Genomic DNA, 56,146 nt, shown 5'->3' on the forward strand with positions numbered 1-56,146 from the left:
CATAGCACAAACGCTCTGTTTTGTGTGCTGACTGTTTAATTGGTACGTTCGAGTCACTGTTGGCACTGGCAGTCGAAGCAACCCTTCAGACATATCCCGGCCTTATCATCTACAGTGGCAAATCATCCCTGGAAGTGTTTATATATTGTGATCATACTTCCATACTGCATCAATTGTTTTGAGCTTTTTAGTGTTTTTTGGAACACAGAATACTGTTAGTAATGAACATAAAAATATTCCATCTGAAGTAATGTCACCAACTTAGGAAAGATAGCTGTTTTTGTTGGATAGCATTTGAAGAACACTAAAAAAGTTTTAGTATGAGATGGTCCCAACAGACCCAACAACTCCTGTTTCTACTCAACATATTTTCTATTTTCCATGGAGAATCCGTCTACCCCTCAGCTATTTCCGTTTCATGGACATGGTTCTTAATGCTGCACATAAGAATTAACCCCAACAGTAAAATGTTAGTTATTTCCATAGCGGCACAGGTGACAGTCACATTTATACATTTCTACCATTTTCACTACTTATTTATTATTGACTAGTCATTTGGAAAAAAAAGTCGCAAATGTTAATTTTTGCGAAGGAAATTAATCTGGGTTTGTGGCTCACTAGTATGGCAGAACACAAAAACAAGGTGACTTTAGAGGCGATATGGGATAACACAAACAGATAGGGCTCCTGACTGACAGCTGAATGTTTCACATTCCTGTATTAAAGTGACAAAAGGTTTCATAGACATTACCTGATACCAAGCAATTCATTGTGCAGCCTGTATCTTATTCTAATAAACACTAAGTGGCTCAAGAGAACAGACATTGTAGTTTTTTTTAATTACTCTCCAAAGCTTTTCAGCAATGGGATTGCTTGCCTATTCACTAATATTGTTTTAATTAAAACCGAGATCTCTACTGCCCAGGGATTGAACGGCTCTGCTCTTGGCAGTAAGGGTAGAATAATCAATACAAACCATCACTGCAATACTGGGATAAGAAAATGAGAGGAGAAAGAAACTAACTGCATACAGCAAAAAAAAAAAACTTTGTGACAAAGAATAAAGGGCATGGGGTTTCTCTGGATCATAAAATAAAGACCTATTGAATGCTTGAAGTGTAATCAATGGCGAACCTGCATAGTGCCATCTTTTTTTTTTACAAAAAGGTGAAAGCATCTCTGGCAGTCTCTGAGAGAATCTTGTTTTTTCAAATGGCCAAAAATAAACTTTTAGAGGGAATAATTGCAATATTTTAACAGATGGCGCCTGGAAGTGTGATGTTGCAGTGTTAGCCTCATTATTGCTTCTCTACACAAATTCCTCGACTGCTGAACACAAATTTGAAAATAACCACCCCTAAATTAACTAAAAAAAACTGACAGTACTCTTGCTACTGTAGTTCATAATTTTAATCAGCAGGATTTCTCGGCCACAGATGAAGATGGAAACCTCAGCTCAGCTCCATGTTGAAAATGTAGATGCAGCAGAGTAGAGTAGAAAATGCAGGAAATGTTTTGGAAATACAAGATGAAAAGAAAAACAAAAAATTATCATCAGGCCAAAAGAGCCATAAATAAAATTTTATTCTTTCAGGTCATTCACAAGCCACACTGTGCCCTGGCACAATGCCACAGCACCTAACACTTTCCATTGAACTGTAGTTGTCAGCAGGGACCCCTTCTAGATATAAAGCCATTGATAAATCTTGAGGGTTTTTTTCCATTTGAAATAAGAACATGATAATACTGTAACAGATCAGTGGCAGAGCAGCAGCCTCTTTCTTTTCATTTGCACATGGAAAAACCCTTCAACCCGTCTACAGAAAGCTGGAGCAGCATGCGCCAGATCACCCAGTCACTGGAGTCTGGTTTCAGCTTGTTCAGTCCTGTTGCAGTTGCCTTAAAAACAATAAGTGTAACAATAATAATAGTAAAACCTATAGCAGCCAAAAGAAACTGAAAAGCAACCCTTGGTTAAAGGAAGGCGTGGGTTAAAAGAGAGGTCCGTGGATGAGTGTTTTGGACAGGCGGTGCTGCTCATCTCCCATCAGCAGGTATCCGACTCAGGGAGGACATGACGCGGCTGAATCGCTCACACAGTTCAAGAGTGGAGTAGGAGGGCAGCTTTGGTGGCTCACGGAAGCTCTTGATCTCAGTGGAGCAATCCAACAGCTTGGGGAGGAAGTCCGTGAGCTTCTCCTGGAGGCTGGCTGTGAAGCACAGCAAGAAGTGTCAGAAAGCAACAATGTTCCCAAGCACTTCTTTGCAAACTGATGCTGTGGTTGGGCAAGTGCCCCAAGACTGACTTACAAACATAGTGCCACTTTAACAGCTTGACAGAGTACACTTACAATCCTTTGCTTTATTAAAAAAAATCACCTCCACTCTCCACAGGTACAGTCTCTAAGACATTCCAGTAATTCAATCTATGTTATCCGAACTTTAAAACTTTTCAACAGACAACAATATGCTATAATATTAACAGTATATAGGAGTTTGTTTTCAGTGAGGTGAGATGGCACATGTTCTTCAAGGGAAATCACACATTTCCACTGGGAAAGTCTATTTATGTTACTGGTAGTTCCCAACATTTTAGCCAGTAAATGTACAATAAAAGTGCAGCAGTAAATGAGCCTTCAATCTGCTTTTCCAAAAGAGCAGCTCAGGATTTTTATGTTGAAAGGACTTACGCTCCATCTCCTGGCCCAGGTAGGAACACCAGCGGTTCCTCATGTCTTCCACAGCCACCATGTCCCTCTCTTCCTGCTCATTCACCAGCAGCAGGGGAATGCACGGCACCACCAGCTCGTTCATGATGCTCAGGCCGCTGTTCACCTCCTGCTCATCCCCAGACTCAAACAGCACTGCTGCATGTTCATTCAGCTTCTGCAAATCAGGGTTTTTTTCACTATTCTACAGGACTTCCGCAACGTACACAACCCTAAACACACATGCACTCAACCCTATGTCATGCACAGAAAACATGCAACTAGACTGCTCTACTACATTTGTTCCTTGCCTCTGGAATTCTGCTCTTGTAATGATGGATTTCATTTAGTAATTGGACTCTGCACCTTGAAAATCCTATTTAACATAACAGAACAAGATGTTATGTTAATTTATAGGCTAATTCAGCCACAGGTCACCAGAAGGTCAGCTGTGGTCTTCACTTAACTCTCCTTTGGGGATCTGGTCAAAAAACAGGTCAGTACAAGTTCAAAACATCATAGGTAAGAACTGAAAAGTGCTTATTAACAAGGCTTTGACACCTTGCTCACATGATACCTATCTCTTGCCTTTCATACATACTTAAGTTACAAGACCTCTGATGTCACTGTTCCACACCTTTCATCAGCAATTAATCTGCAAACTCTACCTCCAATTTTAACCCATGACAATGTGTCCCAGCCTTTCAAAACACTGAACACAGGATCACTCTGCACACAGCCCATATCTCCTATCAACAGCACTGTGCCTGTAAAGAGGGACTGGGAAAGAAGCCAGTGTCTTCGCAAATTATGCTCAGAGCTATATTATGGTTGAATGTATGAATGTTTCAAAAGTTCAAAAGCAGTATTTGTATTAGCAGTAATGCATCTAACTTTGCAGCAATAAAATACAGTACTAACAGTTTTTCCAATGCTTGAATAAATATACTACAGAACCCTAGTAATGCACCATGTTATTTAAAATTTTAAATAGAAATTTCTGAAATATCCAGATGCTTTTTCAGCCCCATGGGTGCCACCTTAACAGGTTGGCAACCCATGCCAGGAAATATGGACTGAATAGAAGATATTATTTTTCAATGAAGCACTTCCATGGCACTTATGTTGGACTCACCAGTAGACACTCTCTCCTGTAATGTGCTATCAGCTCCTCGTCGTGGCCTCTGTAGGGACCTTTTGACAGTAGCTCTTTATTGTACTGATAGGAGTAGATCAGATACATCAAGGCTTCCACGTAGCTAAAAAGATAAAATCCAGGCTTTACAAAACAGTGACTGAAATTATACAAGTGCCAGTTATTACAGCATTAATATGCAGATGACCAAGAACCCTCTCAAAATGAGTAGCAAAAGTTTTTATTGCATTTGTATAGTATTTAGTCAACAAAAAGATGGATGAACAGAGCCATGACAGAGACCTGACAGAATCATATGGAGACCTTCATGCAGGTAGTGGCCAATAATTGTTTAGATTTATAAAGTGGACTTTAATTTCCCTGTTAAAAATTTTGCTTTATATGTTTGGGTTGTTTGGCACCAGTTATGTGATGTGTCGCTGAACTGACTTGTGCAGAGCTCCACTGCGTCATATCACCCCTGCATCTGCCAAAGACACCACACCATCAGTGGTTATCTCTTTTAATAAATATTTTTATTTTATATTAAATATTTAATATTTTTTTACAATAAAAGGTGAAATGATTCAAAACACTAGGTACTGTACTGACTGGAATCAGAGAAATAAAACGTAAAACAGCAGCAAGACAAAATAACACCTGTGAAATAACAGCAATGTCAGTACCAATATCATTCTTTAGTTCTGCCGGTTATAATAAGACTGATGCCTTAGGAAAATAAAGAACAATTTAAAATGTCCTCTACAGCAATTGGTGATAGTGAGCTAAGGAATATTAAAACTCAGCAACTATGGTACAAAAAGATCTAGGAGAAGCTTAGACACTTAGACCAAAGGGAACTGTCTATCTCATTCATGCCTGTGAAAGGGGAATCTAATTCTTAATATTGTAGCCTAGACAGAAGCAAACTTGGAGGATTAGTTTAAAGGGACACAAAGGTGCCTAAGGTGACAGCTATTGATTTAAGACCTGAGTGATTTGATTTTTATTGTATAGAAGGTACATAACTAGACAGTGTTGCCTAGGCCTTGATAAAATTGCCCTTCATTACAGTAGTGTGATAGCATGTCAGAGAAGAGTGCTAAACAAAGCCTTCATATTCATCATCTCAGGCTGTTCCTGAAGAGCTCTCTTTACAGTGGCCTGTTCTCACTATCCGTTGCCTTCCAGTACAGATTAGTAAACCACAGAAATTCCAATGATCCTCCAAAAATCTGTGCTATGCTAACAATGTGTGTGCTCTTTGGGGAAAAAATCAGTAAATGAAAAAAAAGTTCCTTAAACAATTTCATGAGACAAGATGTACATATGCACTTAAAAGTTATATCCCAGGCTGAAACTCTGGGACAAGTTACAGAAACAAAATGTCTTCAAATTTCTAACCCTCCTATATATGGGGATACAAAAGATAAATTGCAATTTATTCAATGTTGCATTCAGCCTCCCAAAAAGGATGTATTTAGCTCCTGTTTAAATGGTGATGCCATTTTTTTGTTACAGTCAAACAAACCATTTATGCAATGTGACATTACAATCTATGCATATGATGCATTTCTTCTGGGTACAAATACTAGTAGCCCATCTAACGATGTACAATTCATTTATAATCTGATTTAAAAAAACAAATCTAATACAGCCACATGCCCTTCATCAGAACCTATATTCATACAAGTGTCTTTTTATTAATACCTTTTTATCAATATGTGCAGAACTTGAAAGCTGAGTGGATGACATATTTGGATTAAGCTGCTATAACAATAAAACAAAATAAACTCTTTCTGTTAATGTACTGTTAATTCACAATGGAACGTTTAATCAAAATCAGCTTCTAAAGATCATCCAATAAAATCTGTTTACAGAACAATACTTTTCCTCAGGGGCAAGATCTCACAAGATTTCCGTTTCAAAATGTCTGGAGCTCCCAAGAAATTTGTAAGTCTCGAAGCTGATGCTGCCACCTGCAGCTTATTAAAGGAATGACAGGCTGAATATAGCACCTAGATTTGCTAAAAATCATTTGGCCTCCAGATTATTAAAAGTTGGTCTAGAGGACTAAAATGTCAGTCAGCAGCAGCACAACCTATATACTTCCTGGAACAGAAAATGCTAACTATTTTTACTCTATGATTGTCTGAAACCTGTAAAAAAAATGAATATATTCATCACTTAAAATGCACACTAGCGGGCATGCTTACCAACTAGCAAACATGTAATGTGCCACTTAACACCTTGAGACAAAACTGAATTACTGGAAGGGTGTTTCAAATTCAAGGCATGAAGCACAGGGAGAAGTCCTACACAGCAGTAAGGAGTAAAATAACAAAGAAAAAAGTAGTCAAAAGCATAATAAATTAATCTTTATTATACTGAATTTAAAATTTGACAGCCCTGGTCAAATAACAAGTGTCCCTAGCATGTAGATGCGGCATCAGGGGGCAGACTCACCACTTCTTCTGAAACAGCTCCAGGCCAATCATGAGATAAATGGTTGTTTCCCGGAAGTTGCGGTAGTCCTGGTGCCACATCTACAAAAGACAAAAAGATGTTCCAATGACTTGAAAAACTGTTGTATACTACACATACTATGGCTTCAGAAGAAATAACAATAATCTGCTCATCTCATTTCATTTAAAAAAAACAGTTAAAACTGGATTCTTTTGAAACAGGCATAAGTAGTTTAAAGCTAAGCTACTAGATTTGAAATGTTCTGTATGTCTGTGAAACAGAGAATAAACAGCATCTCCAGTTTGAACTGAAAATAATGTGCCTTACCTAAACTGCAAATAAAGTACTGCTTATTAAAGCTAGTCTAAAGACAAAAATACATTCAGAACACTACTGCTGAAGGTTCTTGTAGGTATTTGTGTATCTTATGTTGGTAGTCATACGAATCAATATACAAACCACATTTAAGAAAATGACCAGTGAAAAATATTAATATTAAAATGATTAAATAGGAGTTTGTTTTTAGAGGAAATAAACAGGTAAGCATTAACTGTGAATTTCCTAAGACTTTATACCACATATTCTCTGTGTAAAGCAATATAATGTCACCCAAGGGTTTGAAAAAAGTAATTAGATACAGTATTCACTTCAGTTCAATATCTTTTCTCATTTTGTTTAACATAAATAATAAGTACTTGTACTTGTAAGCATGTAGAACATTTACACCAGGACAAATAAACCACAACTTAGGGTGCCTATTTTAATAAAAAAATGCTGACCTCGTATTCTTCCATATTCACTTCATCGGGCTTTATAAGTTCTAGTTTTGCACGTGCAACTTTCATGATGTTCTTACATCTGAAAGAAAAACAAAAACATTAGAGCTAAAGCACTGGGAATAATAGAAGCCTGCGGGGAAGGCAGTACATTTGACAATTTTAATCATACTTTGGAAAAGAAAACATGATTAAGCAAGTTCCTTAGAGGGCTTCATTTAGCATCACCACCCAGATCAATGACGATACCCTGTCCTTAAAATAATGGAATGAAAAATACATGGACATAAATATGGACAAAGTTAAAGAGTGACTTATCTTGGCAAGAGAATATAGAACAGGCAGTTTCTTAATTCATATCAGACTGCCTGTTCTTTCTAAGAATTATGTGCTCAGAAAGAAAGATACTGCTAAACTGCCAATATTCAACTGTACTTTATAAAGTTCACAATTGTGGTGAAAGACTTAAAATGTTCATCTAAGAATAGTTTTTTCTACACACACTGGGGCTTTTCAAATGTAGCCCAAAGTATTGAGACATAAGTTATTATTTATTTGCTCTAATAGGTACATTGCAAAACAGCTATTGGTAAGCACATGCAGTTGAAAGTTTGAGTTACAGGTGGACATTACTGAGAGACCAGATAGAAGTCAAAGTCACCGAATGCTTTTCAGAGCAAAGCCAGGTCAATCCTGACCCACACACTTGGATGAAGGAAGAACACAAATCAGTCTTTAATATGAATACTAAGTGGAAGGTCAAACAAAAAGTACAAAATGTCATACTTCCATGGGACATTCTCTTGTATTCATTAATTATCCAATGCACTTATTTTATTTTAAAAAATTGAAAAAACTCCTTAAACCTACAAATATGATACAACACACTTGGGAGCCTTCATCTGAAACAAAGCGGAGCTTTCCATTTCAAATCCTCACCAGGTGAGCCTGCACGTGCAGATGGGATTCCTCTTAAGCAAACACTCTGTGTGCAGTTGTTCCCCTCCACAAACACGTCCACAGAGTCACCCAACAGGTTTTAGCTTTCATTTAACTCATATATCCACTTCTTTTAACAATATGGTAGCTACTGCTGCTCCATGTTAGCAATCAGCAGAACACCATTAACACGGGGTTACTGTGAAGCAACATCCAGCAGCATCGCAGGCCAAAGAAAACCTTCTAACGGCTGAATTGGTTGAATATTTTATGTATAAATTGATATTTAAATGAAAGTTGTTAGCAAGCAATATAAATAAGCGTACACCAACTGAACTTGCAGAAAGCATTATGCCGGATGACTGTACCTCTCGTCAAAGCCCAGGTTGCGGTCTGCAAACTGTTTGAGGAGGGTCCTCTCCATGATCTTCTTGGGGGCCTGGTTCTGGATGAAGTAGACAATGATGTGTCGCAGCCGATAGTCGTCCTCCGGTGGCGTGTCCTCCTGTGCAAACCGCAGCAGGCGGGCGTATTCCAATTTGATCGCCTGCGGGGAATAAAAATTGCCGTCATCTTCCTTGAATTTTGCACCACAAAGCAAAGTCAGAGGTCATTCCCTGCTTCCAGAATGACCCTGTTTTAGGTTAGGGACTCTGCAATTCTTGTCAGTGAAGATCATCAATAGAGTCTCACTTGAACATACTTCCTGTTACCAATTACAATTTCTGTTCCTTAGCCAGAGCCCAGGCAATCTACTTTATTAGGTCTGTTTCTATTTATCTGGCTTATTACTTAATTAGTATTTAAATGCAGTATTAAATGACCAGTAAATTCACTGTAAGAATTATTCTTCTTTTCTGTGGAATATGCAAAAAAAAGGCCTTACTATCCCAACCCAAATCATAATTAAAGAAGCAGTTCTTTTGCAACACTGTGGTTTATATCTTTAAACCAAACATTGCAAAGGTATTTACTTTTATTAACAAAAAGCACATTGTAATTGCTGTGAGACGTGTTACTATTTTAGTGCTGTAATAGAGACTTAAACCTTGAGGGGTTCACAAAGACCTATCACTGGAAACACTGTACAGATGTAGTGCACATGCTCCGTCATCACACAACGCAAGTGCTCTGAAACTTCTGAGAGTCTGGAGCAGTTCAGCTTCCCACACACACAACAGCCTGTCTGGGCATGAGGCAAGAAGCCTTTGACAAAAAACAACGGTTGCTTTGTATCTTCAAAACTTTATGAAGAATTATAAATAACAGGTTCATTTCAATACCTGAAACAAAAATGATCACAAAGCAGACACACATGCATGGCTCTATAATCAAAGACAAAGCAAGAGTTTCCCTTGAGGAGATCACATACCCCTTCTCCTCTCACACACCTGAGCCAAGGCGGAGGCCGACCAGTGCAGGCATCTGTCCACCTACGTGCATGATGTCACACATGATGCTGTGGATGTGGAGAGCTGCAGCAGTGAAATCCTTCTCCATGACAGCATAGCTATACAGGTTACAAGACTTACACTTGGCCACATGGTTTTCTGCACTCCAAGGTGCTATTTTGGTTTACGCCCATTTGAGATGAAATTTCCAATTGTTGATTCCACCTCTTCTTGAATATTGAAATCTCTTGCCCAAATAAAAACTTAGCCAACACTTTTTTTGGCAGATCAGGGTTGAATGTTTTTCTTTATGTAGCCTACAATGCTTCCTGAATGCCAACTTCTTTCTCGCATACAGACTGAAGCAATTTATAATCAAAACTGATAATAAAAGTAGTAAAAGCTCTCTAACCCACTTACCCCTGATCCAGCATCAGTATCTTTGGTTGATTTGTGCTCGTCACCCAAATCAAAACCACAGGACAGCGAGCCAACAACGATTAATTGTGCCAGTGGACAAGACATGACATTGTCCAAATCCCTACCAGCAGGAACAGGTAATATCACTGCAATTTGATTGTCTACCAGCAGGTGTGCAGCTTTCAGGACACACTCGCTGCACAGGTGACCCTACTCAGGGACACAGGCAGGGTATTCTAGCAACATGCAGCATGTGATTCCATCTTTATGTGCTTGTTGCTGTACAGCAGAAAATTTAATATCAGTAACGCAAATAACCAGTAATTAATTTTTCGCTGGGGAAAAGCATTTAGAAGCATATGATAAGTGACGTCCCAAGAAAAGTCTTAAATTTTTCAAAATTTATGATTCATTTACTTTAGCTGACATTAAGAGAAACTGAGGACCATCAGAAAACTAGCCAATTCACTTAACATGAATTGCCATTAAATATCAAGCACAACATTACTGTTTCAACACTGCCCGAAAACTGGTTCTTACAAAAATAACAATGTGGGTATCAAAATTATTTGTATATCTTCAGGTTACCAATCCCTACACATGGTAACAGAAATGACTTTAGTTGCATTTTACAGAACTACCTCTAGATTCTAATATTTACTCACTTTTGAACACAAACACACATCTCATACAAACATACATCTCTGTGCAGCAATTCAGAAAAACAATCCTTAATTCTCAACCTTAATTAAGTCATTAAATAACAACAAAATCAAAACAGCTTGTCTGCATTAAAATCCTCTACACACTTGCTTGCTTACACCATGCAACTTCACTTGTGCAGATGGTCTATACTACTTTCGACAAGTGCCAAGTGCCACAAGACATGTGCCCCAAAATCTGTCAAGGTATGATGAGATAAAATAAAAAGATAACAAGCAGAACAGACTGCAACATGCTCCTGTGGCAGCCTTGGCTCGCTTTGCATGCGTTTCTTTGGTGAGATGACTGACAGAACAAGTTAAAAGATACTAAACCTCAAAGCAGCCAGGCTAATCCTAGTTTTCACACCTGTCTTCATCAGATGTCACAATATTTTTTTTTTTGTTCTTGAAACCGGGCTTCAGAGATTATTTTAAAAAATATAGGAAATTGGAAACGAAAGAAAAGTATATCAACACATGCCAAAACTGAAAACAGAATGCATCTGAATCATGCAGCAAAAGAAAAGCAAAAGTCTGCAAAGGAATGGAAAGAAAATGAAAGAATGACATGTACCTTGAAGAATGCAGCTTCAGGGCCACACCTGTCATACACACTCCTGGCTTTGCCAATGGCCATAATGATACCCTGCATGGTTGGGGTGAGCATGGCCTGCCCAGGGAGGGAAGTTTGTTACAATATAACTAGGGTACACTGCTTCTCAAACATTAACTGTTTAAATGAACAGGCTCAAAGGGCACCTCAGAAAGTAGCACTTTATCAAAGCTCTCATGCACACTGAAGTGCAGAGGCACGAGCAAGAAGCAACTTTGATTTGGGCTTGAAGCAGCAAGAGAGGCACTAATATTCCATCCACTCAACACTTCATTTAGTTTAGAGGAGATTGTCTTGTAATATAAAACACTAAGCAATCTTTAGCAAACTTTCAGGAAAATTGCCTTCTTAATAAATTGAGCACTGGGTTGTACCAATTCTTTTGTGTTGTGATCTACAAGTGCTCTTTGACAATATAATTCAGCCTTTCTGTACTGTAAGCACACGGTTTTTTCCTGCCTCATAGATTCTGCTCACTCCAAAGGATATACAGTGACCTCTGGAGGTGCTTCAGAGAATTCAGAAACTGGCACTCCAAATGTGAAGAAAAAATGTGGAAATAATTTTCATATCCAAAAATGTAGCTCAGATGTAAGATGGCTCATGGTTCATTTAAAACAGCACTAGGAAAAAAAAACTGGCGTTCAAGAAGTGTCTTTTGGGTGAAAGGCAATATTACATATCATGTAGAAAAGCCTCTTGTAGTAAACCCTAAGGCAGTGGATTATTTTAATAATATTACAATATATTCACCCAGAGAAGCCAACAGAAACTGTCTTAATAGTTGGACATTGTCAAAACTCTAAACTATATGCATACAATTATAGACGCTGTCAGACTTGGTATATTTGTGCTTTGAAGCACAATCTTATTAATCACTTGTAATTCAACACTTACAGTCAGTGAAAAACACCAAAGATAAACAGACAATTACGAAACATCAAGCAGACCTTCCAGCACTTGTGTAGCTGAATGGGAAGGGGCACTGGCTTGCCAACATACAGATGACTCCTTCGACTCGTCATAGCAACACCAGGACTTAAAAACTCCATGTATGGACCTGAGTGTATGCAATAAAGTAAAGTAAATGATGTCTGTGAGTGCTGCACTAACAAAAATCTTTTTATAAGGCATCAGAAGCATTGAAATCCACCACAACCTACAGCAACACACATGATGGTACAAGCCATTTGTGATTCCACAAAGGGTTCAGATAGAGTATTATATTTGAAAAAAGCAAATAACTCATGATAACCATAACTCTGTTTGCTACACATTCACATGAGCAAAATATTCAGCCAAAAACAGCAATACCGGTGATACCAGTCGTGAAATGAAGGGGGCTCAATAGGAATATTCTCTCTCAGACACAGACACGTCTTACTCAAAACAGTACATACTACTTGATAAAGCACAGCATAAAAAAGCATAAAACATCCATTGCAATTAATTAGTTTAATTTAATTAATTTTAACTTAGTTTAAAACAACTTTAAGGGACACCATCAATGTTTTGTTGTGGATTAAAATAGTTTGCAGACACTACAAACAAGCGCAGGTGCAGAGCTGCTAAGCGATGCACTCTGGGGATGCAGGTGATCTCATCCAGGATTTCAAATCGGACAGCTGCAAAGTCTGTAGGAAACTAAAAGAACTGTAGAAGGTAACAAGAGTACTATAGCGTTATCAAACAAACAAAGTGAGAAGCTGGTTTTTTAGCTAGGTTCTTTCAGTTTTCTGCAGACGATAGCTACCTCATCGTCATACCCTCCCTCCTGTGACTCTATGACGAAGGTCCCCACGTGAGGTATGGCCACCTCTACAACACGCTGTGAGGGAAGGGGTGGGGTGGGTGTCTCAAAAGCAGGCTGCAAAGAAAGAAAAGGCGTGCACAGAAGAAGTATGAACTAGAGACAGAGCAAGAGAGGCACAAATGGAAAAATATGCCACACCATGGACAGAAAGACAACACTGTGTGCAAACATCTGCCTGTTTTGAGTCCTTCTTAGACCTTCTCACTGAAAACTGACAATGAAACAACTTAAACCACAGAAACTTCATTCTTACACAAACCAGTCCCGAGCTCCTCTATGAATCGTGAATTGTGAATGTAGGTTACTGTACACTTAATATTCACTTGCAGGCAAAGTGCTTAATATAACTTCATGGATTCAAAACAATCTGAGAAATGATTGGGTTTGTTCACAACAGCTTGTGAATAATTTTAACTGAAGAACATTGTATTACCTTAGACTTAATTACTGTTTCACAGCACTTTTTAGCTCTTTCTAATTAAAGCATCAGGAGGGAAGAACTTTTCTTCATCCTAACATGATCCTGAAACAAAAATAATGCTGAAAGTACGGAAGGAAAAAAAATTTCAAGTACACCAACTTCTCTTCACTTTCTTAAAAAATACAAGAAAATCTGCTCCTTCAGAATGAAAAAAAATGTTTGCGATAGAAGAATTCTTATTCAAGTGTTTCAGGAAGAGAGATATGGATGGTCCTTTTTTTCCCCCCACACAACCTTGAAGAGCTGTCTCTTCCATGGCCAGCCGGCAGGTCTTTTCTACACAGTGCAGCACAAGAGCTGAGCCCCGGTTGCTGCCAGCAGCCAGACAAAAGCTACTGAAATACTCGTCTGTGTGCCCTCTCACCCTCTGGAGGCTGGGAGAGGCCTCACTGTGTGTGGGGATTCAGTGAAATAAAACACACGCATGGTTCACTTCACACAGAGAGGAGAGCAAGCTGATCTAAAATCAGAGTAAAGCCCTTTTTTGTTTGTTCTGCACCAGAGGCAGCCGCGTGCTCTTACTGCATTCAGGACAGCCTCGGGGCTGCGCTCCTCGTGTTCGGTGGCGGCCTGTGAGATGGCCCTCTCCATGTCCTCCTGCAGGCGCTTGGAGTCGTCAGCGGGAGATGGCTGCTCCATGTACTCCAGGTCCTGGGGTGGGGCTGCAACACAGGTCACCCCGACACCATCACCACTCACCTGCCTAGGACTCTGTGCTGAAACAGCTTCCAGTTTTTTACAGCTTTTATTTTAATCTATTTTAAGTGCTTTACTTTTTCATAATTACTTTAAAAAATTACACAAATCCATTTTTTTTAATTGTTTCATTATTTCTATCTCTATCACTTCTGATCTATTGCCTACTTGCTTTGGAAACACACCCATAGAAAACAAAGGTGCTCCCAGGACCCTGCAGACAGCCCAGACCAGGCCTCAAAGCCACACACCTGTGGTTTCTGGAGGGCTGGGGTCCAGGGACACTGCCTGGGAGGCTGCTGCCGCCAACTTGTCCTGCTGTGCCTTCCTGGCCTGCTGCGTGTCCCACTCCTCCAGCTCCTTCTCAAACAGCTGATTGTCTTCCATCACGTATTCCTTCAGGTCTGGGGGCAGCTTGTCCAGCCCACTCAACATCTGGCCTGTCTCCTTGTCAAACTCCTCTACAAGGTCAAACACATGTCTACTGACCTCTTTTGAAAGCCAGAAGCAAAAAATGTGACACTTAACTTGTTCTCAATTTATGTCCTAGGCATACTGAAAAAAAAAGCATTAATGCACCAAGAAATAATGTGTGTTTCTTGCTGAATCAAAATTCTAAATTCTGATTTAAATTTAGCTAAGATTCTAAATATTACATCACGTACTTAAAAGGGGAATGTTATTTTCCTTTCTAACCTGTGAAAAGTAAAGTCATTAAGGATCAAACTTCTTTTTTCAAGTTTTAAAACATATCACCTCCTGACAGACTACAAGGAGTTGGCAGATGTACATGAATGATGCACTGTTAGTGACCAATACTTCCCAAAAGTGAGCAGAATGAGCTGTCAATAGTAAACTCCTGAACATTAGCACAATACCTTCAATTAGAAACGGCTTCTTGTCATTGATGTACATCAGGCAGTAAGCACTGGCATTCCTGTAACCCCCAAACGAATCCCGCATGAGCTCCTCCCAGGATGATTTGGTGACGGAAATGTCGTTGTACTTCATCCACCTCCGGTGGTGAGGGTTGTAGATGTACGCCCAGTAGTGTCCTGCATTAGCCTGGCCCTCATGTACCAGGACTGCGTGCAACCGATAAGGGACCTGTAACATCACAGTATACTCGTATGTGGTCTAACAAGACACTGCAGGGAAGAAAAACCTCTCTGCTCACAACTTGAATTACTGATGGGGATTCTGTTCTTCAAAAATCCAATTAGACAATCAATTTTAACACATAATGGCACCAGATGTGTGATTCATAGTGATCCGGCACAATTTAATGCATGCATATTCCAGCAGCTGGGGGAACATAGATGCTAACCTTTCTGCTGAAATTATGGAGGAAAGTCACGAAAAATAACTAGGCTATCAATACAAACCCTTCAACAGTAAGACAAATTAAATAGGGTCCCAGCTATAAGGTTTTGACATCTGTAAAACCTAATTCACAACTCACTTGCATCATACTCTTGTCAGAGTACATCAGCTCTATAGTTCGATGTATCCTTGCAATGCTTCCCTGGAGATCTAGAAAACAAAGAAGTTTGAACAACAGAATGGAGACTCAGACACACTAGTTTAAGATATACTGTAGACCTGTTCTACAAAAACATGAGCATTGACTTTTCTGCTGTCGAGACCTTGGAGAACAGGAGATAAAAATCTGCCCATTTAGATGTTTTCCTAATGTAGGCAACTTCATTCCAAGCATATTTTAATAAGGAATCCCAAACAGGTCCCCATTTTCCCCAAATTTACAGCTAATGCCAACAGTCACTGCTTATATGAGAAGAAATCTAAATAACATCTGCTCACTTCTTCAGATTGTGCTATGTTATGAAATACAGGGCTCCTGTCCGGGGCTATGAAATGCCTCAGTGCATGCAGTCAGAATTAGTCAGGTGGCACAGAATCTGGAAGGCATGCTGAGGGCCAGGGGGACAGCTTCCAGGGACAGATGAGATCATACCCCTGGTGTCATTCTCCACCTCACTCCTCCAGCGATGCAGGCAGCTCTCCAGCACCCGCAGCTCCTCTTCAGTGATATGGCGGGGGGCGGGGTGCATGGGCAGGTCTGGGGGGATGCGGGACTGCGTGAAGGGCTTGTGAATTGGCACCCTGTGCTGAGAGGGGGGAGTCGCAGGTGTTTCAAGGGAACAGGAAGGGCCTTGATCTGCTGTGCTGCAGGTTAAAATGAAAAGAAAAGCTTTTGATGGTCGTGCTTTAAAGGCTTTGCAGTGTGTAACAAGAAAAGAATGAAGAACAGTGAAAGTAATGAATAATATCTTATTAACAGTGGAAAAAAAATTCAGGGTCTCAGAAGTAAAGAATTCTCTGACTCATAGGTTTCAGCCCAAATACTTTCTGTCTGAGACAATTCAATAGAACTGTATTACACAATGCAGGCAAATATGAACAAAACAGAAGCTTTCAGATGGTCCAAGTAGTCTTATCCTGGGATAGTAAGTAGGTTTTCATGACCCTTAGGAAGAATAAGTCTCTTTCTTAAAATGTATGGATAGACGAAAAGAAAGCTTTCATGATTTATGAATTCTCCAGCCTGAAACTACAAACACTTGCCTTGGAGCTGGCTGTGGAGCAGTTGTGCCACCAGGAGGCGCTGTTGTGTCAATGTCTTCCACAGGAGAGGTACAGACAGGCTTACTGGAAGCAAACTCCATAGCATACTGAAGGACATCGGCTAAGGGGAATCGCTTAGGACCAGAGCCATAGCTCAGATACCTGGAAAGAGAACAAGAGAACACTATAAAAATGGAAATTGTAAATCTGGATGATTCATAAGCTGATACAAACTAAAAACACATCATTTAAACAAATCTCTAGTGCCTGATGGTACTGATGGTAACTGATGATACCTGTGAGCCATTAATAAATTCCAATACTCACTCAGGACAGGAGTACTACCCATTGACTTGAAAAGGGCTGACGCAGAGGCCATCCATAAAAACGGCGTTATAACAGGTACTCATAGACCAATATGGTCTCACTTGGATTACATGTAAGGTTATATAGAGAAATAATCATTAGATCTAAATCAGAAAACATTAGAATGGTCACAAAGGAAAGAATTCCATTGGCCCATATATTCCAATTGATAGTAGCTTATTGTTTGAAGGATCTCATCCTACTGCTACTTGAAAGATCCCAGAATATCGGCTTCAATAACATGACTCACGTGTGGGAAGCTTGTTCTATCTAGAAGACCATCTGAATGGGACTGGAGTCCAGGTTATAGTCAACATGGATTTAGAAAAGGAAAGTCTTGCATAACTAACATATTGCATAACTATAACAAACAAGAAGCACTAAAGGGCAGATGATATGACATTACAATTTCAGAAGGCTTTTGATAAGGTTCTACATAAAATCTTAAATCTTAATTTGCAAGCCACAGGAATTCAACGTAATGCATATACCTGGATTAAGAAACAGTTAATGAATAGAGAACACAGAGCACAAAAGAGTAATAAATGCTCAATTTGGGGTGATGAAAACTAGAAATAATAATAATTGCTTACACTTATATAGCGCTTTTCTGGACACTTCACTCAAAGAGCTTTACAGGTAATGGGGACTCCCCTCCACCATCACCAGTGTGCAGCCCCACCTGGATGATACGACGGCAGCCATAGTGTGCCAGAACGCTCACCACACACCAGCTATCAGTGGTGAGGAGAACAGAGTAATGAAGCCAATTCCTTAATGGGGATTATGAGGAGGCCATGATTGATAAGGGCCAGTGGGAAATTTGGCCAGGACGTTGGGGTTATACCCCTACTCTTTTCGAGAAATGCTCTGGGATTTTTAATGCCCACAGAGAGTCAGTACCTCGGTTTTACGCCTCATCCAAAGGACGGCACCTTTTTACAATACAGTGTCCCTGTCACTACAGTGGAGTATTAGGACCCACATGGACCACAGAGTGAGCGCCCCACTAACATCTCTTCCAGCAGCAACCTTAGTTTTTCCCAAGAGGTCTCCCATCCAGGTACTGACCAGGCTCACACCTGCTTAGCTTCAGTGGGCTACCAGTTGTGAGTTGCAGAGTAATATGGCTGCTGTAGAGCACCACAAGGATATGAATTAGGACCAGTACACCACTATTCTTTCTCATTAAGATCAATGATTTACATAGTTTTATAAAGTAAAAAAGTAAACTAATAAAGGTTGTTATACTTACAGAGTGGACCAACTATATACTGTAAATATAGGACGAGAAACACCAAGCTTGTTATGAAAAGGACTATGCTGTAAATATGTAAACATTTACATTTAAATATTTACATATTTTACAAAAATTTTGGTGTTATATTATGAAATTATACAATACACTCGTAAGACCTCATTAAGGTCTTAATATTGTCTCCAATTTTGGACACAAAACATCACACAAAAAATATATTTCTGCTTTTGAAGCAGTTCAGAAAAGTAGAACCAGATGTATGTCTGTTTAAAGGAATATCCTATATTGACAGACAAAAGAATTTGTCTTGAACTTCAAGTATTTAGAGTATTATTCAACTATTTAAAGTCCTCAAGAGCACTGACAATATCAACGCAGTGAACTTCACAGTCAACAGCAGACCATGGCTCAGAGGGTACAAGTCGAAGCCATGGAGAAGTGTATCTGAAACTGAGAACAGGCAGCACTGTTTTTGGTTCTAGGAGTCTGGAACAAGCTACCCAGCCATGCTACTGACACAGATACCCTGGCTTCCTTCAAGAAATGGCTGGAGGGATCCTTAGATCAATTCACTACCAGCTACTAACTAGCAGAAAAGCTACTGTAGATACGCTGAATGGCCAGTTGTCATATATAAGCTTTCTTCTAAGTCTTTTCCGATGTTATTTAGACAATGCCCACGGTAAAAACTGGTATTTAAAATGTAAAGAATACAGACAAGAGAAACAGGGCTGTTAGAGTCTAAACTAGCTCTTTTACATAAAGCACAGGTTCAGGTCAAACAAGCTTTAACTTTTCCTTGCAACAGAATCACTGGACAAAGACCTGGAGTGACAGAAACTTGAAGTCTAAAAACTTGTTAAAATGTGATTTTCAGTTTAACTATTTTGTTCTTCAACTAATCTTTTTTTTTTAGCAAATCAAACGTATATACCTCTCCAAACGCTGCTGCAATACTGTCAGATGTTCCTTCAGCCGTCTGATTTCTTCACGTTTGATTCTGGTAACTTCTCTGTTCTTATCCATATACCTAACAGTCCAAAAATTCATAGAATTTAACAGTCTTTATTCTGCATGTATGAGAACTTACACTTACACACTCCGATTTTCACAATTCATGTATTTTATAATATTGTTTCTAGATCTACTGCATTAAGGAAAATCTATTGCAGTATAAAATGATAAAAGTACAAAACATGATTTAGTGTCACTTTAAAGCAGATTTTCACATATCAGTCTGCAGCTACGTGTCTGATGAAGGCAGGTAAGAGGAATGGAGTAGAATCTAGTGCTCAAGATATTCTGCATGCATCCTTGTTTTTTTAAATCAAGAAAGCAGTTGTAAAACCCTTATGTCAATGCAATTAAATTTATAATGACCTACCTATCCATATAAAGCATTGCAGGAAATTCAAGTTTGTGGTGTATCTTCTCTGGCCTTCCTAAGGCTTGATTGAACTCAAACCTGGAGAGTTCAAACGTCAGAACAGGTGGAAGTTCAGTAAACCAGTGCTACAAGAGAAAAAACAAACATGCTTCAATATCAGAAGATCATATCCACACACCAAATTAAGATGATGTAGAAACATTTGATGAAGAAGATGCTCTAATCACAATACAAAAATGTTATTACCTAAATTCTCAGATGATATACTGGTGTTTAGCCCTTTCCCTTGGTTGAAACTTGGAACAGATTTGTTTTTACCTGCCAAATGCTGTAAATCAGTCCATTTTATAGCCGAAACAGCTGCTAATGCTCCACAACTACCAAGTACATGACGTAAGTGCAGGATGAATCCTAGAACCTGCAGGTTGCTGATTCACATCCAGACTGTGCTGGGAATGGCCAGCAACAGCACAGAGTCAAATGCCTTGGCCAGGGCTGCAAGACGCTGAGAGGGAGGGGGCTCCTTTGCAAAAGAACCAGCAGGCTCTGTGCAGATGGGCCTATACTTGCGATACCATAGCAGGATGAGCCATTCCATCCTGCACCAGGCCAGTATCACAGTGCTTAAGACAGTAGACAGCTTTAAGGAAACAATCTTCAGCTCTCTGGCTGGTGTAGGGATAAACTCCACCAAATAACAGTTATCTATATTCTATATATGAAGGGTATAACCGGTAAAATAATTAAGATACGATTCCTGCCCCTCAATATGGTGGACTAAGAAAACACTTTAGGGCAAAGAAAACAAGTGTTTGATAATACAAACAGGCAGCATACGTGCCAGCAAGGCAGTTTTATCGATTGAAGCAAGAACTGATATCCACTAGCTTGTGAGCAAAATAGCAAAACAATGAAAAATACTTCATCCCACTTCTGCTAAAAACACAAGAAAAAACACTGCTTTAAAATTCTTATTTTAACTTTTCATCTAATAGTCCAGTTTAAAACACAAAAAACTGGAAGGAAACCAGCATCACAAGGCGCTGCAACACTGACCTCCTGGCCGGACTTTGCCGAGTTCTCCGAATGCAGGGATTCTATCTCCCCCTCAATCATGGCCGCCTCCAGGCACTCGTGTAGATCCTTAAAGCCATTGACCTGCAGAGGGTACTGGCCAAACATCTCTGTGTTCTCAAACTTCTTTCCTGGCAACAAACACACACATCTCAGCAGAGTCCACAGAAGTGAGCAGGCCCTTTCTTTTTCTCATTTCAAATGTTACGTGGCCACAAAAACAAATGTGTTGTAGCGTTATAGTCAATAGTTTTCTACAAACTGTTGTTTATACAGCTGGGATCCTTACTGAAGCAACCTGAGTGAAGTACCTGGCAGCAACGGCTCTCTCAAATCTTGCTGCTTTTGAATTTCATTTCTACCTTTTATCAGATGTACTTCCAGCTTCAGCAGGAACCGCATCTTCATAATTCAGCTGGCTTGTATACAACACAAGCAGAATTACTCAATTTTTGTAGCACTTTTAAAATCCCTTCCTTTCAAGTTGCGGTTGATATATTTTTTCTTGCACATAAAAAAGTAAAACTTCCAAGTTGCCAGTACAAACACCATAGGTTTAGTTTTGAACATATCCGAGATACAATTTTATTTTTGTGCCCATGTAGAAATCTGATGTTCGATGCAGTTAATGGAAGGAAGGGTCATGAGAATGAGCTTAAAAAATGTTCCTCACTGGGTCAGATGTGAAATGGTAGGGTGTCTTTATATGAAAAATAAAAGAGGGCTTAAGTGCAATTAAGTGTTCCAGAGTACAAGGCCAGAACAACAGAGAAGACCTGGGTCAAGGAAATGATTCAGATATCACCAAGTAGTAAGAGCACGTAATGGCCAGGCTGCGGAAGGAGAAGAATGGGGAGAGACTGAACAGCAGTTCTTACGAGAGGATGGTACTGTATGCACCAGTGAAGGATGGGGAATCGGGGCAGAAGCCAACCGCACCATCCACACTGAGCTCAGGATAGGACTTTAACACTTAGAAGACTAACACCTAGACCAGCGATGACCTTGGAACCACTCTGCCTTTATTCTGCCATTTTGTTTTCCATAGCTTGATGGGCAATAATCACAGTGCAATCAAAAAGACACTGAGGCTTCTGGAATCAATTTCTGCCTCAGATACTGGGAGATTATCAGCTGTTAACAACATGAGTTTTGTGCTTTATTTATATTTCTATTACCTTCATGGACACCCACTGCCAGAAAACGACCATAAAAAAGCTCCACCATTGGATTCTTTGTCTTCTCTCCTTCTCTTTAAGTAAAAAAAAGTCAATCAATCAATTAAAAGAATACTAAAGTACATAATATAGGTGTTACATAATAATTGGGAGTATGATCACAAAAATCAGAACCTTATATTAATATGGATGTGGTGTGTTATGTATTGTCATCAGAAAAATATTCTCCCACCTAGTTTTGATCAAGTGAAAGATGCCTTTAAATGATCTCAGATTAACCAGAATTCACTCCCAAGAACAAGAAAAAGCCTGTTTGTGTTCTTGGCTGGGGCAAGTGGGCACACAGGAGAGTTAAACATCAAATCAATGACAAAATCTCCCTTCCTAGTACAGGCTAGTAAAGAACACTAAGCAATATGCCCAAGAGATTAAATTACTCTTGTTGCATTTAGTCTGGTCTTAAAACTCTGATCAACAATTCTACATTAAAAGCTTCCAACTGAACAAACAGATGACTATTATGAAAACTGTGCAGCCAAAATGTGTTAATGAGTGACATCTGCACAAACAGGTACACCAAACACTAACTGCATCTTACCTTGTTCTGCTTTCCCCACACAGGCAAGGAAAAGGACCATTTTAACCACAAGGTTTAGAGAGAACAAAGTTTGTATCAGGAAACTGCACACCCAAGAAATAATCAGGTAGTGAACTACCTCACTATAATAATCATAATACAATTATTTCAATCATTAATTGAAAATGAAATATAAAACTATGCAATGTCAAATATAAATCTATAGTAACTTCATTGCAGAACCTTTGTATATTCCCTATAATCCATTTATATAAAGTTATGGTTAAACATGTATTTAATGAATAGCCAATTCTACATGTGGCTCTCATTTATTTGATATGTAATTATAAAACAACCAACTTTTGTAGTGGTCTTGTGCTATGCCAAGAATCATATACAGATCCGTCTGACTACAAATATTGTAGAATATAGACAGTCCTGACTATGCCACTCAGCATTTGCTTACGTCTGTACGTCCACAGATACCAGAATGTAAAACAGAATAATAAGCCAAACTCCGTGGCCCTTTCTTGTTTACCTCTCTTCCTCAGCTTTTATCTGGAAAGCGTCCTCCAACCAGTCCAGCAGTTTGTGTGTGAACTCACTCACATCCTGCTGTTAAAAACGAAAACAGCACATTATGGTTTTTATAGCCTTCAGCCATTTACTTTCTCAAAACCACTGATGTTGGGCTTGTGCAAAGCAAAACTCCACCCCTTCTTATTTCAGTCTAATCTGACTAATAAAGCTGGTTCAATAACCTAAAGATCACAAAAAAACTTGACATACTTGCTGTCATGATCCTTTATTTGGTGGGAAAACAGCAAATGGGACCATTACATTTAAGTCTAAATAAGTAAGAGAACTGCCAGAAATGTTTTTAGGAGAACAGGTAAACACTACTGTTCCCTACATTTTGGTGTTAATAAAATGGTTGTGAAGTGGTCAGAGCAGAAGATTTGTTTTTCTTGCAGCATCAGAATTACTAGCACCACACGGCTCTGACAGTGGATTTAAATAGCAGCCCTGGGGTGATGCATATTCAAGGATGCAGTCAAGTGCACTTGGTGTGTGCTCACTAGCAGGCACTTGACAGAAAATGAAAGCCTATGTCAGCAAATCTTATGAAGACGTCTCTGCAGTGCCAGAATCCTAGATGAGAGAAACAACAAACCTAATAAAACAGCACATCCATTGCTTTCAACCAAAAGAGGAGAAAAGCCAGGAGCAGGAGTAAACAAGGCTGGCACTGAAGGGCAGTTGTGTAATGATTTCTTGTTATGAGAAAAATAAATTGTCATTTGTTATAGAATTCACATAGCACCCATGTGTTAAACAAATAGGAAAGGTATAAGGTCTACACAAACATGCACAGAATATCACAGGGAAATTTATATAGAACACTACTACAAATTACTTAAATATAACTATAAACAATTAAAAGAATATGCACTGTGAATCTTGCTTTAGGATAATACAAATTCAGCATAATCACTGTACAAACACAGTACCAATGTCAAAATGTATTTGTACAAAGTCAGATGCAATAAATGAAACTAGAGGCAAAATTAGGCTAAGGTGATGAGAGAAAGTGCCCAATACTGTGGTTACATAAAACTGTCAGAGCATTTCTGCTGAGTCAACGAAAGTCATGACATTGGGTTATATAAACCCGAGGGTGTGATCTGAGGAGGGCAAGGCTATGGATTCTTTTAGAAATACAGGAGGAGCTTACCTGTTGTGAATCCGTGGACTTGAAGGCATCTTTCAGGATTTCCACAGCCCGAGAAGGATCAACATATTTCCTTTTGGATCCCACCATGAGTGAGAAGAGATGTCTCAGTTCACGCATGAATGGCAAATTCCTGCGCTCCTAGATATATGAAAAATATGGGAAATGTTACAGAACAAATTAAGAATACATTACTAAAAAATAATTTAACAGTTGAGCTAATCCAAAGTATACTTAATCTAACAACAACAGCTCATTCATTGAACTTTCCATTGTACAAGGTAGTGGAATAGAAAAGATTTGTGCTTTGTATATTATTTAAGATCCTTCAATTTTAAAATGAAAAAGCATAAATTCAGGATTTACTCATTAACAATTTAAGCAGGTGGAAGGATATGGTGTAAATTATTTAAAAAGCATGAATGCTGTTTAATGTGGATGCTCACAGCTTCGAGGTTTGGCATGGTTTAGTTTTCTGTATCAGGAGAACACGCGACAGAAAGTGGCTTTGTTATTAAAAAAAATGTAAAACAGCTTCAGCTTCTCATTTGTAAAGAATGCTTTATTAGGAAGTAAAAGTACATCCTCAACCCTCACATACTTAAAGATGTTGGAATATTTATAGGTCACTTACTATTTCTGTTATTAATTCTTCAGTTTATTGACATTTAACAGATCAGATGATCCAATCAAGATTTGAAACACATCTCCTGAGCACTTCATTACATATGCTCCATGCCAGAAAAGGAGATAGTCAAGGCAGAGTTCACAGCTTCATGAGGATTAGTGCAGATCAGTTAAGTACACACTAAGTATTCAGGGTGGGATGAGAATCTTGGAAGTTAATTCTGGGAAGTTAATTTAATCATCCAGGTGAGGCTGCACATTGGTGGTGGTGGAGGGGATCCCCATTACCTGTAAAGCGCTTTGAGTAGAGTGTTCAGAAAAGCGCTATATAAGTGTAAGCAATTATTATTATTATTATTATTCATTTTACCTGTACAGCTATGTCATTGTGTACAGTTGCTCAGCCTGCAAATCTGGAGTCTTGTCATTGTTAACAGTACAAGGCCAGAAAACCCCTAAACTTCTGCGACACTTCATTAATGGAGAAAATACATTATTTTCAAATCAGCTGCTCTCCACATATTGACCTAATAAATGACCAAATAAATTACCACAGTATGAAAAATTGTGGAGATTGATCAGGAGCCTTGGAACAAGAGCATTTAATGATACAGCACTTTGACAAGAATGATGCAAAACAGCTTCATCATCACCAGAAGCAAACTGTCAGTCGTTAGTGCCTAGCAGCCAAGCACCTGAAGACAAATAAGCACCTTTGTAAAGGGCAAGAGACTGCAGCCACTGATCCAAATGTTTTTTTTTTCATTGTTGCTCTGAAGAGTTTCAGGGGCTTTCAAGGTGAGAAGCCAGACAGGCCGAAATATGTAGCCTGTCAGGTTGCTGATTTGATGAAGCTGTTTGTAACACTTGACTGGGTTACCTGAATGAAGCCTATGAGGAAGGAGGCAGAACTCTACTCACCTTCTGATTGCGAGGCAAGTCCTGAGCACAGGCAGGGGGAGAGTAATGTAGAACAAGCCTCTGAAACTCCAGGAGGTTGAACAGAGACTGGACAAGGACACGTAGGTTAAGAAACTCCAAAAAAACTGAACATGCTGAACATTCTTCATTTTTACAAGAAAGGAACCTATTCACATTGGCAGAGTGTTACAGTTAAACAGCTTCTATTTTTTTCCAAGACCTGCATTACACAAATTTTGGTCATGTAGCCATAGTATAAATATTTACATGATGAAGGAAAACGTCTGTAATTCTGTCAAACATATGTTTACTGTAGATTCTTTATACAATGCAATAAGAACTTGTAGAAATTAACACAAAAAATACCACCATATTATAAAATATATCACTTAAATTAAAATGGAATAGTACAGGCCAAAACATGGCATATATTCTTAAGTATATTTAAAAGTAATTAGTGCCCTTGTAGTGCATAATGCTTATATTAAAATTGGGATTAATGTGTTAACAGTAAGTCCATTTACTTCTAATTCAATTAAAAAAATTGCTGAACCTGAGGGATATATTCAATGCCTCCTAAAGGTACAAATGATAGAGCTACCAGTCTGTAAGTGTGCACTGTGTCCTTAAAGAATTGAATTACACACTGTGTGCAAACAGCATGTGACTGCGTATCTTGGATTTCTGCAGTCCTTGGACACATATCAGGTATGTTGTTTGTTTTCTAATAGTACACGATTAGTTTCTGCATCCACTACGAAGGCAGGAGCAGATTCAAGAGGAGACTCCCCAGTGCTGGAGACCTTAAGAGTTTTTCAATCCTAAGAAATGACCCGGCACACCCAGGCACAAAAAAACCTCTATCTTTGATGCATTATAATATCAATTCATTTTTGTGAAAACAGACCCAGGTCAAAAGTACTGGCTGTTATTTTAAAGCACCTTCTGACTAAGTTCATGATCTAAGCGTTACCACAGTTACCAATTTAACTGTGAAATATAAAGTGTACTTTTATTTAAACTAACACATCACTTAAGTGTTGTGAACAAGAAACTGAACAACTGCAAATGCTGATTTTTATACAACTGATAAATTCCTAATCTATTTTATGTTATTGAGTAACCCAATTAGTTTTAAAGGGAGAAAAATGATTTTTTTTGCCATTATTAAGATTCCCACATATTTAGATTAATACTGCAGAATACACATATACTGAACAGAGGTGTGAAATGAAACCAACAATGAATAGAGGGAATGTAGAAGAAAATGAGAGAAGGGAAAAGGTGTGATCCTAGCTGCAGGATAATGTTAGTTTCTGTATAACAATACAGAATAAATATGATATGCGTCCTCTATCACAGTACAGTGCCAGTCTCCCGTATAGGGCAGTTTATAACTAGAACCAGTCACAGTTGAGCAGCAAACAGTAACTGAGGATAATGTGAGTATTTCTGGAAGCTGTATTCATGCATTTGCCCAAGGCACAGTGCAGAAGAATGCTCACCTGGATGACAGCACTGAACCAGCATGTGTTCCCGACATTCTTCAGACCAACCGGACAGTTCTCCTGCCTCTTCCTGTCGTGGGGGTTTGGGGAGTCACTCCAAACCTCAGCATGAGTTCTCTTCAAGCTGGCCTTGTTTTCTGCTATGCTGGCCTCTAGAACTCTGCAGATTAAATCATTGGAATCAGGTACGTACACAAAAATCTTGTTAGTCTGATAGATGACTTGACCTGCAGGTAAACTAGCAATATTGGTTGAGAGATTTCTATATTTTATACTTCCAACAGCACTCTTTGTTTCTGCAAACTCAAATCGGAATCTGACATGCTTTAGTACCAGTGAAATTTTCAAATACAGCACAGCGCAGTGCATCCCGAGTTTGAAAAGCCTTGATCTGTGGTCTCACCTGTATCTTAACAACACATATAAAACACCTACAATACTAGCGCTTGGCAAGGTGTCATTACATTGCAGTGCTCCAAGCTTCATCACCTGCTGATGGCCTGCTCCTCATCTGTGATTCCAGTCTCCCTGAAGGCCCTGTTGGACTCCTCCAGGCTGAGAGCGATTGCCCTCTGAAGGTCATCTTTGTCATCTCCAGTCAGATCAATAACATCTGAAACACCAAGCTCACTTTAAGTAAAAAAAGAAATTAAGACCTTTGAAAATCTTCAAAGCAATATGCCAACAGAGGATTTCACCTAGAAAACGATATTATGCTGCATTTTTCAACATTAAGTATGTTGCAAAACAATAGTTTCACTTTATTATCCCAAAGAACCCTACAGTAAGAATATATCAAAGATTTAACATATAGCTCTAACATAACTGTAGCAGTCAATCATACCTTACTAATAATACACACCTTCTCCATAAAGAGGCTTGAAGGGGGAGTTTTATACTAAAACCTACAATTAACTAATTATTGCACTGTTCTATTATAAACAGCTTATTAATCCCCTGGGGACTGGGGGACTAATTCAGCCTAGGCATCAGTCAGATCATACAAAGCCTGGCATTACACAACGCAGGACAAATCTGAAATACCTACTTGTGTCAGCCTGGCTGCCCACACTGATGTATCTGTCATTTCCAATCTGCGCAGTCTGGTAGTATGTGGCTTCATCCTGCTGGGGAACCTTTGTGCTCTTTTCTGTCAAAAAGGCAACTGCCTCTGCAAGGTCCCCATTACTAACCTTTAAGAGACACATAAAACATTAGCTTCCAGTCACCTGGACTCACCAGCATCTGAGAGCGTCAGTTAGCTAGATCCATATCAATCTACGCCTGGTCGTTTCTTGCAAGGGGGACACATTCGCTGGTGTTCAATTCAGTATTACAGTCATGTTTGAAAGTTTGTGAACCCTTCAAGGTGGTCATTTTAGATATTATATGAACCTGAACTTTTAATGAATATAAAGAATGAATATCCTAAAGACTTCCCACATATAAAAAGGGATTTGAACTCATAGATTATTCAACTGTGAGATTTAACAAAACACCAGACATTCTTGCGTGCAAAAGAAAATGTTTTAGTCAATAATTTGTGTATCTCCTTTGGCAGCAATTACTTCACACAGTCGCCCCCTTATAAACAATTATCAGTCTCTGACATCTTGCTGGAGGGATTTTTTCCCACTCCTCTTTACAAACCTCCGCCAGCTCTGTGAGATTTGAAGGAAGTCTTGTATGAAAAGCCCTCTTCAGGTCCTGCCACAGCATTTCAATAGGATTCGGGTCAGGGCTTTGGCTTGGCCATTCCAGGACACGGAAACTCTTCTTCTAAAGCTTTAGTGGACTTACTTGAATGTTTAGAATCGTTGTCTTGGAAACATCCACTTTGTACCCAGCTTGAGTTTTTGAACTGATGGCCTGACATTCTTCTAAAAAATTCCTTGATATTTCTCAGAATTCATTATTCCCTCAATGATGTCAAGTTGCCTAGGTCCAGAGTAAGAAAAACAACCCCATACAAGGACACTCCCACCACCATGCTTGACAGTAGAATATGGTTTTGTTGGTGGCAGGCTGTGTTGGCTCTTCGCCAAACATGGGCCCTCTTGTTGTGCCCAAATAGTTCAATTTTGGAGTCATCTGTTCAGAGAACAGATTTCCAGGACTCTTCAGGTTTGTCCAGGTGGTCTCTGGTAAACTTCAGATGGGCAGCTTTGTTCTTTTTTGACAGAAGAGGCTTCTTCCTGGCAACCCTTCCACAGATGCCATTTCTGTTCAGGGTTCTTCTTATTGTTGATCTATGCACCACTACTCCAGAGGCAGCTAGGGAGGTTTGTAGTTCTCTGGATGTTATTTTAGGATTACCTTTTACCTATTTTATTATTCTCCTTGTGACCCTGCGTGAAATCTTAGCAGGACGTCCACTTCTTGACAGGGTTGTCATTGTTTTAAATGCCCTTCACTTGTATACTATTTGCCTAACAGTGGATTTATGGAGTCTGAATCTTTTTGAAATGGCTTGTCCAGATTGATGAGCATACACTACTTTTTTCCTCAGTTCTGCTGATGTTTCCTTAGTTTGAGGCATGATGCTGGACTCGCAGGAAGAGTAACTGACCTGCTTTCTTTTGAATTAATTTATGTTTGCTCCTCCCTAACATATCATTTCAGATCTTCAATTTCATTGGCTACCCTGGTTAATTGGTAAACACTCTGTCATTGACCCACCTGATCCTGCTTTACCTTGATGTAAGTCATAGAACTTATTTTTGCACCTGCACAATTTCTGTATACTGTGTGTATACTGTATTATTTTGCTGTATTGTACTGTATTATTTTCTTTCAAAACACTCAAATTGGTGAATAAGTATATTTAATTTCAATTAGGAAGTGACAAATTCTGATGAATTATGCATTTTGTGGTTAAAAAACAAAAAATCTCAAATTATGCAATGGGTTCACGAACTTTCAAGCATGACTGTATGTGTGGTTCGGTAATCTCCTCATGGGGCCACAGACCAAGATAACTGTATCTTTTCAGAAGGGCTTAGTCTCCTCCTCCTTCAATATGTTAAACTGACATTGAAGAATAAAAAGACAGGCCTATGTAACTGAAAATTCATATCCTCTCTAATTATAATTACTAAACCAGAATCTGATGCAGTAGCAGTTTAACTGTGTCAGCATATTTGATATTTAGTTCATAGCAATTGGCACACTGAAATAACGGTGTTGGAGAAGATGACTGTTTGTGGTCGCTGGATGCAAACTCTCAAGCCCTACCTGCAGAGCTTGCTGTAAAAGCTGGACATCTGTGGTTCCGGTGACCTCTCGGAGCTGGTTCAGAAGTGTCTGCTGGTGCTGTGAGGGGACAGCAAAGAGAAAGCATGACACACCACAGCCCCACCTTTCACTTTTACTTCACAACCTCTGCCTGGCAACACGGGGTTGACATTCTCAGGGGTGCTGTCCGTGCCACTGCCTCTAATGGGAGTCAGATTCATGGGGCACTCCAGCAGATCAGAGCTCACTCTTGGGAGCATCAAACTGCTGCAGACCACAAAGAGGATTAAGTCCATTTTTTTCCTGATCCACAGACAGAAGACCTACTACAATATCAAGTACACTTGCAGGAAGAGGAATTAATATGTCACAATGACTTGGATATTTAATATTTTTAATTGTAGAAACATTCTAACTTGAAACAAATGCTTCAATCACAATCACAAATAAAACCAATATCCACATATTCCAGTTACTGATCGGTTTTGGTTAGCACTAACAAAAGGACCAAATAAAAACACAGAGCATGCTATACATGCTAGTAACTCAATAAATCCTAATGTTCTGAGAGCCATTTGCTTAGAAAGGCAAGATTTATCACATCTCTGAGAATACTTTCAGCTTAAATATTGTGCTGTATTAAGTCTAGATTACTAATTAATTGTTTTTTTATGAAGGAAATAAATTAAAGTAGGACTGAGATACTTTGACACTGATTTCCTCCCTGTGGTCTCTGAAACTCTCAATAATAATATGCTAATTTGAAAATAAGCAAAGAGTGTGCAAGACAGGCAAATCGATAGAGCACAGATAGAACATTTACATCCACCCATTTTCTAATCACTTTGTTTACTACAGGGTCGGAGAGGATCCAGAGCCTATCCCAGCAAGCATGGATGCAAGGCAGGACACACCGCGGACAATATCTTTAGTGCAACATAAAAACTGTATCAGCCAAGCACAAGCTGAGAATAAGCCCTCTTATTAGTCACATGATTTGAGGGATGCTGCGGTGCTGACTCACAAGACTGTAACCAACACTCAACATGTAACACTGCTCTTACAACTGCCCGTCCAAAATAGCATCTCTGGACAAGAGTGCCAGCAGACACCAGAACTAAACTTCTGCTGCTCAGAGAAACCTCAGCAAAAGCAGAACTTGTAAAGAGCTGCATCTCATTCTATAAATCTAGTGAGCTATGCCGGTTTCAGAGCATTAAATTCTCATATTAATACTTCTGAATTGGAAACATCAATAATGGAAACGTAATGTGCTCCACAGTATATTAAGTAACCAAAACATTGGCTAATGTCACAGCAAAACAATGTTACGGGAATGTTACTGTTAAAACAGCACAGTGGTCATTCTTTGCTGTATAACTAGAAAACTTTGAACACCTCAGAAATAAATGCACGTCACTGAGATGTACTGTGCATAGTATATGTAAAGATATTCAGGAAAACACAAAACCTGTTAAAAGCATTAATGAATACTTCTTACAACAACTGCCAAAAAAACCTGACTGAATCAATGTGGTCAGAGTAATGGCCTAAAATGACCAAACTAATGAGCTATTGCAGCTACTATAGCAACCTCCATTCAGACTGTTTCGACTGTGCATGGTTGAAGTCTCAACAACTACTGTATTGGAGAAAAATAAATACAACATTAGGAGAATAAATTACTGAAATTTGTTTTAAAAGTCTTTTAAAAGTCTTGGTCTTTAGTGGCAGTTGTCAAAAATTGTGCATAAATGGTCACTTCGTATTACTCTTGGTCTTCATCTGCTTCAGTATGAAACATAGCAGCACTGCAGCCTCGTAGGATATAATCCTACCTTGCGCCCTACAGTTCTGGGGTATAGACTGAATTACCATGATCCTTACCAAGAATAAGCATCCTTCTGATAATGGTTAAAATGATAGCGTATTAACACTGAATCAACAGTGAAACACAAACCAGAGGAAACATGTGGAAGCTACATGAAGGTGCATATGAACCCAGGAAAAGCAGGCACTTTTCTGAGAGGATTATGAGAGCATGGGACAGCCTCCCCAGCCATGCTGTTGAAGCAGATACCCTGGCTTCTTTAAGAAACATCTGGATCAGCTTGGATCAATTAGTTACAAACCACCCAAGAGGCTAGATGGGCCATTGTTTGTAACCTCTCTAAAGAGTTAATGACTTTAATGATTCGTAAAGTCAATGAGTCACTGTTATTTCCACATTCAACCTAGATATAGTACCAGTGGAGCCAACTCTGTACACATCACAGTCTTAAAGTGAACTTGGCTTGACCATGTCAGAGGAGCTCATTTTTGTTTAGCTTACCTGTTTATTTTTTGCAATGTGAAGAAGGTGAAGAAAAATTATCCATGCAGCAGAAAATATAAACCCATATCAGTGTCATTTCTCCATAGTCTGTACATACAACTATTTATTCAGCTTAAAGCAAGATGTTTTTCTACCATACCACATACTTTAAAGTGAGCTACGCTTGATTTGAATCAACTAAGGACTGAAATTCAGTTGTTTCTGCTTGTGGTAATACTTTTGGTTTCTGATTCTGCAGTGTCTTGGTTCTGTGCGCTACCACCTGTATGCGAGAAAAGTATCCTATATCCGTTCACATACTCACAAAAGTTAAATGAACTACAGAACAGACTTTCTGAGATTTATGTTAAAGTGTAGCCAAAAAGACTTCTCAGACACACAATATATATGGATCTTCTCGCAGGAGGCTGCTGTTTAAAGAATAATCCATGTACATGGTTATAGCTTTCTTTTATATGTTTTCCTTTCACTTCTGTAGTTTTTTAGTCCACTTTATAGATTTAAATTTGAAAACATTTTTAAAAAGGCTTAATTAAACCATGATTTCATTAATAAAGGGCTTAAGCAACTGATCCAAATCAAGAATCCGGCTAGAATAGAAAACCACAAGATTCTAGGTTTCCAATGAACACAGAAATCCTATACCACTCCCTCTCGTCTTTTCCCCGTGGCTTGTGTCTGTAATACGTAGGAAACATTAAACAGTACTTAGCCCACAGTGCCTCTTGCTCCAGAACATAATGGCTTATCAGTTCTGGGTGCCCATTTGGCTATTTTGCTTTGCCCCTGGCTTGCTGTTCTACTTAAGCAAATACAAGAATATTTTCACTTTAATACTATACATTTAACACAACACCAATCCCCTCCAGGAATATATTAAGCTAACATAGACGGATATCAGTTATAAATCTAACAAATGCACCAAACGCTGTGCGTTAACTGTATAGAAATGGAGACCAGGAGTAAAGGAATATGCACACGCTTACTCGGGTACTACAGTTCAGAAATCACGGCAGGGCAGTGAAGGCTGGACGAGTTATGTAACTAATTGCGGGTTCAATCCCAGACAGTTGCGTTTACAAGCTTAACTTCTTGATCTCTACCGGGCTTTACTGTAAAATCTGTTTCAAATGCTGAGGAGTTACAATGAAACATCACTATTTAATAATCAAACGCCAGGCATGCTACTATTACCATCAGTAACTATCCAGTACTGAGGACACGCACAAACTACAGGAGATCTCCATTACGATTGCTACACACAACTAAAAAGACGGTTTTCTGCACGTTTGTGATCATATTTTACACAAATCAATACTACATTTCTATCCCGACTACACAAACAACAACAGTCACTATTCAACACCTCTCTTCAGATCCGGGTTGTTAAACAGAATTATAGGAGGAGATAAGAAAACGATACTTAAACGACAGTAACTAAAAAAAAACGAAAACAAGCCATCTGGCCCTGGCTCTGTCTCGTGTTAGTTATAAGTCAATATTATTGATGAAGCTCCAACGCAAGATCCATCCGAGCATTTTAAGATAAAGTGTAGAGATTACGACTATTATCACTTCCTAGGTATATTTTAGGGTAACTGGGTTATTTGCTTTAGGAATGCAGCAAATTGCACGGCTTTAAAAACGATGAAGACAAAGCTAATGAATCCTCGACGTCGAATAACCCCGCCTAGCGCCAAAGTAATAATTTCTCCAGTGTTTCAGCTCGCCCAAGCAGCGTGCAACGCGAAGGACACAGCCCAGGCAGCGTGGAAGCGCTGTCCAGGAGAAGCCGGAGACTCGACTGGCAGCGGCGCCGGAGACCGTCCACCCTGCCGGGCACTGAGCCACAGCCTCGCCGCTTCTCGGCAGCAGCAGCTCCCCAACACCCACCCTACCTTCTGAGAATGCTGCTGCAGGACATTCTGCTCCACGGTCATGGCCGGCACACACAACCAAACCCAACTAAACAGGAATATGGCAAGAAAATGAAAAAAAACATATAGCTAAGATGTCCCCCTGTTTATCAGCGTACTAGCGGGAGCCATTGGCAAGGTAGGAGAAAAGTCAACACAAGCCCATCGACACCCAGGCTCTCCGAGATCAGCTAGTTTGGCCTTGACGGGCTGCGATGACGTATAATCAGACAGGCCCACAAACATGGCGTCAGCGACCCCGTGCTGCCTGTGTCAGTTTTTGAAATGTAATGTACAGAAGTGAGAATTTAGTTAAACCTCCACACCCGGGAAGCGAGATGAATGGAGTAACCTCTATTGTGTTTGCATGATCCGTGCAATTAGAATTCATTTAATATCTAAAAATATGTTGGGGTCTGTAAAAATAATGCCTTAGCCAAGAGTTTGTGTGGTTAACAGTGGGGCCAACATTGTAAGAGTAAAAAAGGCAAAAACACCTCTACAGCAGACGAAGCAATGTTCAGTTTTATGGAAGTGAACTCTTGTGAAGTTGAATACCTTCTCAGATTCCTCACCACGAAGAAAGGAACAGAACACTTTTTGAACCTGTTTAATGTAGATTGTATCTTCGTAACAACATTCAGCCATGTTTTCCTTCCACCCCTTCCAAACAGAAAAGAAAGGCTGAGTTGCTGTCATGGATTTTATTAAAACTGCAGCTGGACAGTGCAGCCCGTGAGCAGGTTGTATTAGGCTCCAGTTTTGCCTCTTTAGTCTAAAGCAAACAGTTCTGTTAATACTGTGGTGTAAAGATTACAGTCGGGAAGGAAAAGGCACTATATCAAGGAAGAAACACACGCCTCAGAAATCTTCAGAAAGAGTACCAAAGCTGAAATTGTCAAAGATAGGTATGGGAGCTGTGACTAGGGTAACTGGACACAGCACTGCGCCTCCTGCCTCCCAGGGCTTTCTGCAGACCTCCTGCTAGTTCACTGCTGCTTCACTCTGGCCCCGGATTTGGAACACTGCAGCATGGACGCGCCCAGCCGGTCAGCAAGCAGGAAAGGGTTGAGGTGGGAATACTGAAAAAAAAAAGAAGAGACTTTAAAAGTCTCTTTAAGACTTTAAGAGTGGAGGCATGGTGGCTTTAAGAAAATAAAAACAGAGGACCTCAAAGATTTCAATGATTCACTTAAGCAATAGATTATTAAAATCATTCTTATCTGGGATCATGGTGTCCAGAAACAACTAATATTGTGAACAAAGCATTTAAAAAACACAGCACATCTTAATTTCCCAGTAAATTAGGAGCTTCATCTAATTCTGTATTAAAGAATCAACATCAAATGTAACTAAGTATAAACACTGAACATAAAAGCACACAAATTTATTACAGGTTTAGTATAAATTATCTTAAAAATACTGGGCCACCTGTCGTACTTCCGACAGTCGTAAGTCCTGCAGACAGACATTCATTTCTCATTTAGATGAGAGCAGTTCAAAACTGGTTTACGGTTGAACTTTGGATGTGGTTTGACTGCCTTTTACATTCCAACAGTGAAAAACAAATAGTAGGTGGTCATTCATATCACTCAAACCACACACTAAAAAGATTTCTACATTACATGAGTGTTCAGCAGGGGATATGCAAGTTGTGTGGGATGCCGCATGTAGCACAGTGGCAGTGGGCTGCAAGATGTGCCAAATCGGTTGCTAAAAAGTGTGGTGTGACCTCGTGGGTGAAAAAGTGCTTGTGTAGGCTTGAGGCTGAACAGTAGGTGAGGTGGAAATTAGGCTACAAGCTGTAGCACAGCAGTTACCAGGAGATTTGTCTGAAGAATTAAAAAATAATAAAATATGAATAAACTGTAGGCACAATGGTCTGAAAGAGATAGAGACTTTTCAGGATTTCAGACATGCATACTATTTTTGTGTAACACGGGGATTTGCCAGGGACTACTAAATTCAAATCGAAGAATCTCTAATGACATAAAATGCACCTATCACAATGAAACACTGGCACTAGGCTGCATTTCCCCAGGCTCTGCAAGGAAATGTCCTCACCGGAGGTGAACTCTCCTGGATGGTCAGAGGAGCATCAGCGTTCAGAATGGAAAAGTCAGATGAAAAGCGGGAGTACTGGAGAACAGCAGCCGTCTCGGCATCCACCTCAATAGCTACACCTTTCTGGAGACAAAATACAGTAACACTCTCACTGCGGTATCAAACAGAACATAGCCCTGCTGTAAAGCTGAACTGACCCTGCATGGAAACAAATACGAGCAAATGTTCATTTCATAAGATAAGCTATCCAGTTTCAGTGGCATCATATCAGCAACAAGGTAGTCAGACCTGTCACAGCTATAGGCAGGACAGCTCACTTCTTTGAGTAGTTACTCACAAGGAACTCTGCACTAAAACACGCTACCTCAAATCTCACTGAACAGGTTTTAAGAATGAAAAAATAACTTCCAAATACCACAGAAAATAATCTTATTCTCAGTTATCACTGTGCATCACCAAATCAGTGAAACATGCTGCACCTTAATGGATTATTTACAAGTTTACTGGAACAGTAAATCATGGTAAATTGGTTAAAACAAGAGTAGGCCCATCTAATCCATTTTGAAGTTAGTAGTTACTTGATCCCAGGATCTTATCCAATTGTTTCTTGAAAGAAGCCAGGGTTATCAGTTTCAACAACATGGCTGGGTAGCTTGTTCCATAGTCGCACAACCCAACAATGTCAAAGAGGAGTGGACACTGCTTATTGTTTTCTTTTCATTACAATCTTAATGGAGGGATACACATTGTTTCCCATTCTAATCTGATGAGATGTTTAACTCAGAAGCGTGTCCACACTCAAGGCAGAATTTCTGGAGAACATGCATACCTTGAAGGTGTGAGAGGCATCAAACACCAGCTGGTCAGGATGGTCAGACACGGTCCCTTGGTATGTCACGATGGCATTTCCATTAGTTCTGTTTTCTGGCAATTTAAAGACACGGTACGTCCCAGATGCATATGTAATATCACCTAAGCAATAAAAAAGCATTTAGTACTGTAAAAGTAAGTAAATTAGAACACAAATCAATTATGTAATTTCTGGCATTAGTGTAACAGAGAGCCAAGATTTGTCCCTTCCATGGAATGAAGTGTAAATTTTCAGCAGAAATAATTTGTTCTAGTTAAAAATGGAAAAACAGAACCCCCCCTCTTGACGGTTAAACAGGAATATACGGACCAAACCTCTGCCTTTTGCTTGTTCTTTGCCCTTTCCAGCTCATAGTTTCCAGTGGCTGAGTGTGGCACAGCCCATGAAGGCAAGCTCCAGGAAAACCACTAACAAACACATTGTAGAAAATTCAAAACTGGATCTGTTAAATGCCCCACTGGTTACTAACAGCACCTTTTAAAGAAGATTAATTTCATACCACCAATGTCGTGCAGTGAATCTGTTCAAGTTAATTGTCATTATACTCATATGCAGGTATATAGTATAACAAAATGGTATTTAGCTAGCTCTCAGACAATAAGTAGTACAAAAAACAATACAATTGTATAAGAAAAGAAAGACCGAGACAACAGGCAGTGTGCAAAATCATAATGAGATATCATAATATCAACATAATGAAATAAAGGATAGAAAATTATGTGGAGTGAACTACTTGACATGTGAGGTAGGGGTAGATTTCAAGGTGTGTTTGAGTTTTTGGTAAGAGAGAAGGCACTGTGAGGTTCAGATCGTAGGCGAGAGAGGCTGGGAGTTTAATAGTTTGATAGTGCGGGGGTAAAAACGGTCTCAGAGTCTGGTAGTCCAGGCCCGAATGCTCCGGTACCGTTTTCCAGATGGTAGAGGGTCAATGGTACAGACTGTAGCTGGGGTGTATGGGGTCTTTGATGATGCTTAGAGTTCTCCTCAAGCACCGTCTGTCATTAATGTCCTGTATGGATGGGAGGGCAACCCCAGTGATGGACTGGGCAGTTTTCACCACCCGCTGTAGGGTTTTGCAGTCAGCAATACTGCAGTTGCCATACCACACTGTGATGCAACCTGTCTGTGTGCTTTCTGTAGTGCATCTGTAAAAGTCAGTGAGGATCTAGGGACATATCTTAGCCTTCTTCAACCGTCTTAGGAAGTACAGGCACTGTTGCGTTTTCTTGATCAGACAGGGGGAATTGAGAGACCATGTGAGGTCCCCGGTGATATGGATGCCAAAGAATTTGAAGTTAATGACCCTTTCCACTTCAGTCCCGTTGATGTGGATAGGGGCATGTCCGTTTTGCAGTTTTCTGAAATCAACAATCAGCTCCTTGGTTTTGCCGACGTTGAGGGTGAGGTTGTTGTCTCCATGTTGTAAGGAGATTGACCTCCTCCCTGTAGGCCCTCTCATCATTGTCTGTGATCAGACCTACAACTGCGGTGTCATCGGCAAACTTGATGATGGAGTTGGTGTTGTGTTTGGCCTTACAGTCGTGGGTGTAGAGGGAGTAAAGCAATGGACTAAGCACACAACCCTGGGGGATCCCAGTGTTCAGAGTTAGTGTGCCAGAGGTGTGGTTTCCAAGCCTGACAGCCTGTGGTCTGCCTGCCAGAAAGTCCCAAATCCAGTTGTAGAGGGTGGTGTCAAGACCCAGTGCACTAAGTTTCTTGACTAGTTTCTCTGGAATGATGGTGTTAAAAGCTGATCTGAAGTCGATGAATAGTAGTCTTGCGAATGTGTTCTTTTTATCCAGATGGGATAGGGCAGTGTGTCAATGGAGACTGCGTCATCTGTGGATCTGTTGGGCCAGTAGGCCAATTGGTACGGGTCCAGTGTGTTCAGGATGGTGTCCTTAAATGTGCCCCATGACCAGCCTCTCGAAGCACTTCATGATGACAGGTGTTAGTGCCACCGGTCGGTAGTCATTAAGACATGTCACTGTGGTTTTCTTCGGTATTGGGATGATGGTGGTCGTCTTGAAGCAGGTGTGGACTATGGCTTGGGCCAGAGACATGTTGATAATGTCTGTGAATACACCTGCCAGTTGATTGGCTCAGGCTCTGAGGATGCGACTGGGTATGCCGTCAGGTCCTTCAGCCTTGTGTGTATTCCAATTCCTACATACCTGTTTTTTCCAGGAGTTCACTGTTACGTATGACAATGTGGCTGGCAGCAACAAGGTAGGGTCTGCTGAAGCCTATATCCTTCACCAGTGATATCAGGTCCATCCAGTACAGGGAGCCACCCAGGCCTTCCCCTGCGACAAATCAAACACACCAGTGATTATCGGCGCCCGACCATTGATTTACTATGAATTTGAACTTGAACTTTATTGCCATATGTAACCGGTACTGGTACAATGGAATTCTTACTTACAGAAAGTCTCTCGATTGTAAAACAAGTGTAAAAAACAAAACAAGGTGCAAACAGTGCATCAAGACAATATACAAACAAACAATAGACAATGTGCAAGTAAACATGTAGACAGTTTGAATGTAAACAATACAGACGTGTAAACAATGACTGGAGATGTACAATAGATAAGAAATCATAAAAAGGTAGATGGTGATGGTGTAGGTGTGGTCCGAGGGGGATGGCTAAATGTGTTCGCCAGTCTCACTACTTGTGGATAGAAGCTATTGAAGAATCTAGTGGTAAGTGTCCGTATGCTCTTATATCTCTTGCCTGAGGGCAGTGGGGTGAAGAGCTCATGCCCGGGGTAGTGACTGTCCTCTGTGATGGCCAGAATTCTACCATGGCAGCGGTCCTCATAGAGCTGTTTAATCTCGGTGAGACCACAGCCAATGATCTTCTGGGCCATATTGACCATTCTCTGCAGTGCCTTTCTTTCTCGCGAAGAGGTGTTGCCATACCACACGGTGATCCCGTTGGTGAGGATGCTCTCGATGGTGCAGCGGTAGAAATTCACCAACACATGTATTGGCATCCCCTATCGCTTGAGGCACCTCAAGAAATAAAGGCGCTGCTGAGCCTTCTTCATGATAGAGTCAGTGTTCACAGTCCAGGTTAGATCTTTAGAGATGTGAATTCCCAAAAACCTAAAGCTGGTGACTGTTTCCACTTCCGTTCCATCAATACTGAGTGGGCTGTGAGTGTATGGCCTGTGTCTCCGAATGTCCACTATTAGCTCTTTCGTTTTCTTTATGTACAAGTCCAGGTTATTGCTATGACACCACCTAAGCAGCTGTACGACTTCATCCCTGTAAGTGGACTCGTCATCATCACTGATCAGTCCTATTATAGTGGTGTCATCTGCAAACTTAATGATGCGGTTGTTGCTGTGTCTTGCTGTGCAGTCGTGAGTAAATAGGGAGTACAACCTTGGACTCAGACAGCAGCCTTGTTGGGTTCCAGTGCTCAGGGTGAGTGGTGTTGATGTTTTATTGTCTATTCGCACCACCTGTGGTCTCTCGATAAGAAAGTCCAGCAGCCAGTTGCAGACAGAGTTGCACAGACCTAATCCCCTGAGCTTTGTCACCAGTTGACTGGGTATGATGGAATTGAATGCTGAACTGTAGCCCACAAACAGCATTCTCACATACGAGTTCTTAGTGTCCAGGTGTTCCAAGGCTGTATGCAGAGCCAGGGAGACAGCATCATCCACTGATCTGTTGTTCTGGTAGGCGAACTGCAAGGGGTCCAGGGACTCTGTGATGGAGGAGTTGATGTGTGACAACACCAGCTTCTCCAGACATTTCATCACCACAGATGTTAATGCTACTGGGCGGTAATCATTCAGGCATGTCACTTTTGCCTTTTTGGGGGTTGGAACAATAGTGTTTTTTTTTAAAGCAGGTGGGGACCACGGACTGTGACAGGGAGGAGTTAAAGATGTCCGTAAACACTGTGGTCAGCTGGGCTGCATATGTCCTCAGGACGCGAGGTGGTATCCCATCAGGCCCTGCAGCCTTACGGATTTTCACCCTGCTCAGAGTCTTCTGCACGTCCTGCTCTGAGAGTTTCAGAACAAACTCGCCCTGCACACTTGGGGTCTTCTCAGCATTGCCTGTGTTCAGAGCATCAAAGCGGGCATAGAAATGAAATATTGACAGCAACTACAGCTGAGAAACTCCTCATCCCACTTCATTTATGGATCATTTCTCATATCAGAAATACAAAACAAATTGACTGGAGATGTTTCTGCAGCAAGAATTCCAATTATCCATAAGGTGAAATACTGACAGCAACTACAGCCGAGAAACTCCTCATCCGACTTCATTTATGGATCATTTCTCATATCAGAAATACAAAACAAATTGACTGGAGATGTTTCTGCAGCAAGAATTCCAATTCTCCATAAGGTGTTTAAAATTTGATTCACATTTGTATTTTACAGAGCACCTTCTCAAGGACAGCCTCAGTAAACTGCTAAGTCAGATACAGGAGTGAAAGAACTATGAATTTCAGGCATTTACAACACACCTACAAACTTAATGTAATAAATTCCCACCAGCCCTTGTGTGTTAATTTGGATGTTAAAAAAACATCAGAAAGCTACAGATATGCATCTTTACATGTATACATACTTTATGTAGATATATCAGAAGTTGTGTTTAGAGGATCGAAGGAATAGGAGTCTGAAGGGTTTATAGATTGTCTCCTTGAGAAAAACCTGGGTGATAGTTATTGAAATAAATGTACCAGCTGACAGAGGGAAAGTGCATTTTTAAAAATTCTATCTTTGAATTATTAGTCATTAATTTAAATGACTAATGACTAAATGATTGCCAATATTAGATATGAACAGATGAATTATTCAATACCTGTGAATTAAAATAGACTGATTTGTAATCATTCAAATGGTACGTTTACCCCAAAGAACTTCATCTTGCTTTACATTTTCAGGAACGGTCTTGCTAGCATACACGTCACTGAAGTACAGTTCGCCGCCTTCCTGCAACAGAAGGAATTATTTTTTAGCCATTATATAGTGCATGAGAGCAATACGACTTCATAAGTAACTTCTACTCTGACTAAGTATGGTAAGAGCTCTGATCTCGTTATGTTTGATGGGCACTAATGCAGTCATACAGTGCTGGAGGGGAAGGGCATTATAATAATAATGTAATAATGTTTCTTTATTAGCCCTATACAATTTCTTGCATTAGAAATTCGTCTTTTTGCATACCCCAGCTTTTCTCCATCAGACACACAGACAGGGAGAGAAGCCTGGGGTCAGAGCGCAGGGTCAGCCATTGTACGGCGCCCCTGGAGCTGTTGGGGTTAAGGGCCTTGCTCAGGGGCCCAACGGAGTAGGATTCCTCTGCCGGCCACGGGATTTGAACCGGCAACCTTCCAGTCACAGGCACAGATCCTGAGCCACAGAGCCACCGCTCCTGGGCAGCAGTGAGGAGCTCCAACATCCCATGTACACAGATATGTGCGCCTTCATGCGGCAATACCAGCTGAACCCATTACTGCTTCCTGCTAATCACAGTTCTTACACCTTACAATAGGAGTTCAACATTCATTCAACAAAGGGAATGTACAGGAAGACAAAGAATACTGTCCGCCTTACCTACGAACTAATGAGGGAAAAATAAGTGCTCCTGTCTCATATAAGGAGATACCCAGCTTTACCCTAGGCTTTTTGCTTTCTTTACAAAGGTCCACAGAAAATCAGACCCCATAAGAAACAAAGAAAGACCTGAAGGTTTGTTTCATGTGATGCGGTCACCTCCCAGCTCTGAAATGTCACAGCTCCTACATACGCTTGGATTGACCAGTCGAATCCTGCTCATAGCGGCACTGGGATCCAGGGTTCAGAGGGAGCAGGTACTGCCCGCTCACAGGATCGGACAGGCCCCCCCACCAAGAGGACTAGTGCGCCCACTACTGGGTGAGGAGTGCTCCCTTCCATCGCAGGGTAGGTCCTGTCACAGACAGGCATGGACGCGCAATTTCTGGGCTGTAGGGCTCAACTTGCACTCTGAACACATGTCCCTAATCGCTGAGCTCTTTCAAGATACTTAAAATAAATCGCCAAGTTTCACAAGGATTGCCAATTTTAAATCTAAGGTTTATATGAATCCCACTGGACAGAAAGGGCTTACCTTGAGAACTCTATAAGCTTCTTTCAGGACTGCAGCCTTGTCTGGACACAAACATATTACACAGCCTGAACTGGAAAATAAAGGCAAGATATTATCCTTTGGTTAGCTTTTAATGAAAATGCAGGTTTAATTAGAATACAGAAGTCACCTAAAGAAAGTAAGTTACATTTCCACAAATTGCTCTTATAGTGTGCTGATCTATTTTTTTAATTTATTGTTCTACTAAATTAGATACTTTCACTTTATATCCTTCAACAAAGCTTCGGAGATTAAGGCACATTTTGATCCTGCCTTTGTACTCATTGGCTGATGTAAAGATATAATACATAACACATAAGCATTGTAAGAATCTCATCAAGGTGATATTTCCATATTCAAGGTTGAATTCAAAACCATAACATTGCCAAATTAAATCATTCTTTACTTACACAAGGACATCAAAATAATCATCCTGGATACCAACTTCATACAGTTTCTCCACATATCCCTGAACAAACACAGTGTTGGGCTTCTCAAAACCAAACTTTTCTTGATGGTACTGTATGTATTTACGTGACATCAGAATCTAATAATAAAACATGAAATCTGGTAAAAAGAAAATCAAATTTTTCACAAGAAAAACACAAACTTTGCATGTCTATGTAAAAATTATAACACTACTGTAGAATATTTGAATCCATTAACAAATGTGCTTTATTAGTAGTAAATTATTAAAGATGCACTCTATGATTGTGCTTTATAATGCTTTATGCTTTATAATAGCTTATTCATTTGTGGAGCCACCCAAACCAATACTTAACTTCTGGACAAGCATACACCTCACCTACAACACCAAACAACCAGATATAACTTCTGAAGCATAAAAATACTTGACAAAGGTTGCAAATGAGGGGTAGGCATTTGGTCCATTAAGCTCATTTGGTTGTTCAGGAGTTAACTTAATCCAAATTTCATCTGGCAATTTCTTAAAGTAACTTGGAGTATGTTCCTCATCCACCCCAGGAGTATTTTTTGTTCCGAGTGAATTCCCTTGTGCTTTTTAAGGGCACAGGGGAAGTCAATGTCTACAGGCCAGAGTAGAATGGCGAGGACAAGACAAACACAACAGTCTAACCATGGAGTGATTACTTGGTTACAGTGAAAAGGTAATAGTAGTGTGGTAGTGTGGGAAACTACACGTTAATACATGAACCACTCTGACACTAGATGTAACTACACTCCAGGTTTGTTTTTCCTGTCTTTTTTGATGGATTCAACCACAAAGAAAGAAGCTTTACAAAAGATCAAATAGGTGAATGACAGCCACACTATTTACAAGCGTCTTTAAAAAGCTATTTTGAGAGCTCTCTTGCCACTGCTTACCACCATGTCTACCTCAGGCAATCTGTTGCACACCCTCCCCCAGCTCAGCCCAGCAGGACGAACCACAGGCAGCCATGAGCCATGAGACAAGGCCCCAGCAGGTGGGAGAGCAGGATGAACAGACTGCAGGGATTACCTCTCCCTGCAGAAGATCAACATTTCAAACATCTCTCTTCTTCTCCACACGGTTTCTGTTCAGTGAGCTGCTGACTGCCAGCACTGATAAAGCTTTTTCTACAGCAGGGAGCAGATTACCAACACCTTCTCTTGTAAAAATGTGTCGATAATTAGAATTCCCCTATTATCTAGTAAATTACTTTTTTTCAGTCTTTTGTTGTTTAACTACTAAGAAATGCTTTGCCACTCAAGTGTTCTGGAGTTGTGCTTCCAGCTCAGTATATACTTTTGTTAGTCACTGAACATTCAGTTTTAATGCAATCTTTAGAGTGATTATCTTCCTTCTTATTTTCTTAATTTCTTTTTTTAAACCTTTTAGGTTTAATTTTCCTAAATTTGGACTTCATTGCAATAAGAATGAATTCACTTAGTCTTTATCTTAGTTCACTGTTTACAAGCTCTGCTTCACGACCACATCTGCATTATTCTCACACCTGAAGAAGGCTCCACGGCCGAAAAGTTTTTTCTTTCTTCTTTTTTTCCAGCATGGAATAAACCTATTACTTGTTCCTTATGTTGGCTATATATTAAGATTCCTATACTCAGTGTTAAACCCTTAGAATATTTCTAAGCTTAACCCATATACATTATAGAAGGTCTTGCTTCAGTCTCCTAGACTGCAGGTTGTTTTTCTATGTACAATCTGACACCACTACTGCTTCTGTCCTTCCCGTCACTGACTCATTCATTTTATATTTGGCCTCTTCCTCCTTCTCTAGCCAACACTGTTTTTGCCAAGGTCATACTTTCCTCCAACAATGCAGAAGCCTTTAGGTGTTGCATTTTATTTATTAAGCTTTAAGAATTTAAGTATAAAAATTAAAGCTGTTTTAAGGTTGTTCTAAGTGTTGCTCTGAGCTTTCCTGATTCCTGACTCAAATTAGACTACTGTGAGCTCCCTGGCCTCCAGATGCCTGGTTAAAAACCCCACCTATTGTATCCTAACATTTCCTCATACAGCAACAACTACCTACTCCCCAATCATGTGACACCATGAAAACCACTCCTTTTTCTTTACCTTACCAATGTATTTGATGTCAGTACTATTTTCAGGCTGTCACAAAATCAATAAAGCATATGACAGAATATTAAGATTCCTATACGGTTCTGTTTTTGTCCCACAAATGGTCAATTGTTAATTTAAAATTTAAATCTGAAGGAGACAAAGGTAATGTAGTTAACTTGACTGAGAAGTGGTTTATCACTTCAAGGGCTAACATAAGCAGTGGTGTGATGCACGGATCCATTTTAGGCCCAATGCCTAAATCTAACATATACCAATTCCAGCGATTCTGGCACATTAAGTAGGCTGGTTATAATTGCAGATAATACAAAAATATTGGGAGTGGCAAATTATACATGTCAAAAGTATTGACATGTACAGTATAAAGTGATCACCCCAGGGGACTACTTTAGAATTCCACATCAGGAAACTAATGATTCATTTAGTGGTGCGAACAGGAACATGTCTTTACGCTAAGTCTTGTGGGTTTCTATCACTGATGAAAGCCCGAGACCAAAACCTCAGAGGCTTCTTCAAGAAACAGACAGATCACTCCATGACCAGATAAGATGGACCGAATGGCTTCCCCTCATTGGTCACTTGTCTTATGTTCTTAGGAACTAGCGCCATGTACCAGCTCCTGCGTCATGTCGACACCTATGACAAGGCCAGTGCCTCCCACCAGCTTGCCAAGGATGTAGCAGTCTCTTCCAGACCCACTTCCCAGGTCGAGGATGTTGCACCCCTCCAGCTTCTCTGGGATGATGAGCCCACAGCCAAAATACCTGCGTGATCACAGCATAGATCAAAATTGAATTCTCTTTACGCCATGATCACACAATGAAGACATTACTGTGATGCAGTTCCCCCCCGACAAGAACAAATGTTTCTACAGTAAGGTTCCCGATTTCAAGGAGGATAGTCACTGTCAGCATTTTCCAGTAGCCAATACAAGAAGAGACACGTGGAGGTGTGTGCAGCATTTTGAAAAATTAATCAGATCAGTATTTTAAATTGTGTCCATCTTGGATAGCTAAAGCTAAACTAGTTGCTGTAAAATTAAAGTCAATTAACCAAATTTAATAAGGTTCCATTGTAAACAAATATATACGCCGGTGTAGTGGCTCTGTGGCTCAGGATCTACGCCTGCAGCTGGAAGGTTACCGGTTCGTATCCCACGGCCGGCAGAGGAATCCTACTCCATTGGGCCCCTGAGCAAGGCCCTTAACCCCAACTGCTCCAGGGGTGCTGTATATATATATAGCTGACCCTGTGCTCTGAGTCCAAGCTTCTCTCCCTGTCTGTGTGTCTCATGGAGAGCAAGTTGGGGTATGCGAAAAGACAAATGACTAATGCAAGAAACTGTATATGGCCAATAAAGTGATCTTATACAGATACACTATTTCCATACATAATTCAGATGGGTAATTTGTGTGGAGAGATATTTAGCTATGTGGTGAAAAAGTAATGAAATCTACTTAGAAAAGAAGGTACAAGAATACTTTATTCAGATTTTTTTAAAAACCAGGAGCCTACACAAAAACACAATTCTTTGTTGCCATGGCTGCAGGCCAGTGGCCAAGTACACAGCATCAAAGGACACATGTAAGGAATCAAAATGCATTACTGTCACTGCGAGACCAGTCTGCTGTTAAAATTCATCTCAGTTATATCACCTGTACGACAAGGAGTGATGCAGCCCATGGGTCTCGCTTGAATGGGCGTCCAGAGAGGCCAGTAAACCTACCTCTCACGAACCTCGGGATGGACCAGCTTGAGGGCCTCAAGGACACTCTTGGGCACGGGACAGCTGGGTAGGGCACAGTTGGCATTGGTCTGCAAGTCCCTGGACTTCTCCAAACGACACCCATAGTATTTCTCAAGGAAAGGAGCAACAGACAACAAAACAATCAATTAAAAAATACAGATCCTGACAGTCTGCATACAAAGGGTAGAAAAAGGACATTAAATAAATCCACAATCATTGATCGCAGACTGCTGAGAGGCTTCAATCAAACAGCCACTTTTGAACAGTGCATCACAGTCTATACACTGATACATCACTGCAACCGTGTTCAAATAAAAAAAACAGTCTGATCTTCACCATGCTAATCAATTATAACTAAATTACATGAAGATAAAAACATAAATGTTAGAAATTTAATTAATGATCTACAATTTTCACTCTAAATTCAAGGTATTATGTTCACTCAGTCTTGATCTTATTTTAGGATTAGGTTAGAATCCACTCAGGCAGTTAAGGATCAAGTACTGCATCACCTTGGAGAACAGGAGTGACCAGTAAACAGCACAGGCCTACCTGCACGTTCTCATGTACAGGTGTTGCCATGCTGAGACGAGGCGTGGGGGTCCCAGAATCAGGAAGTTAAAAACAGAGAAGCACTTGGTGACAATCCTGCAAAAAGGAAACAGTCCAGTTTCCCCACAACATCCTGCATGGTAGACACATCGTCGAAGGGTAGCTGCATCTTTCTGCCCGCTGGCGCCAATTCTTGGGGATTATTCTGTTCCTGGAGTAGCAGCAAGGGCTGCATTATTTTTATTAATTTATTCTTAGAAGTCCTCTAAAATTATATGTTTTCAGTTGGACTTATTTGGGATGAAATGCAAAGGTTTTCTGAATCCGACATGCCCTTAATTTCCCGTACTCTGCAGGGTTACTATATTACCTTGATAACTAGCAGCTTTTCATGCAATGTTACAGTACAGTCCTACTCCAGATGTGGTAACAGCTACCAGAAGCGGTTCCGCAGAATCGTTTTTTGGGAACTGGGCTAATTAAACAAACTGAGTTTGGGAATATGGGTGTCTGTTACCCATCAAGACTAAAACATTTCTTATTCAGTATAGCCCATTAGAATACATTGTTGAAAACATATCAAGCGTCTGCATTTCACAAAGCTCAAAAGGCCACAATTAGCCCACACACACAATACAAAATATAAAATATAAAGCCTTCACGTAATTAAGGGGCCAATTTAAATTTTGGTGCAGCACTCCTTGTCATCAACAGCTGTCTAAATGGTTCTACCACAACGTCAGTAACACTTTAGTGAATTATTTCCCCCATTTGGGTTTTTAGAAATTACTTGTAATGTGTGATGCATCCTAAAATGTAAATGTAAGGTTTAACATAAGTCACAACAAGTAACTAGAGATTCACGGCAAAGATACAGATACAGTTTTACCATTTTACAGACCAGCGCAATTCTGCATCACATATTGATACAGTGTATTAGATCACACCTGTATTTACCCCTTACTATTCGGTCTTCAGCCTTTAAAGGCGTTTGCACAGTATGAGTATTTACCCGTCACTACGAAAGATGAATGTCTAGGTTTATGAACTCAGGCTCAACCCGCCAAGATCGTCAAAGTTGGCTTTCAGCTCCTTGCTCAGTGCCCGTTGGCTGAATCAGCTAAGGACGTTCTTGATGTGTAAAGATAACGCTGCCCTTTTGTAAAAACAAAACATCACAATGCACACAACAATGCATTTCCATCCCAGTACGACAAACTAGTCGCTCTTAATGGTTTGGATAACGGGTATGATCACCGTTTGGTGATTCAACACCCTTTGTCTAAAAATACGTCAACTAAACATGGATTTATGACGGGTGAAAATACACGTAATTTAAAACGTAATTCTTGGCGCTTAAATCAGAAGCATGCAGCCCTTTCTTCAGTAAAAGCAAAGCACGGGACGCTGAAAAAGCAAATAAACGAGGAATGATTCCTGTGGACTTGTTAGAAGCAGGAATGAAGCGACCCAGCTTTGTTGCTATATCTCGCTTCTCAGTCCAGGCGAAATGTAGCTCTACAGGCAAGCTTGGACCCCAATTAAGCACTGCCTTTCGGCCTTTTGACCGTGGGACAAAGTGTTCGAGTTCTCCAACACCTGAACTGAATTTCAACCTGAATCGCAACGCAAATTTCTTTCCGGCAAACTACGCAAGTTATAATAGCATAGTAGTGTGTAATCATACCGAGTACACTTTTAAACAAACAGGTTTCTTCTCTCTGCACACTGCTAAAAATAAATCCCCGTGTCAGAGTCCCCATTCCACGCGTTCTCGCTATTTTATCCAACGTTTTAGAACGAGGCTGAACTTGGCTTCTTCTTCTTGTTTACGAAGGACTATACTGAGCTCATTTATTACGCCTTGTGGATTATTCTCTACACACACCGACGTTGATTTAATTAAGCCATGATTCGAAAGACATATGATAGATTTGTTCAGTTCTTGCTTTCCTAATCCAAGTGCTTTGGACAAATTCACGGATCAGACATTTGCTTTGGTTTGTAGGGTATTTTCATTAAAAGGTGTTATTGTCTTGCTACATTTTAGACGTGTTTCGCCAAAGGAAGAGCATTACTCACAGTGCCGCAATCCGCTTTCTGAAAGCTGTGTGACGCAAGTTTTTTTCTCCTTCAGAAGAGTATAAAATTAAGATAGTGGTTAATGTTTTACGAACACTGCCCATGGAAAAATGTGAGAGTGAAAATGAGAGAGTAGAAATAGGCAAAAACAGTATCAAAGTAAAAATTGTTTTACTGCTATAAACATAACTTATTATTCTCTAATTCCTAATGCAAGAAATTGTATATGGCCAATAAAGTGATCTTATCTTATCCTACATCAGCTCCTCACCTGCTCAGACATCTGTCTCCACAGACGCACTACCCACTGTGTCTGAAACAGGGCAGATCTCGCCCACCGGGAACATTTCATTCTGCTGATGTTGAACATTTGATTTCGAAGTAGAATTTCAAGGTACATTTACCCTTCAACTTTAGGGTTACATAATATTTCTTTACAAAAATTACCATTACTTTCAAGTAATAGCGCAATTGCAACCAATTGTCCAGCAGTGGGCAGCGTTGTTCCACAACAACCCGTACTTGAGCGCCTGCTGCTACAGTCATGTGGAACTTGAAAGGCGCTGTGCCGCGCTCCTCGAGTTTAAAATATAATTTCTAGACTGTGACTTCAGATGTTCGAGCAGGGAACAACGTCAGCATGCTGAACAACAGAAAAGCGAACCACAGCGACCGGCTGTCGTGCCTTGTTCAGGTGTGACGGAAGGAGCCCCAGCACACACGGGTCCAAAGGAGTGTTACTGAGAATAGCTCGGAGCTCAAGTGCCTACATAATAGTCATGTTCCTCAGGGCATTTGGATCATGAGATGGTCTCAGGAGGGATTGTTCAGCAGCACACATGTGCTGGGAAACCATGTATTTTTCAATTTCTGTTCATAATGAACAATTATTTCCAAAATAGCAAAAGAACGAGTTTTTTTAGCATGTGCATCTCTCATTACAGTCAATGACCACAATAACACACTCAGTGACCACAGGTGAATCTGTTCTGTCCCGAGTCCTTTTGTCGGGCGCCATCTAGTGGCATCTTGACTGTAATTACAAACCCCTTCCAACCTTGGAGATCTTCTGCACTTTGCTGTTTTTTTAAACCTTCGTAGTAAAATTTAGTTTTAGATGAAGAAGAACACTCAATATTTTACACAACAATAACTCCTTTTTAATACACCCCACTGAGCATATACTTATAAGAAAAACTTGTTATGTTACTGGCGGTCGGTGGAACACAAGTCCTTAAAATAAGTTTACTTCATTCTTCATCACTTTAATCAGCATCCCTAGTGAAGAGTACAATAACAGCAGACTGTTCTTTCATTGAGCCTTCGACCTTTACCTATTTTATATGGGTCTTCTGAAGACCTTTCAGTAAACTATTGTGCATTTCTGCTTATCAAGCGGTTATAACTTGTTGCGCTGTTTATGCAATTTATTTTTCAAACGTATGATGACTATACTTTCTCTTTACTGCTCTTTCTTTGCCTTTTTGTAACAAGAGCCACTGTGAAGCGCTATGAAACAGCTTGAACAGCTGCTGTACCACCATGGCTCTTAGGGAAATGAACCCTAAGGATGATCAACAGACACCTTTGGTTCTTGGTCTGTGATGGCCTGCTAGTCAAGGACCAAGGTGGGGTCACACGTCTGTACTTTAGTAATATTTGTAACCCTGTCTACCAGCTGCTTGCATAATAAACCCCTCCACCTCACTGTTAAATAGAGACATAACCTAGTTTCAGTCAGTGACTACAGACTGGCAGGGATTATCAAGTGTAATGTCTTTAATTACAACTTCAATTCTCTGGGTCGCATGTCCCAGCTGCGAGCTATTTTGTGCTTCATTTATTTATACAAGAACTGAACATTTTGTTTTATGTCATGGGTAAAAACTAACACAATAATACACAATAGTACTCTAAGCAGCAGGAACAAACATTTTTTCACCGAATGGAGAATGCCTAACTGAGCTTTCTACAGCTCCACCTCCTGCTTTCAATTCCTCTTGTTCTGACCCAGAAAAACAACAGTTCGAAGAAATAATGAGAAAAACCAAACTCTCATAAACATTTTAGTGAGTCATGCATGTGGGCCAAGAGAAGAGACTACATTCTTCTTGTAAGATGAATCCTGTAAAAAAGCAAGACAGAAACAGGGAGCTCATCTCCAGCCTTTCCATCGCAGGTGCCTCCAATCCCAAATATCTTCTGGTAGCCTCCCACAGTGCACATTGCTGTAAGGTCACAAATACCTCTGTATCGTTCTGCCACTGGTCTTACTGTCACAATGTCTAAATGTCCTTCTGACAACTGGGTAGGATTCCATTTAATTAACACGCTGTTTAATCATCAATTGTGTCACACCTTTTTAATTGAAAATATTAACTTAAATATTTCATAATTTGCAATAAGGAATTCATGACAAAGTAGAAAAATACACACCCAGGCCTTTAACTGAAAAAAAACAACTGATGATAAAAACAGCTCTATAGATTTTTTCTGAAGTCTGGTCTAGCTTCTGAGGAATGATAGATTCATATAGAACACGACAGACTTTTCACATCATCCTTACAGAACATTACTAAAGACAAAACCTTAGGTAACATTCATGTGTGTTATTCCCACACTCCTATCACTCAAACTACACATTTGATGTAACGAAAACCTATTGCTTATTTTTTTATTAATTATTTCTTAACCATTTGATATCAACTGCTTGCTGGAAATCTAGAAATGAATAGGGTTTAGGGCACCTTTTGTCAACTTTACTCATTCATTGAAAAGTGAAACATTTTAGCATTTTAGAGCAAGGGAAAAAAACCTTCAGATACAGCCAAACTAAACAGCTGTTGTGGGAACAATGAGTGAAGTAGACTAAGAGTAAAAGGTATTTGTACAGTTAAAGTGTTTTCACCCATCAACGTCAGCTTAACTGCTGTCAATAGGAGATGGCAAGACGTTCTGCAATGAATACCATCATTGTGACTCCGCTCTCTGCTTACAGCTCCATGCTTGACATTGTGCAGATGAAGCCATGCCCTGGTTCTGGCCCCAGTGTCTGCCAGGGTCCTAACAAAGCTGCAGCCTGCTTGGGCTGGTTAAATATGTCAACTTTCACCTTGTTACATGCAAATAGCTTTGGGTCAAATAGTAAAGAGCTCCTTTATCCAGAATGAAATCTGAATTGTCATCAGAATTGCAGAGTGTTTTTATTAACTCACTGGTTAGATTCCATCAAAAACATGTAAGAATAGTTACAAATGAGAGCAGGCCATTCAGTTAATCTAGCCCATTTATTAGCTAGAAAGTAAGACCCATTCTTGGTTTTAAATGCTGTTCAATATCGTTCCTGCTTGTGCCCTCTGGTTCATTTTTCACTGTTCTGAAGACGTTCAGAGGATCGACCTTGTCAGTGCGTTTGAGGATTTTAAATACTTCTGCTAGGTTCCCTCATGTGCTTCTCTGTTCGATAGAAATAAAGGTTCAGTTCCTTCAGCCAATGTAGGACAATCGATAAAACCCTAGAATGTAGTTGGTTGCTCTTCTCTGGACTGATCCCAGAGCAGCAATGTCTGTTATAAACGTGACAGTCATCTCGAACTTTACGCACGGGTTAGGGATGTTGAGTAACGGGTAAAGCCAAATTTGCGTATAGCCAAATTTTACTTTATAACACTTATAAAAAATCCTACTAACCTCTTGTGGGAATTGAAAATATTAAATATAAGTATAAAATTAGTAAATAAAAGTAAACGAGACGCCAGTATAAGCTCACTAACTAGCTCTTGTGGGCGTGCTTGACGATGTTTTCAGGGAATAAATCATTAAATCAATAATGTATTGTATAATTTCAACATAACATTCCTCGATTTAAATTCTGCAGTCTGAATTATATGTGGTAACATTTTGTCTTCCTCCTTTATTGCTTCCCCACACCGTCTAGAAGATACAAATTACCAACATAAACATCTATTTGAATATTCACCCTGTTCCTGTATTCTCTGTTTTCTATTAACCAATTCTCAAACTAAATACATACATTTCCCTGAATGAATAATGCTTATAATTTGAAAATTCACAATTTATGGGGATCTTTATCAAAAGCCTCCTGAAACCTTTATTATGCCACATTATATAGTCTATACATGTCCATTTTTGTCCTTGCTTGTTCAAAGAACACTAACAAATAATATCTAGCTTCTCTAAATCAATGTTAACTGTTTTCCTATGATCATATTTCAGTACAGTTAATCCTGAAGTATAGTTTTTAATTATAGTGAAAATTATAGTTTCAATAAAGTAAGTCAAACTTAATTGGTCTATAATTACTTGGTCCGGTTTGGCCACTCTTTTTAGAAAGAACACTAGATTAGCAAAATATGTGTAGTTTTCCAAGTGGCAAGTAGCAATATTTTGATGAATATTGAAGTTTATTCCTAAATAATTAAGGATCATTTGATAATAATCTAAGGCAAATCCTTTAACTACAGATTGAGCTTGTACGTGCATATACAGAATTGGCTTAATATGCAAATCAGATGGAAACAATGACATGTTTTGTGGCTTTGGTGAATCATGTCAAGGACAATACTATTAACATGTCATGAGAAGATCACCATGGTAAACTTCCCAAAGGTTTACAAAGATTTGTCTTTCCACCTTTTAAAGCAGTATGGTGTGACAAAAATAGAGTTAGTCATGTGAATGATGTCTGGAAACTTCTACCTGGACTGCAGGTGATCGGAATGAAATGTTGTAGCTAAGACATACAACACAGATGCATCTTCTTGCTACCTGCAGACTTTCAGACAGTTTGGATGTGGTGAGGATCCAATTTACTTACTGTTGTGCTTCAGTGAGATAATGGACACCTACAGTAAAGTTCCTGGCAGGTTTGAAGAAGGTCTGCCTGAAGTTTACAGAAAACGTATAAACCACACAGACAGGAACCCTTGACTGGATTCAGTGTTAAGCACCAAGCCACCATGCTGCCTTTGAAGGGGAGCAGACAGTATAAATTCCTCATAAAGTATTGTGCAAATCAAGGTTCTGTTCTGAATTTCCAAAAGAGTCCCCTAATTCAATTTTCAGCATTTGGAATACAAGTGAACCATCAAATTCTATACAGCGCTAAGCTCCTGGCCATTAGGGTTGACCAGGAGATTCAAGGCAATAGCTGCATGTTTTCTTTCCTTTGTTGAAAAAAATGTAGACAAAAAGAGGATTGTTGAGTTTAAAAGTTAGCCTAGTTTTAACCTTGTGACTGATTAGTTCAACGTTTTTTGCAGCTGAAGGAAGTGAGGGGTTAT

The 56,146-nt window shown here is 39.9% G+C and overlaps 2 protein-coding genes across 8 annotated transcripts; both read right to left on the bottom strand.

Annotated features, from left to right (window-relative positions):
- Positions 1 to 1,567: 1,567 nt before the first annotated feature.
- On the bottom strand, positions 1,568 to 35,111 carry usp25 (ubiquitin specific peptidase 25). 5 transcript variants are annotated; one of them, XM_088920341.1, is made up of 26 exons: positions 34,824 to 35,111; positions 30,591 to 30,668; positions 28,405 to 28,549; positions 27,846 to 27,969; positions 27,354 to 27,516; positions 25,849 to 25,935; positions 24,304 to 24,441; positions 23,107 to 23,183; positions 21,992 to 22,065; positions 20,796 to 20,944; positions 19,737 to 19,864; positions 19,287 to 19,382; positions 16,729 to 16,890; positions 16,118 to 16,329; positions 15,605 to 15,675; positions 15,021 to 15,249; positions 14,394 to 14,633; positions 13,969 to 14,108; positions 12,906 to 13,019; positions 11,114 to 11,209; positions 8,393 to 8,571; positions 7,089 to 7,167; positions 6,310 to 6,389; positions 3,844 to 3,967; positions 2,691 to 2,886; positions 1,568 to 2,210 (listed from the first exon to the last, which is right to left on the bottom strand). In XM_088920341.1, exons 1-26 carry the CDS (start codon positions 34,863 to 34,865, stop codon positions 2,038 to 2,040), a joined length of 3,396 nt encoding a protein of 1,131 aa, XP_088776467.1. In that variant the 5' UTR covers positions 34,866 to 35,111; the 3' UTR covers positions 1,568 to 2,037. The 5 variants fall into 5 exon arrangements, with proteins under 5 accessions (XP_088776467.1, XP_088776468.1, XP_088776469.1 ...); XM_088920342.1 differs by having other exon boundaries at positions 14,394 to 14,603; positions 34,824 to 35,106; XM_088920343.1 differs by lacking the exon at positions 11,114 to 11,209.
- A 280-nt stretch (positions 35,112 to 35,391) lies between these two features.
- On the bottom strand, positions 35,392 to 51,150 carry LOC148830026 (arsenite methyltransferase). 3 transcript variants are annotated; one of them, XM_088920347.1, is made up of 11 exons: positions 51,115 to 51,150; positions 48,762 to 48,857; positions 48,189 to 48,319; positions 47,076 to 47,226; positions 44,328 to 44,464; positions 43,900 to 43,969; positions 42,659 to 42,740; positions 39,951 to 40,082; positions 37,735 to 37,877; positions 36,906 to 37,028; positions 35,392 to 35,923 (listed from the first exon to the last, which is right to left on the bottom strand). In XM_088920347.1, the coding sequence occupies exons 2-11, from the start codon at positions 48,789 to 48,791 to the stop codon at positions 35,831 to 35,833; spliced, it is 1,092 nt and encodes a 363-aa protein (XP_088776473.1). In that variant the 5' UTR covers positions 48,792 to 48,857; positions 51,115 to 51,150; the 3' UTR covers positions 35,392 to 35,830. The 3 variants fall into 3 exon arrangements, with proteins under 3 accessions (XP_088776473.1, XP_088776472.1, XP_088776474.1); XM_088920346.1 differs by lacking the exon at positions 51,115 to 51,150 and adding an exon at positions 50,844 to 50,888; XM_088920348.1 differs by lacking the exon at positions 51,115 to 51,150 and adding an exon at positions 50,449 to 50,532.
- Positions 51,151 to 56,146: the final 4,996 nt, after the last annotated feature.

Source organism: Atractosteus spatula, chromosome 7 (assembly GCF_055471065.1).
Source record: "Atractosteus spatula isolate fAtrSpa1 chromosome 7, fAtrSpa1.hap1, whole genome shotgun sequence".
NCBI lineage: Eukaryota > Metazoa > Chordata > Actinopteri > Semionotiformes > Lepisosteidae > Atractosteus > Atractosteus spatula.

Coding starts and splice junctions, on each gene's coding strand:
- LOC148830026 (XM_088920347.1), bottom strand. CDS start 48,791: ATGGCAACACCTGTACATGAGAACGTGCAG. Junction 43,970..44,327: donor GATTATTTTGATGTCCTTGT/GTAAGTAAAGAA, acceptor TTTATTTTCCAG/TTCAGGCTGTGTAATATGTT. Junction 42,741..43,899: donor AAGCTTATAGAGTTCTCAAG/GTAAGCCCTTTC, acceptor CTTCTGTTGCAG/GAAGGCGGCGAACTGTACTT.
- usp25 (XM_088920341.1), bottom strand. CDS start 34,865: ATGACCGTGGAGCAGAATGTCCTGCAGCAGCATTCTCAGAAG. Junction 25,936..27,353: donor GGTTCAGTGCTGTCATCCAG/GTGAGCATTCTT, acceptor GTCCTTGTCCAG/TCTCTGTTCAACCTCCTGGA. Junction 20,945..21,991: donor GGCAGTGGGTGTCCATGAAG/GTAATAGAAATA, acceptor GTTTGTTGCCAG/GAAAGAAGTTTGAGAACACA.